The following is a 72,089-nucleotide window of genomic DNA, read 5'->3' as shown; positions in this document are numbered from 1 at the left end:
CTGGCTACTTCTTGAACATCTGTGTCCAGCCCTGGCAGGGGTCTGAGATATCAGGAAACCTTTTAGGGCCTAGAGCTGAGGTTACTGTTGGGTCTCTGGCACAATTCAACTTCTCTGTCTGCCTCATCCTGCTTCTGCTCACCACCTGACATGGCTGTTGATTTCTGGTGAATCTCTGGAAGGCCAAACCCCATCTTAGCATCTGCTTTAGGAAAACCCAACTTGCAACAAAGATCAGCAGAGGCTTCCTAAAGAAATGTCTCTTCAGGTAAGGGTGGGAAGACTGATAGAGAGAAATGGGCAGACAAGTGAGGGAAGGAGGCCACAGCATGTGATGGTTAATACAAGTTCAATTCTGGTGTCACCTGGGGCCCCTCTTGCTCTGAGTCGAAGGCTATCTTTTTTTTTTAGTCGAAGGCTATCTTGCTAGCGTTTGGGAGAAAATGTGGTTCCTTCACGCAGTTAATGAATACTGAGATGATGTCACAGGACTGGCGAGAGATATATGGGTAGACCTCTATGGCTAGATCCAGAATATTAGAGTATTCGTGCCTTGTGAGAGTTGTCATCAGAAATTATCCTCTGTGGGGCAGCCCAGGTGGCTCAGCGGTTTAGCGCCGCATTCAGCCCAGGGTATGATCCTGGAGACCCAGGATCGAGTCCCACATCAGGCTCCCTGCATGGAGCCTGCTTCTCCCTCTGCCTGTGTCTCTGCCTCTCTCCCTCTCTCTCTCTCTCTCTCTCTCTCATGAATAAATAAATAAAATCTTAAAAAAAAAAAAAAGAAATTATCCTCTGTGATAGAGGCTCTCAGTGACAGGAGGAGGCAGTGGGGTAAGGGCCCTAAGGATGTCAGCTGACTTCCTTCCTCAGCCAGCCTGGAGCCTGCTCATGAAGCAGAGGCTCTGTATGGGCTCAACAATGTGAGCTTCTCTCTCTGGAGGTGATTGTGATGCTGCTGTTGCTGCCTGCACAATCTGAGAGCAGCAGCAACCAAACCTAAAAACCCAATGGGGTAAAATAAGCTGGCAGTAGTTTAACTACACCAGACTCATTCCACTATGGAAGAGTAGAGCTTTTTCCTCACTGCAATAGGCCTCTTTCTGAGTTTGGATTTGTGTTTCCTGCCCACGAGTCTTCTGCTGGTACCAACCTCCATGACTTACTGGATGTATCATGGTAGGCTACACAGCATCGCTCCTATTCAAGGAACTTTCTTCTTGATGAGAGAAGTGTCCTTGGAAGATACCAGTCTCAGGAATCAGTGTCCCATCTAACAACCGAGAGTTCCACTAGTTTGGAGAAATGGGAGCTGAGCATAATGTCAGTCTGAACCATATGAAAATGATCATAGTCAACCATTTTTTTGATTAAGAAGAATGGCAATTTCATATGATTCAGTCCAGAAACTGGGGAGATTTGAATCCTTCCTCTGAGTGTACACTGTCATTTTGAGTTAAAAGGAGTGGACCTGCTTGCCAGGAGCCATTATTTATAAGTAGAGGAAGAAGTGCTCACATGTACCTAGAGGAACAGACCATGGTAGATACTTGCTGTTTTTCAGTCTCTAGCACCCAAACAGACTTTCTGTGTTGTGGGACTACCAAATTCATGACTACACATGTCCAAGTAGAGGACTGAGAGAATTTTTTCATAGTGGTTGCTGTAAACCAGAGTCTACCATGTGGAGGTGAGTCTTGTAGCAGAGACAGAAATGTCTGGAAGTGGCGGCACCAGTGGCAGTGAGGGGCCAGCTGGGGAGCAGTGCAATTCTGGGCAGCTTGCTGGAATGGTTTTGGTTATGCTTCTTATGCTTCTCCTCCTCTACATTCTTAGTCAAACCTCATTTCCCTATCATCTCCTCAGTGTGCTAGTTTTCTAATGCTCTGGGAACAACCCCTTTTCTGGTGAACCACAGAAGTTTCTGTTCTTTGCAACTCGAATGTTAGTAAATATACTATCTTTGGCCATAGGTTTTATAATGGCTGCTGGATAGTAGATTTCACCAATTTCTTAAAATAATTCAACTGGCAGCTACTCCCAGGTGGAGGAGAGCAGGCTCATTTCTTTGATTCACTTTTTTCTTCTTAGTTATTTACCTTTTCTGATTTAAAAAAGAAATTTACTGTGATGTCAATTTGTATTTTTCAGAAATACCATCGATGTAATTTAGCCTTTCAAGTTGATAATATACACATATGTATGGTACTTAAATAATTTTAAATGTTTCTATACCTACAGTTCATTCATGTTTCTATTATTATTTGTATTTTTTCCTCATTTTTTTAAAGATTTGCCAAAGGTACTCCATATATTTTTGTTTTCAAAAGAAGATTGTTTTGATTTATTAATGACACTCTCTTTTTTACTTTCTTTTTTGCCTTTATTATATCCCTCTATTTGGTGGAAGGAATTTTTGTTTCTTTCCTAATGCCCTAAATAAAATGCTTAATTTCTCTCTCTCTTTCTCTTTCTCTCTCTCTCTGCCTCTTCCTTTTGTAGCCATTTAAGTGAATTAATCTGGATCCATTCAATAAACACGTTTTGAGGGCCTATGTAACAGGCAGAGAGCTAGGTAGAGAAAAGCATTAGATGAATAAGACATGAACATATGTCCCCAAAAGGTCTGGGGAAGGGAACAAGCATATTAAAAGAAACTTTTAAAATAACATAAATATAATAGTTATCTTTAGATGGGATTAATACAATTTTTTTCTTTTATGCATTTTTATATTTATCAATATTTCAAGGATACATTTTTAAAAATGTACCAACATTTCATTCATGAATACATGCCATTTAATATCATCAGAAGAACACAGGAAATACACTATATATATGTATATATATATATATATACATATATATACAGTATAAAAATAGTGGCATTAGGCCTTGAATCTGGAGATTTTAGAAAGACCTCCCAGAGAAGAAGATACCAGGTCTGATTCTTAAGAGAGAAGGAAGTGCTAGTCAAAGAAATACAACAGTGTCCCAGACAGAAGAAACATCATGAGCAAAGTTCTGGCAGTGGGGAAAAAGAGCATTATCCTGGTTGACAGCGAGGTCCACGCAGCCTGCCACACTGCTGTATCCCCAGCAATCATGGATGGGTAGATGGCCTCCAGCTGGACCCATAGCACCAGCCCTAACAGGTGCTCTGTGAACATGTGTGACATTGAATGAGGATGGATGAGGTACAGTGGGAGAAGAAGGGCAGTAATCAGGGGAGAGCACCATTGCTCCGGGGGATAGATTTGATCCAGGAGGGCATTGGGAATGCAGTGTTCAGAACATAAAGGAAATTTTTACTGTACCTGTAATGCTGTTTTAGAAGAATAGGTACTGTTGAGGGATGGAGAATTTCCCCAGTTTAAAAATTGATGTTGTGTTATTATCACTTCCTTGAATCATTAAAGTACATATGAAAGCACCTACTATCTCCTGTTGTAGATTAATGAGCCCTAATGCAAATTCTATAATACCAATATAACGCCGACATGAACATATTACCATGTAAAGACTGTTCTTATGGGCTAAATAAAGCAGAGAAGCAGTGGATTCCTCAATCATAGACACCATAAATGTCTTCCATAATGGCCACTCTCTTCACCCTTTCTGTTTGGGCTCTCAGCAGTAACTCACAGCCCCCACTTCTAGGGCCCCCAGAGAGCACTCAGAGAGGAAAGGCAAGACTTAAAACAAGAACATTTTAATATCACTGCCATTTGCCATATGGCAAATTATGGTAGGAGTTAAAACATTTTATATACATTTTTAATATTTGTGATTTTATACCTATACATATATATAACATATATATAATCAGAAGCACGAATTTCCATTTGCTATACTGCTTCTCAGTAAATACCAGTATTTAGCTCATCAAGTTTTATAGAACACTCCTTTCTACAATTGTGCAAGAATCCTAGTGGCTCTCCCTTTTAAAATATTTTAAATGAAATTTAAGCCTGATCCTACAGAGAATTAACTTTTATAACCACTACATTCTGCTACGAGAAGATTAATGACCATATTCCTTCTCCACTTTCTGTTGAAACCGTCATGCAAATGAGACAGATGTTAGGAACTTGACACAGCAAAGTCAGGTCTGACTTTCCTAGTTAATTTGGCTGGAAACCCCTGGGCATTAACTTCACCCTCCAGAGAGCATCCTTCAGAGGTAGAAGGCAGCTTGTCATTAATCAGCTTGTTTGGCAACCACCCAGCTAGGTGTGTATTGAGGCAGATGCATGGGTCTGGTGGCAGTCTCTGGCCACCTGAACCAGCCTCACAGGCGAGGGAGAGGCTGTGAAGCTCAGGCTCCCTGCAAGGGTCCATGTGGACAGTGACTACGGATTCTGGGTTACAACTCCTGTTACACCAATGCCCCCAGGGGAGCTTGAATAGGCCAGTGAGAGGGGCAAGGTGAGAGGGGAGGAGGGATAACACCTCCTACACCTGCCACCTGGCTCGTCACCTGAAAATTTCAAAAATGGCTCTTGTTCATTAGTTTCTATGACTGACACCTGGCCTAGAGTCAGAAGCACTCTGAACACCGTGTTGTCAAATGGCAGTGGGGCAGTCGAGCAATGAAAGATTTGCTTCATCCAAAAAGGGCATAAAATGGGCAGTGTATTTTATTCCATTAAAAACATTAAACTTCTATATTTCAAAAAATTTCACAAAATAAAAGGCAGATTAAATTAGGCAAATACTTGTAAATGATGGTAGCTGGTTACCTAGTGGAATATGTTTACAAATGATTACATCTGATTGTTGATTAGGAAAGAGGAGAGTAAAAATATTGCTTGTAGTATGCCTGCAATTTTATATAAAAAAAACATGTATGCAATTTAAAAGGAAGACATAATCACTCAAAAGAAGCCAATCTAACCAGTGATCATATAATTGACTTTTATTGCATTCATGCTTTTCTGAAACTCCCATATTTTCTACAATAAGCATCTATTTGTTTTGTGATTTAGAAATTTTTAGTAAAACAATGATAGTTATGCTCGCTCCTGCAAGTTATTTTAGGGAAACAATAGAATGAAAACCAACTATAGGTATAAAGATATTTACTGCAGCTTTAGCTTCATTACTTAAAAAATTGGAAATAGCTTAAATATTGGGCAATAATGGAGCCTCGGTGTCCATTGAAAGATGAATGGGTAAAGAAGATGTGGTCTATGTATACAATGGAATATTACTCAGCCATTAGAAATGACAAATACCCACCATTTGCTTCGATGTGGATGGACCTGGAGGGAATTATGCTGAGTGAAATAAGTCAATCGGAGAAGGACAAACATTATATTGTCTCACTCATTTGGGGAATATAAAAAATAGTGAAAGGGAATAAAGGAGAAAGGAGAGAAAATGAGTAGGAAATATCAGAAAGGGAGACAGAATATGAGAGACTCCTAACTCTGGGAAACAAACTAGGAGTGGTAGAAAGGGAGGTGGGTGGGGTGAGGGGGTGACTGGGTGACGGGGGTGACTGGGTGACGGGCACTGAGGGGGGCACTTGATGGGATGAGCACTGGGTGTTATTCTATATGTTGGCAAATTGAATACCAATAAAAAATAAATTTATTTAAAAAATAATAAAAAATAAAAAATAAACCATTGACTTGTAATACAAACAAATATATTGGGCAATAATGGACTAGTAAAATAAGTCCATTCTACCAAATATTGTGGAATTGTTCAAATGATAATTATGATGACTAACAAATATTATAGGTATGATTTTGCTAGAATGTTCAAAGAAAAAGATTGACAAGATGTATGTGTATTATGCAACTATGTAAAATACATCTTCATTGAACAACTGGGAGGAAATGTGTAAAATATGATAACACATTAGCAAGTGTCATTTTAGATATATACATTTCTAAAAATCATATTGTTCTTCACATTTCAAAAGAGTGAAACAAGATGGTTTTGAATAAACACTTTCCATATAGGTCAGGGCAGGGTGCCTTGGTTTTATGCTGGCATCTGAGCCTCCTAATTCAGTCCATCCACGCTCAAGCCCCATTTACAGAGCAGATCTGAATTATAAGTCAATCAGTCATCTACCCTGGGCAGAAATGAAAGTGTAACACTCAGAGATTCTAAGTTAACAGAGGCAAACCGGCATTTATTTTTAATTGCAACAATTAGTGGATCCTGTGAAAGACAGTATTATAGAGTCCCTTCAACCTGTTAGAGCGGCTCACAATCTATTTCCACCAAAGTCCAAGCTTGTTAAGAGTAATAAATCAATAGAATCATTTTTCCCCCCAGAAATCATGGTCATGTACCAGACACAATCTTGTTAGGTTAATCTAATTTGTGAAATGATATTCTGTGAGCACATTGTTAAAGCACTGTTTACTTGGACTAATAAAATTCTGATGAAGACACCAAATGAGAAAGTCCTCTAATTTATTCTTCCTTTAAAAACAGCCAATAAATGGATAAACATGCAATGACAGGACCTACATGGCCCCAGGATGCTGGCAGGTCAATTTTGTAGACCAGCCGGAAAGAGATAAAGGGCCAGAATGAGCTACTGAGAGGCAAAGGATGACCTGGGTCTTCATCCTCCCTAGCCAGGACAGCCATTGCATTGGAGAATTTTACATGCAGTATTTTTATCCTCTAACGTCACCCAAAGTCACAGAGCTCAAGGTGGCATCTGTCTAACTGCAAAGCCCTCCCCATTCCAAGCAACAACTAACTGCCCCTTTTGTGCTAAGGGTGTAAGAGAAGCACATCCCTCACACTACTTGCTTGGGAGAAGTGCGTTTCACCAGGACTGCTTTTCTCAGAAACGTCCTTTCATCTAATAAATTTCTATTACCATGTCACAAAGTACATCAACTAATCCATTGTACTGTCATAAGGACCTGTGGTATGTAGACATGAAAGGCGATCAGTAATGACAGGAGCCAAATGATAAATCAGGCTGACGATCATTCGCAAGGAAGGAAGGGATAGGCAGAAGGTGTTTAAGGAAAAATCCAGGGAAAGACACAGAGATGCCAAGTCTAGGCTGTCATTCCAGTACTCCCCACCATGTGGCCAGTCACCCACTCCCCTTCTAACTTTACCCACATAATTGGGTATGTTTCCTTTGAAATGTTTTCACTGTGTTCAAGTGTGTACTCCCAGTCCCAATTTCATCCCCTATGAGAATTTCACGAATATGCCTATGTCATGTGGAGCAACTCTGTAGCCTGGACAGAGCCCTGGCTTCAGAGTGAGAAAACCTGGTGGAGTTTCACCTATGCCACCGGCTAGAAGTGGGATCTTAGGTAAGTCAGGTTAAGTTCCTCCATAGAGAACTTGGAGTTGGTGATACCTGCCACTAACGAAACAGGTTGGGTTTGGGATTCAAGAGCTTTTGTTCAAATAATAGAGGATTAATCAATTTAAAAATACAAATATATTACCAAAATAACAAATGTCTTGGCACATATTGATACCACAGCTGAGTGACCAATGTCCAGAGAAGGTTTTGAGCCTTCACAGCCTGTCTAGGGAGGCTCAAAGGACCCAGGCCTGGAAGCGATATAAGGTAACGTCAGCCTGAAAGGTACTCAGGCTGCAGCCCCCGCCCCTTTAAAAGCCAATCCCTGTGACCATGGGAGGCGAGCCCCAAGCAGCATCTGCTGTGAAGCAGGATGTGGTTCACAGGGCAGCCCTCCCTGTGCATGGCTGCTTGCTAATGGAGCACAGATTGGGGCTTGCCTAACAGCTCTAACAGCCCATGTCTTTGCCTGGGTGAGGACAGCTTCACCTTTTAGAAAGTGCTGATCTGGCTCCTCCAGGCCCACTTCATTCAGTGTGCTCTGTCCAGAACCGTAATTTCCAAAAACTGCCTGTTGTGGTTCACTGCTGTGACCCCTTAAGCCTTGGTTTTAAAGCTGGTCCCTGTGGTTTTGGCATCCTGATGACTGACAGCACATTCAACTCAACTTTTACCCAAATCCTTATTACGACTTCGCTAGCAGGCTGCCCCACAGAGAGGGAAGGTGTTATAGCTTAGACAGGCCAATGTTGTCAATGAAACAGGAGATCTAGATTTCTTCTCCAACTCCGTCAGCAAATAAGAAGGTGCTTAAGAATCTAAGTGCTGTGCTAGGCTCTTAAAATCTACTGTCTAATGTAATGCTTTTAATCATCCAGGGATACTTGCTTCCTCCCTCCAAATAAGAGAAGAAAAAAAAAAAGGAGGTTTTAGGTAGTCAAGTAATCTGTCCATCCAAGATCACAAAAAAAATACCTTTCTTTTCCTGATGATAACCCTTCATGACTTCCCCCAGAAGAGGGGGGCTAAAAGAAGAAAATCCAGAGCAAGGGTTAAAAAGTTTAGCTAACATAGAAAGTCCTTAGCTCCCTGCCTAACACATGGTTAAACCCTCAACAAATGAGACCTAATATTAGTAATAGAAGGGCATAAAAAGGCCTGTAAAAAAACTGCACACAGTGCATGGTTTCCATGGACTCGTGCACACAGAAGTGCTAGAAGACGTGGTCAAGTGTGAAGATCAGGAATTGAGAAGGACTGCCAACAGCGTGCCCGAAGTCGTTCATGATCCTGCCATTTCAAGTGAAATAAATTAAAACAAAACAAAACAAAAAACAAAGTAAAGCTGCATAAATAGTAAAATATAGAAATAAAACATGATCCGCAGATTTTTCTCTTTGCTTAATTTCATTATTCCTGAGAGGGTACCCTGTTCTTATACACAATGTCTTAGCACCAGAATGATGTTCCCTTCCCTTTCCATAATTAGGACAGAACCAGGCCACCGCTATCTTTCTTGGTTTTGGAAATAAGATTTTGACTGCAGTCCTTAAACTTATTGGCAATATTTGCTCAGCCAAGTGGCTCAAAGTCTATGTTGTCACCTACAGAAAGGGAGAAAGTTTCTCAAGTCTAATAAGAGACTATGTATCTAGAGTATAAAAGAACTTTTACAACTCGGTAGTAAAAGGACAACCAAATCTGAAAATGAGCAAAGGATTTGAATAGACATTTCTCTAAAGAAGATATATAAACGGCCAACGAGCACATAAAAAGATGCTCAACATCATTAGCCATCAGGGAAATACAAATCAAAAACGTTTCACATCCACTACAATTGCTATAATAAAAAAAAAGACAGAGATAAGTAATGTTGGGATATGGAGAAAGTGGAATCGATGAGAATATTTCGTCTTTGGAAAAACAGTCGTGCAGTTCCTCAAGAAGTTAAACAAAGAGTTACCCTATGAGTCAGTAATTCCACTCCTTAGTATATACCCAAGAGAAATGAAAAGGCACGTTCACGCAAAAAAGTTTACAAGAATGTTCATAGCAGCATTGTTTGTAATAACTGGAAAGTAGAAGCAATACAAATGTTCATCACTGGATGAATGGATAAATAAAAGGTTGTATATCCAAACTATGAAATATTATTCAGCAATGAAAAGGAATAAATTACTCATGCATACTTCAACATGAACACAGCTTGAAAATGTTATGCTAAGAGGAAGAAACCAGGTGAAAATGGCCACATGAGGTATGATTCCACTTATATGAAATGTCCAGAAAAGACTTGTGTATGGAGACAGGAGGTCAGTGATTGCCTAAGGATGGGAAGGGGGGAAGGGAGGTTGGGGAGAAATGGGGAGTGACTGTTGAAAGGGATAAAGTTTCTTTATGAAGTGGTGAGAAGATTCTAAAACTGATTAAGGTGATGATTGGAAAACTCTGTGAACTTCACTAAATTGTGCATGTTTAGTAGATGAATTGTAGGGTATATAAATCCTATCTCTATAAATCTGTGTCATTGTCGCTTAATCCCATGCTTTCAGGCAGTTGGAATTCACTGCAACTGGGCTGTGAAGTGGGTTGTGGCATGGAGGGTCGCGTGGTGTTGCCAGTGGTTAACAGAATGAATTTTGGAATCAGACTCACCTGGGTTCCAGTGCTGGCTCTGCCTTCTGCTGGCTGGATCACTTCAGAAAACTCTGTTAGTCTTAATTTTTGTCGTCTATAGAACACTTGTGATCATGGTCTTGTGACTTTTAGTCGATTTAGTGAGATAATACAGGTAGAGGTAGATCATAGTACCCGGCACTTCATGAGTGCTCAGTGGTAAGGTATTGACTTCATCATCTTCATCCTCAACCTCTCCCTCCATGCTCAAATTTATTTACCTGTGCTCTTTCTGATGTGACCTTGGAAGGTTTATGAAATAAGCGGTTTGTTCAGTTACCTATTATTTCCATCTTCATCCCTGAGCAGAACAGCAATCAGAAATATCACCATTGAGGTGCCTGGGAGGCTCAGTCAGCTAAGCATCTGCCTTCAGCTCAGGTCATAATCCCAGGGTCGGGGGATCCAGCTCTGCCTCAGGCTCCCTGCTCAGCAAGAAGCAAAAGGACAGTCTGCTGTCCTTTTGCAAAAAAAGGATAAGTCTGCTTATCTTTCTCTCTCAGCTCCTGCCCCCCTGCCCCTGCTCATGTTCTCTCTTGCTCTCTCTCTCACACCTTTAAAAAACAAAAGAAATATCATCATTATTCACTTGATCCTTGAACAATGAGGGGCTTGGAGTGCCAACCTCCCCCATGCAGTTGAAAGTCTGCATATAAATTTTGAATCCCGGGAACCCTGGGTGGCGCAGCGGTTTGGCGCCTGCCTTTGGCCCAGGGCGCGATCCTGAAGACCCGGGATCGAACCCCACGTCGGGCTCCCGGTGCATGGAGCCTGCTTCTGTCTCTGCCTCTCTCTCTCTCTCTCTCTCTCTCTGTGTGTGTGACTATCATAAATAATAAATAAATAAAATAAATAAATAAATAAATTTTGAATCCCCCAAAACTTCACTACTAAATAGCCCACTGTTGACCAGAAACCTTACCAATAACATGAGCAGTTGATTAACACATATTTGTATGTTATATTGTATTATATATAATATTCTTACGATTAAGCAATCTAGAGAAAAGAAAATATTACTAAGAAAATTATGAGGAAGAGAAAATACGTTTACAGTACCATATTTACTGGTAAACATCTGCATATAAGTGGACTTGCCCAGTTCAAACTCGTATTGTTCAAGGGTCATCAGTACTCTTATCGCAACCAACTTTAAATCAAAGAGGGAAAAAAAAAAGTTGTTCTAGTTTAGGGATGCAAATGATATAGCAGTGGATGGATGTGCTGGGCCCCCATTGCCACACTTCAGAGTTGATGTTTTCTGGCATTGGCATGAGGCGAAATAGATTTTCGGGCATGGAAGAGGAGCATAGGTTCTGTCCTATTAAAGAGATCAATAGTCTAGCATATCCAATATTCTGTCTCCACACTGGCCAAGACAGATGCTTCAGAGAAGGCCATAAAAATCCATTAACATATTTAATTCACACTCTTGTACCATGGGAGACATATTCCTGTCCCAGCCCCAGCTGGTCATCCATCCTTGCCCTGAATATTCAACATTCATGTCCTCAAGGTAGCTTACAGACTTAAACTAATTAACCCTCTTCTTCCAAGAGGGTTACTTGCTGCTGTTCTCCATCTGTGAGCACCATCACTGACTCCTCCTTGTCACCCCAAGCCCGATTGACCTTATGCTCGTGGCCATTTAAAACTCCTGCTCCATTAAGACTGAGGACCGACCGCATGCCGGAGGGAGTGGTTGGCATTGAGGAGAAACAAAGATTGGGATTTGGTTCCTTTCTGAAAGGGGTTCTAAGTCTGGTAGAGTGCTGTTTTTTCCTCCTGGATTACAGTTGCCTAAAAATATGTTGGTCTCCCCTGCTAGACAGGCATATACACACAAATGACCCTCACATGGGGGTGTATATACTGAAATAACGCAGTAGGGCACAGAAGGGTGATTTCTCAGAGCCCACTATACAATGGCTCCACTTGCATCCCATTGGCCAGAATTTGGTCTTACGGTTTGATCTCGTTGTGAGGCAAGCAGGGACATGTATTCATTTAATGGGAGTGACAATGTGCTCAGATGCAAATTGTGCTTCTGTTTCTATGAAAGAAGGGGACCAGTTGGCAATTTTTGTCATGGGAAGCATCAAAGATTGTTTTTTTTTTTTTTTAGCAAGGGAGTGACCAATTTAGACCTTTGGTTATTGGCATTTCTGGTTGCCCCCAAAAGGCAGCAGTGGGGCAGGACGTAGGGCTGGAAGAAGACCAGCAGCTGCAACAGCTGCCAGAGAACAACCAAGAGACAGGATGCATTCGTTGGTTCAACAACTAAGATGGTGTTGGTGGTGGTGGGGGGGTGATCTTTGAGAAAGGTGTTTCCCAAGAGTGACAAGGTGGACACCAAACCCCAAAAGGATGGAAAATCCCCAATTGCTTTGTTTCTTTTGTTGAACGTGTCGGAGAAGAAATGGACATCTGCCAAGAATTATTGCTGGAAGGAGATCCTGTCCACGGTTGCAGTAAAGGGGGTTGTGAGAGAGTCAGGATGAAGTAAGGATTGCTAAGAGAACTTTTTTTAAAAAATTATTATTTTATGTATTTATTCATGAGCGACACGGAGTGAGGCAGACGGAGAAGCAGGCTCCCTGCAGGGAGCCCGACGCAGGATTCGAACTCAGGACCCTGGGATCACGCAGGCAAATGCTCAACCCTGAGCCCTCCCCCGGCGTCCCCGTTCTAGGAACTTCCGGCTCGCTCCCGCCCTGATGCCTACGACAGCGCCCGGCCGTCGGTCCTCGTCCTCAGCGGGCGGGTCGAAGCCGGAAAGGTGACTGGGACTCTCCGCTCCTGATTTCCACGCCTAGGCGGCCCCGGAACCTGCAGAGGGCGGAACCCTAGGACGCGGGGCAGCGCGCCTCCCGCGGAACCAAAAGGCGGCGCTCTCGGAGCCGCCCGGCCCCTGTGGGGAGCGGAAGCGCGGCGGCTGCCGCTTCCTGTTGCGGGCGGGCGCCGGGGCCGGCGGTCGCCGAGGCGATGTTACCCTTCACCGTGAACTTCAAGGTGTCGGCGCGCACCCTCACCGGGGCCCTCAACGCTCACAACAAGGCGGCGGTGGACTGGTGAGGGCGCCGGGCTCGGCCAGGAGCGGGTCGGGGAGGGGAACCGGAGGTCTCGCCCCCTCGGGACCTTGGCCTCGCCGAGCCTGGGGGCTGCGCCCTCGCTCCAGGGTTTCTCCCAGCGCTGGGTTTGTTGTTACCGTGAGAGGGGTCAGAGCCCCTGTGCGAACCCTCCCTGTGCAGGTAGTTGCCCTGACGTGCTTCTGTGCGCCCTTTCCCCCGACCTCCGTCCCCGTCGCGGCCGCCTGTCTTCACCTCGGCTCCAGGCTCCGGGCTCCGGGCTCCAGGCTCCAGGTTCCAGGCTGCAGCCTCCAGGCTGTAGGCTCCCGGCTCTAGGCTCTAGGCTCCAGGCTGCAGCCTCTAGGCTCCGGGCTCTAGGCTCTAGGCTCCAGGCAGCAGCCTCTAGGCTCCGGGCTCTAGGCTCTAGGTTCCAGGCTCCAGGCTCCAGGCTCCCGGCTGCAGCCTCTAGGCTCCGGGCTCTAGGCTCAAGGTTCCAGGCTCCAGGTTCCAGGCTGCAGCCTCCAGGCTGTAGGCTCCCGGCTCCAGGCTGCAGGCTCCGGGCTCCAGGCTCCAGGCTGCAGGCTCCGGGCTCCGGGCTCCAGGCTCCAGGCTGCAGGCTCCGGGCTCTAGGCTCTAGGCTGCAGGCTCTGGGCTCTAGGCTCCAGGCTCAGGGCTCTAGACTCTAGGCTGCGGGCTCTAGGCTGCAGCCTCCTGGCTCCAGGCTGCAGGCTCCAGCCTCCAGGCTGCAGGCTCCAGGCTCTAGGCTCCGGGCTCTAGGCTGCAGGCTGCAGCTTCCAGGCTCCAGGCGCCAAGCTTCAGGCTCCAAGCTGCAGGCTCTAGGCTGCAGCCTCCAGGCTCCAGGCCGCAGCTTCCAGGCTCCAGGCTCCAGGCTCCAAGCTGCAGGCTCCAAACTGCAGCCTCCAGGTTCCAGGCTCCAGGCTCTAGGCTGCAGGCTCCAGGCTTGCATCCCGCTCCTGCCCACTGGCTACCCACTCTGTCTTTTCCTCCTCTCCCTCTCGTATCCCTGTTTCTTACCTTTAGTCTTTGGACGGCTGGCCAGACTGTGCTAGGCACCTGTTCCTCACCTGTCCTCCCACCTTGACCGTTTTCACTGGAAACCCTGCGACTCGGAACATTTCATGCTTAGCTGTAAAGCTGGGGCGGCTCGCTGAGAATAGCTGGCGGGAGGGACAAAACCTCTTGTCCTAGTGTTTTGTCTTTTGATCTGGTTGGAAGGACCAGAGTCTCGTGGAAACAACCTTGGGCGCTTTGTGGGTGTTCAGGGTTCGAGGTTGAGTAAGACAAGGGGGACATTCCCTTAAGGGCAAAGAGATGGAGAGTCCTAATGGCTGTGCATGTGTGTCTCTTAGAAGCAGTTCTCCTTTATATGCACATAATAAACGAATGTCAACTTTTTTTTTTTTTTTTTAGTTAGGTAGACCTTTTATTTAAATGGGATAAGGTAAAACTAAAACAAAAACAAAAAACCAAACCCTGGCCTTTATGCTTAAATAATCATTGTATTAGTGGTAGTATGCATTAGTTAGATTTGCGATTTATCTTAGCATGGCTCTTGGCAAGAGAGAAGTTACATCTTTGTTTTGTACTTGACTTCTTAATATCACTGTTTTGTTAGGGGCTGGCAAGGTTTAATTGCTTACGGATGCCACTCGCTTGTGGTAGTGATCGATTCCAATACAGCCCAGACCCTTCAAGTCTTGGAGAAACACAAAGCTGACGTGGTCAAGGTAAGTCAAATCCGGTTTCCACCCTCTAACAGATGGCCTGTTCTGAAATTTCAGGTATCGCTAGATTCTCGTTAGGTCGTACGTGTAAATGTTGAGTAGCTTCTAGAGGTGATGATTCATTTGGGGGTAGCCTCACATTTCCATATATATGTGATTTCACAGGCAACCCAGGTTGAGCTATGAAATACTGGCCTTTAGGTAATTTTTTAAAAATTTATTTACGAGACACACACACACACACACACACACACACACACAGAGAGGGGCAGAGATACAGGCAGAGGGAGAAGCAGGCTCCATGCAGGGAGCCCAACATGGGACTCCATCCCTGGTCTCCAGGATCACACCCTGGGCCGAAGGCGGCGCTAAACTGCTGAGCAACCCGGGCTGCCCCCCTTAGGTGATTTTTAAAGCTGATGGATGGCACCAGTTCTACCGTTTACCAGATCACTCATTCATTTGTTAGTTTTGAGCACTTAGTATGTGCTAAGGATATAGAGATGAAAGCCCTCAAGCAATTCATTGTCTGATGAGGAACAATGAAAACACAAAAATAGGGTATGATAAGTGAACGCGGTGGGAAGGCAAAAGAGCTACCTAACACCTAGTTGTGTGTGTGTGGGGGGGTGTTACAGAAGTCTTTCCAGTTTAGGGACCAGTAAACAGTAGTTAGCCAAGTGAAGAATTGGGGGAAGGGAGCACCAAAGGTAAAGAAGACGACCAGACACAAAGGTAAGTAGTCGTGTCTAAAGATGGCTAAAAGGTGGGATGTGCCGAAAGGGTGATTGAGAGGAGGCAGCCAGAGAAACTCCTCCGTCCTGAAAATGTTAGAAGATTCTGAAGGAATTTGGATTTTTAAGCAGGCAATTGATGAGGTTGTATTTGTATTCGAGAAAAACCTACTCTGGCAACTGTGGAGGATTTCTTGGAGAAAGGCAAGATGAGGCCGTGAGATCATTTAGGAGACTTTTGAAGAAATTTTGGCAGGGAATTTTAAGGACCTAAAATAAAGCTGAAGAAGGAAGGAGTCCTATTCAGGAGCTGCTGAAGAAGTAAACTTGATAGCCTGTTAGTAATCAGTTTAAGGACAGTCAGGGACTAGGATGATTCCAACTTCTGTTTGAAAAACTGAATGGTAGTGTTGTTATGACAAGGGGAGTAGGTGTGAAATCAGTGAGTCTTCAGTTTTCAACATGTAACGTCTGAGATGCCTGGTGTAATTAAATTACAGTGATCTGGTGCTCGCTTTGGCAGCACAGATACTAAGATTACAGTGATCTGAAACTTTAGAGAGGATTAGAGCTTGAGATTTGGGGGTTTGGGTTTGTTTTAGATAACAGCTTTATTGAGATATTCATACCATAAAAACCACCTGTTTATAGTATACAAGTCCATGGTTTTAAATACATTCATAGAATTGTGTAGCCAGCACTGGAATTTCATCACTCTGAGAAGAAACCCTGTACCTGTTTGTAGCTGCTCCCCTTAGGCATCCAGTAAAATACTTGCTATCTCTGGAGATTCACCTGTTCTCGACATTTCATATAAACAAAATCACACAATATGTGGCCTTTTGTGCCTAGCTGCTTTTCCTCTTCTTTCACTCAAGGTTCATCCATGTTTTAGCAATGTCAGTACTGTTCTTTTTTATTGCTAAATAATATTCCACCCTACAAGTATACCACATTCATATATTGATCGACCACTTTTTAGACATTATGAATAATGCTTCTATGAATATTTATGTACAAGTTTTCATGCAAACGTATGTTTGGGTCGAATTGCTGAGTCATATGGTGACTTTAACTTTTTGAGAAAGTTCCAGACTATGTCCAAAGAAGCTACACCATTTTACATTCCTGTTAGCCATATCTGAGGATTCCAGTTTCTCCACATCCTCACCAACGTTTGTTATTATCTGTCATTTTGATGCTAGCCTTCCTCCTGGGTGTGAAGTGGTTTTTATTGTGATTTTGGTTTGCATTTCCCTGGTGGCTAATGATGTTGGGCATCTTTTCATGTGTTAATTGGCCACTTGCATATCTTCTTTGAGAAGTGTCTATTCAGTCCTGGCCCATTTTAAAATTGTCTTTTTATTATAGAGTTTTTAGAATTCTTTATGTATTCTTCGTAGGCGTCCCTTACCATAAATATGGTTGGGTAAATATTTTCTCTCCTTTTTTAAGTTGTCTTATACTTTCTTGATGATATCCAATAAAACATTAAAGTTTTTAATTTTGATATCCAATTTATCTAGTTTTTCTTCTGTTTTCTTTGTTGTTAAGATTTACACCTTTGTTTTCTTCTAAGAATTTTATTGTTTTAGCTTTTACATTTAGGTTCCTGATGCATTTTGTTTTAGTTTTGTTTGTTTTTTTTTTAATTTTATTTATTTATTTATGATAGTCACACACACACACACACATAGAGAGAGAGAGAGAGAGAGAGAGAGAGAGAGGCAGAGACAGGCAGAGGGAGAAGCAGGCTCCATGCACCGGGAGCCCGACGTGGGATTCGATCCTGGGTCTCCAGGATCGCGCCCTGGGCCAAAGGCAGGCGCCAAACCGCTGCGCCACCCAGGGATCCCCTCCTGATGCTTTTTGAATTAATGTTATATATAATGTAAAGTAGGGAAAATTGCAGTTGATTTTTGTATATTGACCTATATCCTGTGATCTTGCAAAACTCATTAGACCTAGTAACTTTGGAGGGATTTTTTTTTTTTTTTAAGATTTTATTTATTTATTCAGAGAGGAGAGAGAGAGAGGCAGAGACACAGGCAGAGGGAGAAGCAGGCCCCATGCAGGGAGCCCGAGACTTGATCCTGGGTCTCCAGGATCTCGCTCTGGGCTGAAGGCGGCGCTAAACCGCTGAGCTACCCAGGCTGCCCTTGGAGGGATTTTTTTACATAGGCAGTCATGTTATCTGCAGATAGTGACTGTTTCTTCATTGATAATCTTTATGTCTTCTGGTTTTTTTCTTGTCACATTGCATTGACTGGGACTGCTGCTGTAATGAGTAGGAGCAGTGGGATGATACTCTTGTCTTGTACTTGAGCCTTTGGGGAGGCATTCAGTCTTTCACCATTAAGTGGTGTTAGGTATAAGGTTTTATTTTGAAAAAATATGTTCTCTCTCCTACCCATTTCCCTGATCTTTTTGGCATTTCTGGAGTTTTCATTTCTTTGTGTGGATCCAAATTTCATTCTGGTATTATAGTCACTTTCCCTGAAGAATTTTCTTAAAGTTCTTGAGGTGTATATCTAATATAGATTAATTCTCTTGGTTTTTATTTGTCTAGGAAGGTATTTCATCAGTTTTTTTCTCATAATACTTTAAAGATATTCCACTATCTTCCAACTTACATAATTTCTGAGAAAAATTATGTCTTTGTTTCTTTACATACAGTGTATGTTTTCTTGTCTAGTTGCCTACAGGATTTTCTCCTTTAGTTTTCAGCAGGAGCAGTTCAAACTCCTTTAGTTTTCACCTAGATTATGATGTTATCTAGGTGATTAAAAAATATATATACACATACACACACTGCTTTTGGGTTTAAATGGAATTCAAGCACTTATATACATACAATCAGTTCTTATCCATGGTAGTTTTATTCTGTAAAGTTGCTGCAAACATTAAAATTAGTAAAAACTAAACTGTTGATTGCTCATAGGGGAAATACAAGTTAGGCTCCTGTGAGCCTCTTGTCACAACGTTTTCATCAACTGATTGGTATATAGCCTTGATTTGTATGTGTTTTTGTTGATTCATTAACATTAACCAACAGCACTAAAACTCATGCCTGAACAGAGCTTATCTCATGTTTTTTCCATAAGGCACATCACAACTTCTTGTGCTTAGAACCATTAGACAGCATGTATTAGATATATTAGAACAGAATAAGGCTTATCGACACTGAATTTCAGAAAACTTCTTGTTTCCTTCTTTTTCGTGAATAGTGTAGGAATTGGTTGGCATACTTCCCTCCTTAGCATTAGAAATTAATGTTGTTTTTTTTTTAGAATAGAATTCTAAAAAAATAGAATTTTTTTAGAAATAAATGTTTTACGTATATATACACACACGTCTATATATGTATATATTTGAAGATTCTATAGTGTTGAGTCCATTTATTAAACACATACTTGTTGAGCACTAGCTTTGGCACTGCGTTAAGGTCTGGGAATAGAAATGTGAAGAAAGCCGGGACACCTGGGTGGCTCAGTGGTTGAGTGTCTGCCTTTGCCTCCGGTCATGATCCCGGGATTCTGGGATTGAGTCCTGCATTGGGCTCCCTGCAGGAAGCCTGCTTCTCCCTCTGCCTATGTCTGCCTCTCTGTGTCTCCCATGAATAAATAGATTTTAAGAAAGAAAGAAAAAAACAAAAAAAGGAAAGAAAGAAAGAAAGAAAGAAAGAAAGAAAGAAAGAAAGAAAGAAAGAAAGAAAGAAAGAAAGAGAAGAGAAGAGAAAAGAAAAGAAAAGGTGAATAAGGCCTGTGTGATCCTGCCCAGTGGAACTTACAGTTCATGGGTTAGTGATAGGTCAAGATGGGGTAAATACAATTACAAATTGTTATTTGGTAAATGCTTTGAAGAAGACAAGCTGGATGCTGAGCTAGAACGGAGGAGAGGTTCTGTGTAGCCACAGAAGGCCATGGCCTAGGGTGAAATGAAGATCTTGTGTTTTATTCAGGACTCTGTCAGTATTTAATGCTCAGGATTAACCTGATTTGTGCTGGAATTCTTACAGTTTTTATTGTAAATATTCCGTCCTTATGTTGTTGCTAGAGGTATGAAGCTTTTTTTTTTTTTTTTAAATTAACATTTTTTTTTTCCAGTTTTATGAAAAGGATAGCTAGAGTTATTTTTAATTTATTTTTTTTTTTGCTTGCATTTGTTTTTTTCCCTATTTTTCCCTCTGCAAAGCTTCGGTAGTTCTAAGTTATCTCCTTTTAATTAGGAGAGTGGAGTACAGAAAACCATTCTGCTTAGCAATTTAGGATTTTAGATGTTTTGTCATGATAGTATTGCAACTTTTAAAAAGTATCACAAATCATAAAAGTCTGACTTTTGAGATAGAAACCAGTTTCCTGTTTATTCTTTCTAAATATTTTTGTAACGTAAGTATAGAATGTAGTTTGGGTTCTGTGATGTTGTATGAAAATTGTGTTTAGTTTCATCCAGTGCAAGTATTTACTTGATTTGATTTCTTCTTGATATTAGGTTAAATGGGCCAGGGAAAATTATCACCATAACATTGGCTCACCATATTCCTTGCGCTTAGCTTCTGCTGATGTCAATGGAAAGATCATCGTTTGGGATGTAGCAGCGGGAGTAGCTCAATGTGAGATCCAAGAGCATGCCAAACCTATTCAGGGTGAGGAAAGTCTGTGCTCTGCTAAGTGTTTATATTAATACACTTACTCTTAGAGTGTTTTTTCCCCCCTTTTAATATCATCACTTTCCAGTTAGGTCTTGTGTTTAGTATGTTTTTTTGATCTGAATCTAGCTTTCTTTTCCTTATCAGTATATTTCTGTGCATATTTCCTCAAATCTCAGCTGATTTGTGCTTTAATAAATTCCATTAATTTTACCATCAGCCTCAGTCAAGCATGAGAAAAATTAAGCTGCTATAAAAATCTTTTAATCTAAGCTACAATAAAGTAAACTTGGCTGAACTGCTATTTTGAATTAGCCCTCAATGCTTACTTTCCATTAATAGAGATGATCCAAATTTTATTTTCATTTTCATATAGAACATTTGTTTATATTACTGACTTAAAACCAATGTATTATTCTTTAGACTCAAAGCTTTGATTGAGTGGCTGTCTTCACTGAGTGAGAGATATTTATTCTGTTTATTATTGTGTAAAAAACATGAAACTGCAAAGTACCATTAAATAATACCATAAAAATGTTAGGAAAGCCTGACATTGATCATCGCCAGGATAGTCTTTGACACAAAGTTTTAAGTAATTATTAGTGAAAATTGTCTTGTATTTTCTTTGAAGTAATTTGAAAATGTTAATCTTGAGATTCTTATGTCCAGGCAGCTCATTTTAATCTAAAATTGCACTTTTCCTATGCAGTCTTGTCATATATACACACATACATGCAACATAGAAGGAGGGGAAGTGAGGACTTTAAGGATTATGAAAAAAAAAAAAACACAACTAAATGTCAAGGACGTATTAACCAAGTGTTCTGAAGTGACTTCTGAATTTTGCCTTTATCTGATCCTTACAGATGTTCAGTGGTTGTGGAATCAAGATGCTTCCCGAGATTTACTACTTGCTATCCATCCACCAAATTATATTGTGCTCTGGAATGCAGATACTGGCACCAAACTGTGGAAGAAGAGCTATGCAGATAACATTCTTTCTTTCTCTTTTGACCCTTTTGATCCCTCACATTTAACTTGTGAGTAATTTAGTTTCTTGTGGAAAATGAGTTATTTATAATATAGTTAATGTTCCATATGTAAGGTACACATAACCCACATCATACATCTATAATGTTAAAACAGCTGAGCCAAGTGGAGAAGTCCATATATCTGCAACATCTAATACAGATACTAAATCATAAGCCCATATCATTTGCAAGTCTTTTGATGTTTAGTAATTTAAATAGACAAGCTATACCTTCACTGTGTTGAATTTGTAAATAGATTAGCTGGAGAGAGAGTTGCTGTGCTATTCTAATTCAGGCTTAATTAAATTTGTTTTTCTAGGAACAAAGAACCTGAATCAAGGGTTTCATTTAGTATGTGGCCAAATTCAGTTCTTCCTTTTAAAAAATCATTTAAATTCATGTGTGTGTTTTGAGTGCCATAAACAAACGAATATGAGGAGCAGAATAAGCCCAAGGGAATTTTTTCTTGCAGAGGTTGTTTTTGCCAGTGTGCTTTTGATGTCTCACTGAGCTGCTTGTTCTAAAAATTCGATTTGTTTTTAGACACAATTTTGTGACTGAATGATTTGGGAAATATTCTTTATTCATCTAACAGGTATTTCTTGAGCTATTACTATATGCCAGGCATAAAGGGAATGAAGGGAAATGATGGATGTATTGGATAAAGTGGTCAGAGTAGGCTTCATTTTGATTTGATCAAAAACTGAAAAGAGGTAGGGGAATTAGCTGTGGGAAAGAATGTTTCCCCTGAATTTGAATGACTCAGAATTCTAACGTTTATCTACCAGCATTTGTTATTACTAAGTATATATCTGTATGCTGAACATGGAAGAGAAGGGTGTACAAGCAGAAACTAAAATGGGAAACGCGGCTGTGCAGCTACAATAGCATGTGGTTAGGCTTTGTATGTATATACATGTATATGGTCTGTGTATATGAACATGTGCGTACGTGCACTCCCTAGTTAGCTATGAAACACAGTGCTGTGGGAACACAGAGGAGGGCTGCTTTAGCTGATCCAGTGATGGAGCGAGGGCCTCACAAAAGAAGAGGAATGAATGAGACCTTGGAAGGTGACTTCTGTCATCTGAAAAGGAGACAAGGCCTCAGGCTAACTTACTGCATCTCTGTAATTTAGTTGATGAAAGCGCAGTATATTTTAAAGCGTCCATTCACCTAACATCTTTGATTTACTCATATTGAATGTGCTAGGGCTGTCATAACTCATGAATACTTCTTTGCTCCCTGTGTTTAAAGCAGCCTCACTAACTGCAGGGAGCCAGGATAGATGAGATTTCTTTGTTTAGATATCCTTATATTATCCCCAGTTTTGAGGAAGATTATTTTTCAGTCATAAAAGGGCATAATTTGTATTACTAAATGTGGTGCTGCCTTCTTGAATACTTCTGTTTCCTGTACACTTAGTAAGCCAGTGTTGGCACTCTATTTTTACTCTAGTTATAAAGAGAAAAAGAACACTCTTATACTTCCTAAGGTTCAAGCTGATGCTCTAAAAGAAAAAAATATATATATTTAGGCTGAGTAACTCATGATCATCATGAAAAAATTAGTATCACATCAAATATTTGAACTTGAAGTGTGATATGCGAAGCCTCTTATATATAAGCCTCTTATATATTTTTTCCTTCTTTGAATTTTATATTCTGACAAGTCTTTGGGATTTTGAAGTTACGGGGTATAATGAGGAAAGGTTTTTAATGAAAGTCTGTGCACTGAATTTATTTGGAAGAACAAACATTTGTTCTTTCTGCCAGTAACCTTCTGATATCTTTTTAATATAAAACATTAATTTAGAATGCTGAGCTTGGAGGCCTCTGGTGAATCGTAATGGACCACCTGTTTCACTTCAACTTGGAGAACATTCCAGTTATGTTATGACTATGTTACACTGCCAGTTCTATATTATTAAAATTATCATTACCTTGCTTTCAAAATTGTATTGGAATAAAACTCTGTGCTAAACTTGATTAAACTTTAATCAGAGTTTTGCTTCTCTTAATATAGTACTCACCAGCGAGGGTATTGTGTTCATCTCAGACTTCTCTCCATCCAAGCCTCCCTCGGGCCCTGGGAAAAAAGTTTATATATCTAGCCCACACTCCAGCCCAGCTCATAACAAGCTGGCTGCAGCCACGGGAGCCAAGAAAGCTCTCAATAAAGTAAAAATCTTAATCACTCAGGAGAAACCTAGGTAAGTTATAAGTGTAAAACTAACCACGGTTCATCTGTTTATTTATCATCCATTCATGAAATGTCATTTTTGAAGATGTATTGATACTGATTTTCTTCTTTGCCTTACCCTTTCTCATTTCAAGTTTTGAATTTGTGTAAAGGAGAAGAATGTTTTGTTTCTTATCCCAAAGAGGAGATTCCACTTTTGACGTGGCTCCTTTGTTGCCACTCATTGTGCTAACCTCTCCCCCACTGATTTTTGCAGACTTCTGATTTTTCTCTCAGAAAATATAAGATGATTCCACAGTTGGCAGTTGAATACATTCAAAAATTGGGGACAAAAGCTGGATTTTCATTTTTAAATACGTTTTCCTGACTTAAGAAGTGCTGTGCAGTCTCATAGCTAATAAAATATGGGTGTTTTTCTTTTGCATGTAAACATGTTTCTCATACTGGTTAAAGGCCAGGATGCTAGGGGAAATTACAGTTATGTGACTCAGAAAATTGTTTAATCATGCTCAAATTTCACTCTCCCAATCTCTAAAACAGTGTTTTACAGGATTTTATATGGTTGTTACAAGAATTAATAGATGCGGTAGTTTAAGTACTTAATGTGGTGGTTGATGACTTAGTAAACATTTATTTGGTAAATGCTACCTATTGTATATTTCAGAAATCGCAATTAAATAGAATTTTAAGTAACTAATTTTATGCATTAGAAATAGATTTCAGTATTTTTTTTTCTGGAGAGCTATGATTCTTCTATTTTATTGCTTTGGCAGTTTTTTTGGCATTCATTTTAAAAAGGCTCTTTTAATATGCTGAAATTATTCTGTCTAGGTTTTGTAGGTAATTACCTGAAAAATATATGGTAAAATACAGATTGCTCCACAAATATATTCTGAATTTATATATAAATAATCATATTTATGTATTAAACCATTGACAGGTTAAGTTCACTAATTTATCCCCCACCCTGTGCCCAAGTAATTTAAGATTGCTTCTTATGTATCTTGAGAATTTTCTATTTATTTTTCATTGATTCTGTTAACAAATCTTTTAAAATCTAAATTGTTTTATATTATGATTTATATATGTTATATCTTCTCATAGGAGTCATACATTCATTTTAAGTTTGGGGGAAACGAGTTATTTAATCCCTTCAAATAGAACTACTCCAGGTGCCTTTACATGTGTTATCCTACTACAGTTCTGGGCAGTAATACTGTGCCTATCTTGTAAGTGAGGAAATTGAGCTCTAAATAATCCTCAAGCTTACCCAACTAGGAAATGGCAGAGCCAAGATTTTAATGTAATCCATGCCCCCTTTTTTAGTCCTCTAATCTAACTTTTATTTATTTTATTTTCAGTAAAAGAGGGTGTTTTTATTAAAGCATGAGGATAGGACCCATGGGCAGAAAGAGGTGCCTAACTTTTTTTTTAATCATTAGGTAAAAAGAAAGTAGTACATAGTTATATGTTTATTCCTATTGAAATATGTTTAATATAAAAGGTTATGATTGAATATAAGTGAGTCACAAATTGCTAAAATAATTCTTGAGATTCTTGAACAATCTATAATCTTTGTAGAGTTTTATTAATTGTATTTACATAGAAGAAAATGCTGTGATAAGAGAATAAAATACCCTACTTTGTTTCAAAAAAGATTTAAGACAGCTTAAAAATGAATGAAGGCAGAGGGGAGGAAGTGAATGAAGGCGGAGGGGAGGAAGTGACTTATCCAAGGCTATACAGAAGTTCCATTGACTCCTTATCCAAGGGCCCTAATTGCCCACATTTTTACTAAGTCTTGATTTCAGCAGTCTGCTTGGTACTTCTAATTGCAAAATAAAAATAAAACTATAAAATAAAAGCACTAAAAATATAACTATATAACTAAAAATAAAAAAGGCACTATCTTGTGATTGCTGGTGTAGTTCTGTCACTTACTACGTTATAGACTTACTATTTAAGTTTTTCAAAAATGTAGAAAAGTATCTCTATCCGACATATGCAATACTGTTGACATAATTTGGGTTTTGGCACATAGTAGGGATCTGAGTTTTAGATGCTATTGGTCTGTTCAGGAAACAATTGTACCTTCTCATCGACCATTATGTGGAAAGGACAAAATTCAGCCCTTTATTAGCTTTTTCTGGTATGAATACAGCCTAATTCATTTCTTGATGCCTAAAATATCTTTACTTTTTTCAGTGCTGAATTTATAACTCTCAATGATTGCCTTCAGTTGGCATATCTGCCTTCCAAAAGAAATCACATGTTGTTACTCTATCCTCGGGAGATTTTAATCCTTGACCTTGAGGTGAATCAAACTGTGGGAGTGATTGCAATAGAACGAACAGGAGTTCCATTTCTGCAGGTATCTGTGATTTATAAATTAAATATCACCCCAGGTTGATTGTGAATGTTATAGAGAGAAAAAAACATTATCTTCTAAAAGTCCTTAGTTCTGCTTTTCTCTTTTCATTTAAAAATTAACAATGTTACTGTATATTTCTATTTTTCTGCACTTTTGATTCGTTTGGTTTACCCTAGAGATTCTTCTGACTGATCTGGAAATATTTATTGAACTATTTAAGTTACCTAGATAAAGACAAATTTTTTTATGATTACAAATGGACAGTTTTTGTTTGTATTTTAGAGATTTGAGAGAGTGTGCCAGTGCATGTGCCAGCAAGCAGGTGGTGGGAGGATGGTAGGGGGGTGCAGAGTGTTTGCTTAGAATCCTGAAGCAAACTCCCTGCTGAGCGCAGAGCCTCATATTAGAGCTGGATCCTAGGACCCTGAGATCATGACCTGAGCAGAAACCAAGAGTCGGCCGCTCAACCAACTGAGCCACCCAGGGGCCCCATAAATGGGAGTTTTTGAATATTCATTTAGTTTTAAAGCTTGTGGACTATGTGTGTGTTTTTGTTTTTATTTTTTTGCCCATATTCTCTAAATATGAGTTTATGAGCTTCCCAGCATATGCTTTTTAATCTTTTGTGTTTTTTAAGATGAATATATTATCTGTTTAAAGGTAATACCCTGCTTTCAGCGTGATGGTTTATTTTGCCTACATGAAAATGGTTGTATAACCTTACGTGTTCGAAGATCTTATAATAGTATTTTTACTTCTTCAAATGAGGAACCAGGTGAGTTTATATCTCAGAACAATGTTAATATAATTTTCTTCAGAATTTCATAAACTTTTATGTGGCAAATACCAGCCAAAGCATAGAGTTAATGGTAATCCTGGCCTTGAGAAAGTAGAATATAGTTGTAATATGGGGCATAAAAAAAGCACAAGCCCAAGGTTAATTTCTTGGTGTTTTAATAGTGCACCTCCTATATGCAGCAAAGAATGTAATATTTTGTAATTCCTTAATTGTATCCATGGGCCAAGTAGATATTATCTTTGTGAATTTTTCCTCAGCATAAGTAGAACCTTGTAAAATACCTGTATTATTATTCCCCTGACTTCTCTGCTTTAGGAACTTCCATTGTAAAATGACATAGGTTAGTAAGTCTTCAGGGTATTCAGTTGTCTGTTTCAGTCTTATTCTGGAGAATAAAAGCACTGTTTTGTAAAATGATGTACTACATAAAAGCGAAAGTGACTTTCACATCTTTTGTAGAGTACCATTATTTTCAGGCTTATTATAGAGCACTATAAATTATGATGACCTATAGCGTACTGTACATTATTCAGTCATATCACTATTGGTCCTTTTTCAAAGTTATTTTCCTTGTTTTAAAAATATTAAAAAACAAGCTGTATTGATTGTAGTTTTTATTTTGGAGCCTAAACTTTGTATAGACAGCCATTAAATTAGTTATATTCTGAAGAAATTAGTAATAATTATAAAAGGAGAAGGCATTTTGGACAAACTTCGCACTAGTGAAGGAATGACGTTCTTTTTAATTGAGGTTTTATTTAAATTAAAGCAAGTAGTAGTGATTTTGCTGTGTTGCTTTCTAATATTTAAAAGAAAATGCTATGTTAAGATCCAGATCCTGTGCAGGAGCTTACCTATGATTTGCGAAGCCAGTGTGATGCAATCAGGGTGACAAAAACTGTCCGTCCCTTCAGTATGGTGTGTTGTCCTGTCAATGAAAATGCAGCTGCCCTCATTGTGAGTGATGGCAGAGTCATGATATGGGAACTGAAGTCTGCCATTTGTAATCGAAATTCACGGAACAAGTAAGTGAATCAATAGGATTGTTTTCTGGGTTGCTTTGATTCCTCTTTTTAAAAAATCACCAGAATCATATGAAAATAGCAGGGACTTTAAAAAAAATTTTAAGTGAGAATTCAAACTTTAGATTATTAGGAAATTATGTAAACCTGCTAGCATAGAATCTATGGGTAAGATTAATAAATAATGTAAAAATGGATAGAATGCCAAGATCTGAAATTAGTAATTTGGGTTACTAAAATGTGACATAGGTTTTAAATATGTAAAATTATGTAATTATTATGTCTTTGCAGTAGTTCTGGTGTATCACCTTTATATTCACCAGTGTCTTTCTGTGGAATTCCTGTAGGAGTGCTACAGAATAAACTCCCAGACCTCTCCTTAGATAACATGATTGGTAAGCTATTTTTTTCTTCTAACATTTGTTAGGTATTCTTCTTGAAGGGCAAAATTAATAGAAGTAACTGATTTGCAGTTATTATAAACTCAAAGTTAATACTTGAGAAAACTAAAATATGGGAACATCTTTTCTCAATAAATCAGAGGGTAGGAAATATTTAAGCATAAAAGCATAGATTGGCATTAAAGCTGTTGGAATTAGAAAATGTTCATTCATGAGAGACTGATTTAAATGAAGGTGGTGACACTAGGTCTAGCCTACAATGAGCTGTACCCTGCCCCCTCAGGGCCGCCCATGCAGACTGGTCCCTAGGCTAGGAACTGAATACAAACTTCCTCTCTCTCCCTTTCTGCTACTCTAATTTAAAATTCAGCTGAAGTATTGCTTTCTTTAGTGTCCCAAGCCTGACTTAAGTGTTCTTCATTTGCAGTGCCTAATAGTTATCAGTTGATTGTGATTGAGATTTTGTTTGTCTCCTCCAGTAAATTATAAACTCCATGTGGGACATTTTATTCCACTTTGTATCCCTAGGCTCTCAGCAAAGAGCCTTGTACTTTGAAGATGTGCAATAAACATTTATTGAAGGAATAAAGAAACTGAACAGTATTAGAAAAAGTTATTTTAACATTTTGACATACATTTTAAAACTTTCATTTTGGTGATTCTTTCAACAAATATTTATTGGATAAAATATTGTTTCAGAGTTGTTGAATAATTATAGGGTCAGCATATATTAAAGGAAGAATGAGGATTTGTGACTTAAAATATTGTACAGCTAGGGCGCCTGGGTGGCTCAGTGGTTAAGCATCTGCCTTTGGCTTAGGTCGTGATCCTGGGGTCCTGGGATTGAGTCCCACATCGGGCTCCCCAAGGGGAGCCTGCTTCTTCTTCTGCCTATGTCTCTGCCTCTCTCTGTGTCTCTCATGAATAAATAAATCTTGGAAAAAAATATTTTACAACTATAAATATGCCAAGCAATTTTGATGTCTTAATTCTTTTAAAATTATGGCTATGGCTTATAAAGGATTTTCTTTGTCATTATTTGTTCTTTCGTAATGTAATTGAAAATATTATTTAGTAAGTTTTTTATTTAAATGCTAAATAGATAATTCTAGGAAAAGCATTACCTTATTAATCTTACTCAGAAGTGACATTTATTGGGTGCTTAGTACAATTAAAATGATTACTTTAATAATCCTACAAGGTAGGTAATACTATTTCTATTTTATAAAAGTGGGAACTGAAATCCAGAGAGATTTTAAAAATTTGCCTTATACCACACAGCCAATAAATGGGTTCCCAGTCACCCCAAGGGTGAACCTCCTTGGCCATGGTCTTTTGTCCTGGCTGCTCCACTGTGATCTTAGGCAAGATCTGACCTTTTCAGGCCTTGGTTTCTTCGTGATTTCTTGCCAGTTTTAAAATCCTTCTCAGTGATACTAACTTGTATATTTAAAGTTCTTTCTCTTCACTTTCCAGACATAAGTCTATACTTATAAGTCCAACACATACTTGTTTTGCAAAATTCATTTTATCAGTAACACAGTTTTCTGAGTTAATTGACCTTGTCTCTACTTAATATAAAATATTAAAGTGAAAAAAATTATGAACACTCATGCACAGAACTAATCAGTAATGAAGCCCACAGGAAGTTGAAATTTCATGCTGTTTAGGTATCTAAGTGAAATGAATTACATTTTCTTAAAAGACAAAAGGATACAGATTGTATGCAGTTCCTGACAATGTAGTTGATTTAAAATCATCAAATAAATAATGCTTTGTTATTTGAAAACATTTTAATTAAAGCTTTCAATTAAACTTTTAATTTGAAATTCACTGTGGCCTTAATGATAATTGAAAGCAATTCAGTTAAATATAGAGGCCTGATTTATATTCATTGGGTAAAGCCTGCTGCTTTTTAAGGCCTAATCTGCCCTACCTTGTGAATTGCCTCTTATGGAAGAAGTTCTAAGAAAAATATGGCCATTCCCAGGAGTCATCTCCAAGCTATGGAGAGTTTGTAAACATGGTACCTCTCGGTTGAAATTCACATTCTTTAGACCTCATCTTTTGTTACCAAAGATTGGTATCAATCATATGGTGGATCCTAAGGGATTATCTTATTTGGATTAAATTGATGATCATTTTTTCTGTACATCTTATGAATTTTAAAATAACGTTGTTATTAAAACAACTATATAACCTGAGGAGGTTAAGGTATTCATAGTCCCATCACCCATTTATAGTAATTATTTACATTTTTTCCCTTTCATGGGTATGTGTGTGTGCGCGCGTGCATACACACTTTCATGTATGTTTTATTATATGTTTTGACAACTTTATTCCAGTACTCAAGTGGTTTATAGGTAGGAAATTTGTATACCCTTTTTAGTGAATGGTCTTGATTTTGTTTGTTCACATTTCGTTAGAATGGTTTTACTGAATCCTTTTAGTTTGAGACTTAATAACCTAAGTACAAATACTGTATCTGAAAATAATGCCCATTTAAGATTTAACTATCAACAGTGACAGTTTATATATTCTTATATTATGTATTTGTATATTCTTATATTATTTATATACAGTTTATTATATATGATGTATTTATATATTTATATATGAAGTATTTAATTATGAAGCTTAGATTTTGTAATTACATTGACACATTGAGAAGATTTCTGATTAGAAATCTAAATGAGTTCTTTGAACCTGCAGTTCGTGATTACCAACATTATGTATATTTTGTAAAGTACATCACATTGAAAAGCAACCCTTTAGAAAGGTAGGCAGTGAGGTGGGAATGTGCGGCAGCACCCTGCTCCACAGAAGCTGGTTTCTGACTCAGGTCCCGTGATTTGCCTTGTTTAGTACATAATACCAGGAACTTTGGCTAAAACAGTACTCTCTAGATGACAAAAGTTCCTGAATTCTGGACAGCGATAGTCTGGAGTAATCTGTCCTTTGAGATGGCAGACAGTGTGGTTTATGACCCAGAGCCAAGAACAGCGTCATTGCTTAGCTGCAGCCCCTGGAGTGCTTCCTGGTACCTTGTAGGTCTGAAGAGTATTTCTTCTAGACCTGAAGAGTATTTCCACTGAAAAGTTTCTGTAAATTTCAGCCTACATTATAAGTAATGTATTTGTACTTTGGATCATCAATCAGGACAAAGTGCCATTGCTGGGGAGGAGCATCCTAAAGGCCCCATTCTGCAGGAAGTGCACCTCCGATTCCTGCTGACGGGACTGCTTTCAGGGCTACCCTCCCCACAGTTTGCCATCCGTATGTGCCCACCCTTGACCACAAAAAACATCAAGATGTATCAGCCACTGCTTGCTGTTGGTGAGTATTGGAGCTGTCCTTTTTTTAATCCTTCATGCGTGCTTTATGTTTTATAAGACATTTAAGTTTGCTAGTTACTAGAAAACCCTTTCTTTGAGGATAAAGAGGAAGAGGCCCAGTGAAATCAAGTATATACTCATCTTAAAATATTTTTCTTCCTTTTTGTTTTTCTGTCCTTTAAATCCACCCATCTTTTTATTCATTTATTTTTAATCACAGTGTTAACTCATTCACCTGACACTGGATGATAGAGATCCTGACATAGTGGGTACCTTTCTGAAATGTTAGGAAGGTAATCCTAAATCCAGATTCCTTGTGCTTTTTTTTTTTTTTTTTTTTGACCACCCCAGGCTTATTCTGTGCCTGTCATTTTGTATTGGGTTTTTGTTAACTAATGATATGATCATAGTTAGTAGTTTAATAATAATAATGGTTCTTCATTTGCCAAGAATTATGTGAAATATTGTTTAAAGTGGCTATGGTCTCAGTAAACCAAGATTTGCCTTTTGGGTTGAAATTGCATAGTTTTATGTTGTAAATAGAAAATTGGTCTGAGTTTCACCTTGCTGTCACATCAATTTCATAGTAATATGAGTAATCTAATTTCCTTCATAGAAAAAAAAACAGATTTTAATTTGGTATTGTGTATATGAGGTTAAAAGTATTTTTCAATTTCAAAAAGTTTATTCGTTTAAAATTGTCAACATTTTTTCTTAAGATGCTATTTGTTGGCTTCTGACTTCCACTCTGGGTCTATAACATGATTTGTGAATTTTTTTTTTTCCTAATATGAAAACCTGACCCATGTTTATTTTGTTGCTAGTATGTCTTAGTTAGCTAACTGCCTATTCATGAGTACTAAAGGCTCACTTGAGTAATATTTGGCACTATTCTGATTTTCCCATTTTTTCCATTACTGTCTTCTGAAAGTGGTTTGCATTTTAACATTTGGTAGTTTATGTTTACATTTATATAAATGTAAATATTTAGTTTTTGCTTTAGAAACTATTGACTTATATTAAACCTCTTACAGAGATTTTAATTGGAATTTGTCAATGTAAATTATATGTACATGTATATACAGTATCAGTATACCTAAATTGTCAATTTCTTGGAGAAAATTACTTCTTGCCACAGCTAAATAATAGGAGCTAAGTCAGGGTCTGAAATTTTTATTGAGAGTAAGCTGTATTGTACTGTATGTTGTGATGATCAAGTCATTTATTGAATTTAGTATAATCACAAAGTTAAAGGAAAAAATATAAAATAAGTGCTTAAACTTTTTACAGTGTCACTAGGGAAAAGAGGCATAGTGGAATTACTTCTTGTGGTGCCTCTAGAGTATTAGATCATAGGTTCAGCATTATTAAAACTTGCAAAATATAAGGACACCAGGGTGGCTCAGTCAGTTAAGCATCCAACTCTGAGTTTGGCTCAGGTCATGATCTCACTATCATGGAGTCAAGCCCTGTGTATGGATGGCTCCAAGCTGGGTGTAAAGCCTGCTTAAGATTCACTCTCTCCTTCTCCCTCTGCCTACCCCTCACCCCCGCTCAAGCACACACATGCATGCTCTCTCTCTTTCTCTAAAAACAACAACAAAAGGCTTGCAGAATGTTAAAATATTTTATTATTATGAAGATCTATTAATTGAAAGGTTTTGGTAATTCTTTAGATATTGTCTCAGTACTAGAAGGTACTATTGTGGAATAAATGATAAATGTAAACAAGTAAAATACTGTATTTTTCTAGAATGGTTTTGTAAAATATTTAATGAAGCTTTATTCAGCACTAAGCTAAATTGGAACTTGCCTAGCATTATTTCTATTATTCTGTTATTTCTGTTACTTTGCATGAATCCATTCATTTTTTTTTAAGTCATGTGCAGTGAGAAAGTGGTTGTCCAAACAATACTGTTCATTTTTCTTGCTTAACTTACAAAAACATTTTAAGGACTGAAACATTACTTTTTTGAGTATAGCCGTGTTTCTTCAAATTAAATTATAGACACACAAGTTACCTAAGACCATGAAAATTTAGGAATAATAATAATCACAAATCAAAACAACAGCAATAATAGAAATATAGTAATAATCATGTACTTAGTTTGTGTCAGGTACTGTACTAAGTATTTAAAAATGTGTTTTCTGGGCAGCCCAGGTGGCTCAGCGGTTTAGCGCCACCTTCGGCCCAGGGTGTGATCCTGGAGACCCGGGATCAAGTGCGGCGTTGGGCTCCCTGCATGGAGCCTGCTTCTCCCTCTACCTGTGTGTGTGTGTGTGTGTGTGTGTGTGTGTGTGTGTGTGTCTCTCTCTCTCTCTGTGTCTCTCATGAATAGATAAATAAAATCTTTTTAAAAAAAAATAAAATAAAAATATGTCTTCTCATTTACTCTCCAGCAAGTAGATTTTCTGTTATTCCCATGTTAAAGAAATTAAAAACACAGATTTAATGTGGGCAAGTAATTTGTAAGAGTGTAAGATGGAACCAGAGCTTGAACTCAGGCTTGTTTCACTGCAGAGTCCACAGTTAACCATCATACCTGACCATCTCTATGATTGATATAATAGAAAAGACAAAACCAAACCAAAAATCTTTATAAAGAAAAACAGAAAAGATCTGGTTAATGAGTTCTCCTAGGTTGCCTTTTTAAGGACTGGCTAAAGTAAACATTCCAAATCTCAAGAAGTATGAGTTCCCATGTGTAAAAAAGCCTAGCAAAGTGCTTCTTCAAATTTTATGTTTATTAAGTTAGATTTTGAAGTCTTTCTGTGAAAACGTGTCCCTGGATTTAGAGAAGTTCTCAGAACATATGAGATTAGGCCCATTTTTGTGAAGAGAGAAGACAGAGAAATTCACTCATTCTTAACACATAGCTTGGTTCTCTTTTACAAAAGATAAATGTTATCAAATGATTAAAATCTTCAGAAAAGACTTGGAAAGATCTAGAACTCCAGCTAATTAAGACTATTACATTGTTTTGATAGGTACAAGTAACGGTTCTGTCCTGGTATACCATCTCACCAGTGGGCTGCTACACAAAGAGTTAAGTGTCCACTCCTGTGAAGTCAGGTGAGTATGTATTGTGATACTGAGATTACAAACAGCATACTGGGAAGAAGTTTTGGGAGACTTTTCTACATTAAATACTCTGAAGTGATTATTTGCCTGAAAGTTTTGAATAATAAATATTTATGTTTAAGTAATGGTTATGTTAATCAGGTCTGAGCACTAATTGTTCGCTTTGTAAAAGAGTATTATGCAGTGGAAAATTTTTTCTAACTTTTATTGCTGCATCTGATTTCTCCTAAGGTCTAGGATATTTTCTCACTGAATATCACTGTGTTCCCTTGTTCAGATTTGTAGAGTTTGTTTTTCATTTCTTTTTTTCTTTTTAAAGATTTTTATTAATTTACTCATGAGAGACAGAAAGAGAGAGAGAGAGAGAGAGACAGGCAGAGGGAGAAGCAGGCATTCCGTGCAGGGAACCTGACATGGGACTCGATCCCAGATCTCCAGGATCACACCCTGGGCTGAAGGTGGCGCTAAACCGCTGAGCCACCCGGACTGCCCTGTTTTCATTTCTATAAAGATACATCAGTAGGATGGATCCTGAAAAGTTTGAATGAAATCATTTTAGTTATTAATTAATCTCATTTGTTTTTTTGCTTAAGCACCATAAGAAAGGGACTAAACTATATAGCATTTCGTCTTTCTTTTTTTTTTTTTTGCATTTCGTCTTTCATTTTGAGATGTGATGTGTTTTATGAGTGCCGTGCATTCAGAGATACTGAGGGAAGAAGGTTGCTTTGTTTTGAAGACATACATATCTTCTCTATAGCATTATTTTGTTGATGGCATGGCTGTTCTCCTCTTTGCCCAGCAATGATGGGTTATGAAGTTATGCATTTGTGATATAAATTTACATTTCCAGTATTATTTGATCTTTTAACAAACATAAAAGAAAGGCAATTTTCTGTCCTCTGTACATTATATAAATATAGATCTCGTGCGTGCATTAAAATTCATAGTTAATTCTTTGTGAACACATTATTCTGAGTCATTGCATTTTCTGAATGGGGGAAAGGCTAATCCTTTAAGTATCACAACTCCTGATTGTGATGAAAGTTCCAGAAGTTTACATTGCCTTATTCTTTCAAGTATGTTGTTTGTGGTGCAGCCCTGGTGACTATTGGTCACCAACACCTCATGCTGTGCCCTCCAGTAGCTACCCAAATACCTTTACATGGCATCCTAATATCTTTAGAATCACTAACACCAGGGGTGCATGGGTGGCTCAGTCAGTTGAGCGGCTGCCTTCGACTCAGGTCATGATCCCAGGGTCCTGGGATCAAGCCCCATACCAGGCCCCCTGCTCAGCAGGGAGTCAGTCTGCTTCCCCCTCTCCCTCTGCTGCTCCCCCTGCTTGTGCTTGCACATGCTCTCTCTCTTTGTCAAATAAATAAATCTTTAAAAAAAAAAAGAAAGAATCACTTTCTTTCCATGCACTGTGGGTGCAGTGACACATGTCTGTGTTTACACCATTTCAGACTGTTGTTCATCTTCTCTCTCTTCTTCCAGAAGCCCTTCTGCCACTAGTGTTTCCTTTTATGAATAACTCCCACCAGTCAAACTGCATTTAATCAATACTTGTTCTGAGGATGTGTTAAATATTAATACTTTGCAAGACCATTTCTTTGACGCCCCACCACCACTTTATGTGGTAGGCACTATTTTTATTCCCAATTTATGGAAGAAACTCAGTTTTATAATCTGTGAAATTTAAACTGGGCCTTTCAGGCTTCCAACTTGACCTTTATACTTAGAGTACATGTGCTGTGTCTCCAGCTAAAAAAATGCATGTAGGGCACATTTGGCAAAAAGATGAAAATGTTGACTGAGCCAGGATTCATGCTAAGAATTTATACCTGCTTCTGGAAAATGAAGTACATCTTCACTTTTTCTGAACACAGATCTTTTAATAAAGACACAATAGCCAGTTTATCAGCAAGCTATTAGATTTAAATAAGATGTTTTCCTAGATCATTCAGATGATAGATGTCACTAAATACATGACTTTCACATGCTGTAATAATATTTGTTATTGAGTAATACTTGAAATTACAGTTTTACTTGGGATACCAAATAATGGATATGCTACTCAGGCTGATGTTGTGAATGATTCACACAAATGTGTTCCATTATTTTATCTGAATTTTCCCTCTTAATTGCCATTTTGAAGATAATTCACATTTTATATTCAGTGATGATGCCCAGGAGGATGGTAAAATCCTGACATTTTTGTGTTTCAGTTAATGCAATTATAGTATTACAATTAAAAGCCATTATGAAAATTTCACAGATGTGTTGTAAAAATTGCTGAACTTATTAGCAATACACCCAACACATTCTAGATATTCATTGTCAAATATAAGGCCAACTTTTTAAAGTTATTTTTACTAGATACTAAATGTGTTTTTAAAAAACACTTACTCTAACATACTTGAATTTTATGCATACGCATGGGCAGGAACTGCCTAACTCCAGATAGTTTTGTCTGTGGGTTTTTAAAATCATGATGTTTGAGCCAGTTATGCATTACAGATTCGTATTGAGCATCTTTTGTATTCATATAAACAAATCCTCTGATGCTTATAATCCAGTGGAAGATACCTAGGAGTAAATGTATATGTAGGTTTTCTTAGATTATTAGATTTTTTTCTAGATAATTAGTTTGTATCTTTGTTCAGTAGGCTAAATTTACAATAATATAGCATGATACTATTTTCAGTGTCAAAACTTAACTATAACAGCAGTTTATGTGGATGTCAGAACATTGACTGGCTCAGTATTGCTTTGAGGAAGTGGAGTGATTTGTGCAAAGTAAAATAATTTCCATTTTGTCTATAAATTGCCAAAAGTTAGTTTCATAGAATTGTATAACTGCAAGGCCTTCCAAGAGGTGAGCGCTCCTCGCAGCACCCAGGGTTGGAAAGTAGCCTGTGCAGCAGCCCCAGTTGAAGTCAACAGGCCTGACTTGGAAACCTATGGGAGTCAGAACCTCAGACACCTGTTGACAGAGTCTACGGTTACAGTTGTTCATTCATTCAGAACCCAACAGAACAATCCTAGACCAAGTCAGAAAATGAGCTGCTGTTCTTAGGAGTTTTTATAAAGAGCTCAGTATGTGGTTGAACCCAGACAATAGCTTTCTAATCCTGAGAGCAGCATGGTGCTTGCTGAGTTTGACAAGAGGTTTCATTCCTTTCTGTTAAGACATAATCCTGTCCTTATTTAATCCTCTTTGAAGTCCCAACTTGATATTTATTTTCTTCATGTTGATCAGTTGGAGTCAGATATAAAAGCAGCTGCTGGAATCAGCTCAAAGGTAACATACTCATAGTGCTACATTACAAATAAGCAGCCATTCCATGTTCTGTTCTGTCCTCAACACTGGGATGTCTTTGTCTTAGAAGCAGTGGGGAAAGGAGGCTGAATGTGTATGACACTAATAACCATATGGAGGAGTGCTAGACTTTCCATAGACATCATTCTTTTAATCCAGCAGCATTTATTGTGGTACTTCCCTTCAAAGAGAGTAGTACAACCCATTGCTGTGTTTCTCAGCCAGTCACAGTTTCCTCTTGTTGTTCAGGCAACACCCTATTTTCCCTTTGGGTCTCAGTGGGCCCTCAAGACCAGATTTTGTGGGACTCTTACAAGCATATTGAACTCTGTACCACTGTATTTTGTAATAGGGAGTCCAGAATCCACTTGTGTAGTGTCTTTTTTCTGTTAAATCATAAGTTCCAGAAGGATAGCAGGCAAACCTCTCATTCACAGTGATACTTCTGCTGCCTAGTGTAGTCACGGGTATACACTGGGTACTTTACAGACACATTTAAAAAATAATGAATGGAGAATGGGTGGAATGGGATTCTTAGTGTCCAGAGATTGTGGCATTACCACACTGGAGCATAGGTGCTCAGATTGCCAGCAATAAGCCTTGGAGAGTATGTCTTTGGTTTCTATGGGTAAACAGATCTGATTGATGCTACCAGACTTATGTAGAATGCACCATAAGTTCAAAGTGATTTTTCACTTTTTTTGTTCACTCTGAGTAGAAAACTCAGTACTGTTACATGCTGGGGGAAGGAAAGAGAAACAAGAGACAAAGGGTCTTTTCAGTGAATAATTTTTCATCAGATATATATTGTATTCATTATCGATGTGGTTCAAGTTCAGTAAATGAGGAGGCCTCATTGCAAAAATAGGGCTTGAGTGGGATCTTGAAATTAGAATGATGATGATGATAGTAATTGCTAGTACATGCAGCTCTTCCTGTGTGCCAGAATTTCTTTATGTACACAGTGTTACTCCTGCAGTAATAGCAGATAAGGGGACAGATGTAGGGAGAGCGCAGAGCCTGCAACTGCTGGAGCCAGTATATTTGAAGAGGGAAGAAGAGAGATCACTCCGGACATGGAAATTCTTAAGAGTACTCAGTTTCAAGCAGCCTAATCTGAGTGTTTCAACACAACTTTACACCAAGAGAATTATAATCCTTGATAACTATAGCAATTCCCTTCTCTAACAAATACTATTTTCAGTTCCTTTGAGATCATCTTTGCCCCTCTGAGAAAAGACAAGTAGGCAGGTACACAGGGATAAGTGAGGAAAGTTACTCTAGTATTAATAGTGGACAAGGTTCAGAGGATTAAGAGGTAAATTTGGTTAGGTAGGGTGAGGCAGACAACCGGATGGACTTGAAAGTCACATGTGAGTTTGGATATGATGCAGGAAGCCAGCATATCTTCTTGGGCAAATGAGGGGCATGTGCAGAGCAGTATTTAATGCTATCTAGCAATAGCTTTTAAATTGAAGTAAATGTGGATAAACTAGGTCAGGGGTTAACAAACATTTTCTGTAAAGGACGAGATAATAAATATTTTAGACTTCGCAGGCCATAAAATTTCTGTCAAAATTACTCAGATCAGCCATTATGATATGAAAGTAGCCATAGACAATATGTTGTTAAAAATGGTTGTTCCATAAAATCTGATGGGCAGTGACATGTAGAGCAAAGGTTTGGACTTTCCCTCTCAACTAGCCTCTATTACCTTGTAAGCAAGGTGGGGCAATAGAATAGTGTTTCTCCTCATGACTCTGATGGTCCATTTAACCTGTGCTCCCTCTCTGCCACACCCTATCCCCCCCACCCCCCATCACTACCACTGGCTTCCATTCTCTGCAAGCCATGGTGGTAATACTCTGTTCTTAACGTCAGTGCAAGAAACTGCAGACTCACTTGTTACCAGTCCTCATAAAGGAGACTCGCAGGCATTTGGTGGATAGGTTGCTTGGAGTCTTGTCATCATTTCTTTGAGATTTTTCATTTGTGCTTTTCTCTAATTAATACACCATTTGGAACTGTCAGCCACTTCCAAATCTGGTAGCTCAGTTCGAATTTTTTACTACAGGAATTTCTGCCTCCTAATCAACTTAAGAAGTTTGATAAATTCCTCAGTGTACTCAACTTTAAGCAGTCTGGCTCGGAATATTTCCACACCACTGTTTCTTAAGCAGTGGAATTCTCAGACACTACTGTGTTGTGTGACTCTCCTTTGCCAGATTTTGATAGTCATTTTAATGCTGCTATGAATCCAGGTAACTAAACTATCTCACCATTATATTTGGAGATTAAGTTTTAATTTGAAATAATTTCATATATATATTGGAAATGTATGGTAATTTAGTCTCAAATGAAAGGTCATGTTAATATTCTTAATTAGCTTGTATAATAAAATTTAGGTCTTAGGAAAAACTTATTTTTCAAGTAAGTTGTGCAAACAAAAAAGGTTATTTGACTAAATTTTATTTAATTTCTCATTTTAGGGGTATTGAATGGACAAGTTTGACTGGTTTTCTTTCCTTTGCTACTTCAACACCAAACAATATGGGATTAGTGAGAAATGAACTTCAGCTGGTTGATCTTCCAACAGGTTTGTGTATTTAGACTATTAAAAGTTTGAAAATGGTTTGCATATTGATCAAAGATGTTGTTATTTATAAACTTTCTTTCAGCTTGGGAGTTTTTTCTTATATCCTATTTATACATTCATTTTGTTGTTGTTCTGTAATAATTACCCTGGAAAGGCTTATCGTTGTTGTATGCAAATTGTGTTAATACAAGTATATGGTAAATGGAGTACCATTAGCCTGAACAGACAGATTTATAATTACATATGTTACCAGTTCTACCTTTAAGTACATTGTTAGGTGACCAAAAGTACGGTTTTAAAATAAATCTTTGTAGTAGGCTTTCTTAAATTCTCTTCTAAAACTTTTGGCCTTTACAGGAAAACCTTTATAAATTTATAAGTAAGACTTTGTTTTTAAATGTTCAAATTTAAGACTTTTGACAGTCTGAGGCTGACTGAGTAGAGAAATTTGAGAGTTTAAAGACTTTACAAAAGGAAGCATTCCAGTTAAGTAACTTGCTCAGAATTTGTTTAAAAACCTACAACCCAATGAGTTTCAAAATGAAGAACTTGAACGTAGAATAAGGTGAGAGTTTCAAATTATTTTATGACACATGGATGATTTCAAATAGAATTCTGAACAAAATTATAGTGAGTTTCTTTAAAATGGTCTAGCAATAAGGATATATGTAAACAGTTTGAATTCTAAGATATATATATATATATGTGTATGTGTGTGCACATGTGTGTAGCAAATCGAGTATATTCTCAATATGTATTTCCAAGATAATGGGTGTTTTTACTTCTCTGGGTATGGGTATGTTACTAAACCTCAAGGAATTAGCCCCACTGTCTGTAATCAGTCCAGTGTAGTTCTGGTCTCATTGGCAATGACATGCCCAGTAGCCCCTGCCCCTAGATTGGGGTCTCTCTAATTACATGACAGCCCAGGGGCAAAATGCTGTTTTCTAGTATCATTCACTTAAAAAAAAAAAAAAAAAAAAAAAAAGCCTATCATTTTTTCCAGTTAGCTCAGGACTGTTAGATAACTTAAAATCTTTCCCAGACTTATTTTTGAGCAATAAGTTTTAAAATTTAAGTCATAGGTACTAACTTGCTTAGGTGGGGTATTTGAGTTCATAGATAATAGACTTTCTAGCCTTGTCTTCTAAGAAGAGCAGCAGACCAGCAGAGTTAGGAAAGGATGTGGGTGTTTGTTTGGCAAATAAGAACAGGAGTCCCATTTGACAGCACTGAGGAGCAGAGAGGCATGCAGGCACTCAGTTGTCTGAATTGAGCGTGCTCTCTTTTGTTTAATGTAAATAAAAATGCAGGAAAAGTTATTAAAATGTATTTGTTCAGACATAGAGTAGAATTTGCATTTTCTAATTACAGAAAACCATTTAGCTTCTCTGACAGTTAACTAATTCTTATCATTCCCCAGTTCCAGTGTGTAAAGAACCTTTCAGTAAGAAACAGGTCAAAGTGTTTTAGTTGAGCATTTTGTACATGGGACAGGAAATCTTAAATACCTGTTTAAAGAGTGTTTTTTCCACTGGTTAGTATTTGTGAACCTGGGAGTGTTCATATTACTTTAGATATAATAGATCTAAATAATAGATATTATATATAATAGTCTAAATACACAAACCTGTTGTATTTTACAGTAGGCTGTTCCTTTACCGTAGATGGATTGAAACTTCGGAAATTGATAATTTTGAATTTCTAAAATATAACTATTTATTTGAAAGAAACCACTGAAAGTATTCAAGAAACTGTAACAAAGGAAAATACTTTTTTATAAGATAGATAAGTGAATACAAGTAATATATTCTTGATCTTTAACTTGTAATACTTTTTTGAAATACATTTTGAATTTAGATTACTTGAAACAGTGTAGAAGTAAGTGGGAGAATAGAGGAAGCACTGATCAGATTCTGTTGGTGTGTATAGCTTTTTGTCTTACCTGTTTCATCTGATATTTCACGTTTTCTTTAATATTTTCAATTAAAGGTAGGAGCATTGCTTTTCGCGGTGAACGAGGCAATGATGAGTCACCCATCGAAATGATTAAAGTATCTCATTTAAAGTAAGTGTGAGCCAAAAAAAAAAAAAAAAATCTGTGGTGTTATCACAATGGGATCTTAAAGATTTTTTTTTTAATCTTTAAGAATGAGAATATGCTGGAATGCATATAGAGTTTCTTAGTGATAGTAAATCAAAATTAATTAAACTATTACTTTTAATTTCTACTTAAAAACATAACTTTTCTGTGAATCTTAATATCTCATTTGATTGGTAAAACCAGTAATCCTATTTTTTCTCCTATAGCTATATTGATCTAAATGCCTGTCACCCACAAGGAAAATGTTATTTGTCACCTAATGAAATTCTTATGCATTTCTATCCCAACATGGGTTTCTTGAGTCAAAGAACTGATTTTCTTTGTTTATAATTTAGACCTATTTAAATTTCAGTAAGTTTTGAGTTTTTCATTCCAAGGGAAATACATGTAAAGTAAGACTATTAAACATAGAGACTGAATGAAGACCAATCAGAAGAACAAAGAAAGGAGGAGTAAGCTCTTTAAAATAGTTTTCCAAATTTCTTTAGCTTTTCTGGAATCTTTGTATTTCCACATAAATTTTAGAATCAGCTTATCAGTGTTACCAAAAAAGCTTCCTGGGATTTTGATTGAGATTGCACTTAATCCAGGGATCCCTGGGTGGCGCAGCGGTTTAGCGCCTGCCTTTGGCCCAGGGCGCGATCCTGGAGACCCGGGATCGAATCCCACGTCGGGCTCCCGGTGCATGGAGCCTGCTTCTCCCTCTGCCTGTGTCTCTGCCTCTCTCTCTCTCTCTGTGACTATCATAAATTAATGAATGAATGAATGAATGAATGAATGAATGATTGCACTTAATCCAAAGATCAATGTGGGAAAGAGTTGATATCCTAATAAGTTCTGTGATTCATGAACATGGTGTATCTCTCCACTTATTTCTTAGTTGTCAGTCTTAAAGTGTTACACATCATTTGCTAATTTTTTTTTCTTCAATACTATTATACATGTATTTTTTTCTCTTTTTAATTTCAGTTACCAATTATTCATTACTGGCATAGTGAAATAGTTAATTTTTTAATATTGACTTCGTGACCATTCTAACTTAATTATTATTTCTAGTAGCTTTTTAGTTGGTTCTTTAGTTTTTTCTATATAGACATTCCATGTTGTTTGCCAGTAATGACTCAGCTACATCTCTGTTTTCTGGACTATGGGCTTTTTTTTCCTCCTTGCTTTACTGTAATGAGTAGGACTCCCAGTACAATGTAGGATAGAATGACGAGAGCTGACATCTTTGTTCTGTTTCTGGATCTTAAGGCAAAAGTGTTCAGTCTTTCAACATTAAATATGTTAGTTATAGATTTTTTGTAGGTGACCTTTATTACATTGAGGAAGTTTTCTATTCCTAGTTTACTAAAACTTTGTATCATTGAGTAGGTGATGGATTTTGTCAGATGATTTTTCTGCATTTAGGGACATCATCATAATGAGGGATTTTGTTTTAAATCAGCTAATATGGTGAATTACATTGATTTTTTTGTTAAACCAACTTTATATCCCTGGCATAAATTCTTCTCGGTCATGGTATATTACTGGATTTGACTTGCTAATATTTTATTACATCTGTGCTCATGAAGCATATTGATCTAGTTTTCATATAATATCTTTGTCTGGTTTTGGGAATCATAACTACCAATCAATTTCCATAGGATATTTATAGATACATTATTTAATTTCAGAATATTTAGGGGTTCTTCAGATATCTTTCTGTTAATTCATGGTTTCCATTAGAATCAGAGAGCACATTTTATATTACTTTAGTTCTTTTAAATTTAATGTGGTTGTTATATGGCCCAGACTACGGTCTTAGTGAATGTTCCATATTGCACTTTTGAAGATTGTGTTTTCTGCTCTCATTGATTAGAATAATCCATAAATGTCAGTTCATATTGGTTGGTAGTTATTTAGGTTTCATATTCATACTGATTTTCTGCCTGCTTTTCTGTCTATTACTGACAGGTGAGTGTTGAAATAAACATTGTTTTGCATTTATTTCTCTTTTGAAGAGCTCATGTTCTTGCTTTTGGGATTTTAAAGCTCTGTTATTAGTTACATACATATCTGGTATTGTTATCTCCTCTTGACTGATTTCTTTATCATTGTGAAATACCCTCTTTATTTTTGGTACTATTCTTTTATTCAGAAGTAAGTCAGATTTGTCTGATTTATATAGCCACTTAAGCTTTCTTTTGATTAATGTTTGCATAGTGTATCTTTTTCTTACCTTTTACTTGTGTCTTATCTATGTCTTTCTTTATAGTTAAAGTTGATATCTTCTAGAAAGCATCTGGTTGGGGCTTCTTTTTCTATTTGGTTATCTATGGTTCAAATTGCAGTGTTTAAATTATTCATATTGAACGTAATTATCATTGTGGTTTATGTTTAAATCTACCATCTTGCTAGTTATTTTCTGTTTTTAAATTTAAAATGAATTAATAAGGATAGTTTCTAATTTTTTAGACTTAGTTTCTAATATGCAAAATGTCAGTTGTTATAAACCACATAAACAAAAGTTCTTTGGGGGAGGTCCTTAATAATTTTTAAAAATGTAAGAATTCTGAGATTAGAGAGTTTAATTGCTCTGTTGCACTATATGGACTCCAGTCTCTTCTGTTTCCAGTCATTCTTGACTCTCATATGCCTGCTAAATTAATACATCTAAAACAAATCACATTATCCCCCACTACTTTAAAACCTTCTATGATCCACTATACTCTGTAGAATAAATCTGTATATAACCTAGCATGGCATATTTGGGTGTTTTAGGTCTTTAATAATGTGATCCAAAATTCACATTTTGATCTTCTTTCTCATGATGATTGCTCTTGCATGCCCTTCATGTCAGGTAGTATGTTCCCCCCCACTCTGTGTCCTTTCTTATCTTGGCCATTTGTCACATTTGTTACACTGCCTAGAATGCCATTGCCTAGTTGTCAAAATAAATCTCCTCTTTCATAGTTAATCTTTGTAGCATTCACCAGATTCTACATATAAGCCATTAGATGGCTTCATGTTAGATATAATAAAAAATGTAACATATTATATTGCCTTTGTGTAATCCGTAAGGGTGTATAAAATCCTTCCATGTGTGCTATCCTCTCTCCTCCCTTTTTAGCATTTAGTGAGGGGGGGTAAGACAGATGTTATTAACATCATTATAAAGATAAGTAGAATAAAACTCAAAGAGACCCCTGGGTGACTTAGTGATTGACCATCTGCCTTCAGCCCAGGGTGTGGTCCCGGAGTCCCACATCAGGCTCCCCTCAAGGACTCCCTGTGTCTCTGCTTCTCTCTCTGTGTCTCTCATGAATAAGTAAATAACATCTTAAAATAAATAAATACCTACCTACATACATACATACATACATAAATAAATAAATCTCAAAAAGAGTACATGGTTTATCTGAGGCTACAAAATTATCAAGTGGCAAACTTTGTCCTGAGCAAGAGAACCTAAGTGCTTTGATACTGAGTATAAGGATCTTCCTGCTCTGTGACATTTTCTCAGTGCTAGCATGATAGAAACTTTGTGAAAACCTTTACTTTTTCATTTAATTTTTACCATAACCCTGCATACCAATTCATTGGGATAGGTGGTAATATTCTCATGTCATGTATGAGAAAATTAAGCCTTGGGAGAGTTACCATAAATTGGTAAATTGGTAAAATGTGAACTTGTGCCTTTCTTCATTCTTTCTTCTGACCTGGGCTCCTTGCTTAATTATGGCTATGTGGCTATCTAAGGTCATCTTAGGGCTTTACCTTCTTAATAACTATTAATGATGAGAACTAATGTTAATTTATATGACTTTTCTGATTTACTCAACCTTTTATTTGTATTACTTACGGTGAAAAGTTTTGCAAAACTTTTAGTAATTTTGTTTATTTTAGGCAGTATTTGGCAGTTGTATTCAAAGATAAACCCCTGGAGTTATGGGATGTTAGGACTTGTACCATTCTTAGAGAAATGTCCAAAAACTTCCCTGCAATAACTGCTTTGGTAAGTTACAATTGAAAAACTAGTTTATCCAGGCATATTGTATATGTGGTCAATATTTTTCTTTAGCCTGAATTGAAATCATTACTGTTAATGTATTTTCTTGTTAAAAATGTGTGTTTAGAGAGGATGATCTAAGTCCATGGAGATAACTCTTATTTTCTTGGATTGATTAAGCTAATATAGCATTAGTGCAGTTCCAATTAAAGTTTTATTCAGATATTTTGAAGAACATGATAAAGAGATCTGTGAAAGAATAAAAGGTCATAGTAGCTAACTCAGCCTTAAAAAAAGAGGAGGACAGCATTGGGAAAATGGTCTCACTTTATGGAGAAAAATACTGGATCTCTACCTAATACCATATTTAGAGGTAGGCTCTATGGGATTAGAGACCTAAATGTAAAAATGTATTCTATCAAATTCATAGTCAAAAATAGAAGAATATTTTTCTGTTTGGGGGGCAGAAAAGGACGTCAGGAGCTCAAACCAAAAGGCAAAAAAAGAAAAATGCATTTAATTACATCAAGATTGATGCTCTCTATCCAATGAAGGACACCAGTGTCAAAGTTAAATAGAAAGGACAAGTTGGAAAAAGAAATTTACCAATATCTAAAACCAGCAAAGGACTAACTAATCCTTGTAGAGGGCTAGGCTTACAGGCACTTGAAAAGACAGGAACACCAGTGGAAAGAGGGCCAAAGTACGTGAGCAGTTCACTTAGGAGAAACCTAAAAGGCCAATGGGCATATGAAGAAATGTTCAAAGTCATCAGTTTTTAGAGATGGGCAAAATAAACTAACCATGGTATAACTTTTAAACTAACGAAAACTGGGGAGCCAGATAGCATCAGTTGTGGGTGTAGTAGGTTGCAGGAATCGTTACCCACTGCTGGTAGGAATGCAGACCAGTGAGGTACTCTGCAGAGCAGACTGACAGCCCCCCTGGACAAACAGACTTTGCAGCCCCTGATCACAAAGGAGCTTCTCTGAAGATATAGACTGCAGTGTTGTTTGTCAGAGAGGTCAGACGCGGTCAAGGTGTTCTCTGCTGGGAGAACAGAGAGACTAAAAGTGGATGGATGCACTCGTGGAGTACTGGGTAGCTTACAGAAACAGCAGAGATGGGACTTATGGGACTTATGTTGTACTCAATGAAAAGAGTTTAGGAACAGGGTGGGATGTGATTCCTATTATGTAAGTTGTGAATACACATGTGTGAAATAACTATCTGTGAAGAATTGATGCATATGAGAGATTATTGGATTGAATGCATTAAAATAGGTGGGAATATAAAAGAATAAATAAGAGATTTGAGGTAGATCTGTTGATGACAATGGACCATATTGGAGGAACATAAGCATCTCACCCTATGTATTTACGGGGGAGCGCTAGAAGTAGGGAAGAGAAGATATCATAATTGTATTTATTATTTTCATTTTGTAAAAAAAGAAGGCATCAGAGTTAGACCTTTTGGAAGTTTGCCATTAAACTCTTCTACCTTAAGCTCTCATTAAAGATTAGAGGTAGAGGGTAGATTATTAAAATATGCCTTAAGCACTAATTAGAATGCATTCATTCAGCCTTTCTATAAATAGATAATACCTAAGAACAAATTGTGAATTCATGTGCAGTAAAAAGTGATGCCCAACTGTTCCAGAAAGATTGTTTGATTGAAGTAAACTGAGCACTTATAGGTGTGTCCGTCTTTGCTTCTCAGGAATGGTCCCCATCTCACAACTTGAAGAGCCTGAGAAAGAAACAGTTGGCTACCCGAGAGGCCATGGCCCGCCAGACCGTGGTCTCAGACACAGAGCTGAGCATTGTGGAGTCTTCCGTGATCAGGTGCAGAGTGCTGTTCCCTGCCTGTCATTTGTGATAACCAGTGTCGTGGTAGGGAACTTGACAAGTGTCGTCCAAAGGCATCTATTGTACTCTCTTGTATTTCAGTGCATACTTGGAAGACTGAAGAGTTAATTTTATTATTTCATTGCTTAGTGTAGTCAATAACACATACAGTAGTATCCATATGCCAGTATCCATTAGCGATTGTGATCATTCTCACTACCCTTCTGTGCCCTAAACTTCAGCTTCTGAAGTCCAAATGAATTTAGCATGAACATCTGGATAGTTCATATTGTCATTTATATATGCACCAAAGAAAATATATAGAGAATGCTAGATTTAGGGACTGTCTGCATCTCCATCCCCACCAATTTTAGAAATAAAAAAAACCTCAGAGAGAATGGTCAAGATAAGGCCTCTTTCTGTAACAGAAACAGTGAACAAATTTCTCGTGTAAAGTCTAGATGACTACATTCCTCTGTATGGGGTAAATAACCTGTTGGGAGTAATTTGTGTTTTCCTATTCTTAACTGAGCAAAGATTAGTGTCAGTGCTTTTTATTTTGGCAGATAGTTTTGGACTTCCTGTTAATGCATCTGTATATCTGTATTTGGGACAAATTAATTAATGTGTGTGTCACTCTAGGAAAAAGAAATAGCTTTACCTTATTCCTCTCTCTTCCAAAGCTTGTTGCAGGAGGCAGAAAGTAAATCTGAACTCAGTCAGAACATCTCTGCCCGGGAGCATTTTGTGTTTACCGATAATGATGGCCAAGTTTATCATCTCACAGTGGAAGGAAACTCAGTGAAAGATAGTGCTCGGATTCCACCAGATGTGAGTCCAGCTCTTGATTACATCTTCGTGAAGAGTTTATCAGAGGTTTTGTTGATTCCATATCCACTGAAGCCATAGTTAAGTTGTGAAGCTCTTTCATGAAACTTTAAATAATAAACTTGACTATTTAAGGAGATATTTTCATTGATTAGACTTGTCCCATATTGCTAGAGAATAACATTGTAACTACTTAAATTAAATACTAACTATGTGCTACTTATTTTTTATCCCCTTAATAATCCATGAGGAATTCTTTCCATTTTATCTATGACAAAACCAAGGGAGAATAAGTAACTTTCCTAGTGTTACCCCGCTTAGTGACATGGCAGTTGTAAACTCAGGTCTGTCTGTTTGATTCCAGTATCTCTCCTCTTTCCACTTGGAGGATTTGACTTACAGTCTAGCATCATTTTGGGGTAATAGTAATCAGGTTGTAAGTGCAATAGCATTATTAATATTTACTAATTTATATGTATCCTCCTAGGACCTTCTGAAATCCTCTGAGGTTCTATAGTTTGTAATTTGTGTCCATATGCATTTCATAGGTTGCATGAAAAGATAGATAAGAAAGTGTTTTTAAAAGATAGATAAGTGTTTTTGTTAACTAATACTGCTGTAATGGTTAAGTGGAGGCATGAAATGATTTCATGAAATATATCTATTTACTTAAAATTGTTACATAAAAATAGACTGTTTTAGGAATGTCTGCATGGCTCAGTCAGTTGGGTGTCTGCCTTCTCAGGTCATGATCCTGGAGTCCCCTGATCAAGCCCTGCATTGGGCTCCCTGCTCAGTAGGGAGTCTGCTTCTCCTTTTCCCTCTGCTTTTCCCTCTGCTAGTGTGCTCGCTCTCTCGCTCTCTCTTTCTTACTCTCTCTCAAATAAATAAATAAAATATTTAAAAAATAAATAAAAAATAGACTGTTTTAGTTGAATGCCAAGCCCTATATTTTACAGGTGGCTCAGAGTCTTACAGGTTGCAGTCAGGATGGCGGCTAAGTTAGCCAGGATGGCTAACTCACATGGCCATTGCAAAGTAATGCTGGCTATTGATGACTGGCCTCAGTTCTTTCTCACAGGGACATCTCCCTAGGGCTGTCTGAGTGTCCTCACCCACGTGGCAGCTGGCTCCCTCAGTGCAACTGATCCAAGAGAGAACACAAAGAAAGCTGCGATGTCTTTTAGGACCTAGTTTGAGAAATCACACTGTCATTTCCTCAGTGTGCTGATGGTTCACGAGTCAGTCCTGATCGTTGTGGGAGGTGACTGCCAGGGCACATAAAAACCACAAGGCAGGATCAGTGGAGTCTCTTAGAGACTGGCTGCTGCCATGTCTTCCTTAGAAACAATGTGAGAAGAGGTGAGGCCATCAAACAACCTTCTCTGCTAAAAATGGAAACTAACATGTGAAAGTACTTTTCAAACCAGTTTCATTTTTACTATTACATAGAACAAGTCATACCTGATACTTAGTAATGTCTGTTTTGAACTTTCTTTAATTGTCACTAGTTTGAAAAGGTGAAAGTAATGCAAATGTGAAAGGTTGGTATTTGATCACAATAGGAAAAGTAACTAAATGTATAGAAAGAAAAAACTAAGCAGACATAGAGTTGCAGTATTATGTAGCTGTCCTTTGGAAAATCAGTTTGCTGTCTTAATAATTCAGAGTTCCTCCTCTAGAACCCCAGAGAAGGCCCCTTCTGAACTCTTTTCTTGCCATTCACAGGCAGCTGTCTGTCTCTGATCACTTCACACTTGGGATTAGGATATAGACACAATCCAGTAATTTTTTGAGATGCCAGTTCCTCCTTACCCCAGAAAAAGTTTAAAACTTTTGGGCATTAGACCCTAGTTTTCCTTTTTATAAGATTTTCTTTCAGGATGGCAATTGTGCCTCACAGTTTTTAAGATTTTTTTTTTTCTTTTTATGGAGGTCCGAAGTCTCTACTTGCCTGCCAGATCCTTTTATTCCACAGCTGGAAGGAACTTTCTCAGGGAGAGACCAGTCTGATACAGATCCAGCCTCCAGTGAAATTAGCACATATTTTAGAGCAGATTGGTTTTAGGGAAAGGGATTTGAGCAACTGCTGTATAATACGTGAAGAATTGGCTTTGATTCATTGTTTTTATTTTCTGTAACTTAAATATTTTCTAGGGACTGATCTATATAGATACATAGGCATAGGTTTTGTTTGCCTATTTTAATCCAATATTTATCTTACCCTCTTCTCAAATGTTTAATACTTTACATTTGCTTTGAGTTGAAACTTTCCCTCTTTCGATTTTTGGCCCACAAACTATAGAATGTATAAAAATGGTAAAAAGAAGAGGAAAGTTTGACATATTTTAAGTAGTTGACTGCTTTTATTCAGAAAACTGAAATAGTGGGAGAGAATGAATATTTCTGCTTTGCTGTCAGCCTTACTTCTGATCTTTTGAACATCATATTTTATATACAGGAACGTAACAGTGTCAACAAATAATACTCTATTGAGTTTTAGTCTTGGCTCTCTCCAGATTGTCGGAGCCACAGAGCAACTTTATGCCACATTCTCTGAAAGCACCTTGGTATCTGCATATGGCCTGTATACCATCAACTCTTAGGTAGAAAGATCTGGATTGCTTAATTATATAGTTGTATGAATATGTCACTTATAATTCTAAGCTGATTTCTGAGCTTATTTAAACTTTAATATTTTGATTTTTAGAAGGTAGAAAGTAAGATTATAAAATGTGAAAGTTTTTAAGACTAGAAAAAGTAAACTTGAAGGCAAATTTTTAAACATTCTATTAATGATGTCAAGAAATAAGATCTTGAAGTGTGGCTTCATATCATACAGAATTCTATTTATTTAACATAGCTTTCTAAGATTTTTATCATTGAATTCTTTAAAATACTCATTTTTAATTCAGGTTTTTTTCTTTTATTTCTTGACTACCATTAGGATTTATGCAGTATTTGATGTATGGGCCAGTTTATAATAGTCAGTTTGGCCAACCTTGAGCTTTCCTGCCATGGGTAGCTTGAGAACTAAGCATGTAAATTTTTATTTTTATTTGGTTCTATAAATGCAAAAAAAAAAAAAAAACAAGATTTCTTTTAATAAGTAGAGAAATAATTGAGAAATAATTGAGCAGTGATATTTTTTAATAGCAAACATGTATTGACTACTGTGTAGCCAGCATTGTTTTGAGCCCTTTCCTGTATAAATTTATTAATACTATTAGGAGCTCCTTACCTTTCATGAGCTTAACATACTTTTTTGATGATAAATCCGAGAGATGCAGGAAGATTAGGTAAATGTGCCACAAGCCACACAACATATGTGATGAAACTCAGATTTGAGCCCTGGCAACTGACTCTAGAGCCTAGGCTCCTAAGGTCTCTGTCACACTACCTCCATGGGTTTGTTAGAGCTCTAAGCTCCGTTCTCCCCCACCCCTTGGAGTTATTGCAATAGTGTTTCATTCTTACACTGAGGTTTCCCTATGGACCTTCTTTGCAAAGCTTTCTGTGAATTCAGATTGTGTACATGCCTTTATTTCTTTATCTTTTTTAAAGATTTTTATTCATTCATGCGAGACACAGAGGGAGGGAGGCAGAGACAGAGGCAGGCTCCTCACAGGGAGCCCAATGTAGTACTCCATCCCAGGACCGAGGATCACACCCTGTCAAAGGCAGACAGATGCTCAACCACTGAGCCACCCAGGTGTCCCTGTGCACATGGCTTTAATCTACAGTATCTCTTCACTGTCATTATTCTAGAAGGTTCAGTGAAGCTCTAGATCCTCTTTTCAGTAGAAAAATTGCTGCACAATTAATTATGAAACAGCTCTGAATTTCTTCTGGGACAGAAGGATTTATTCTTTTGCAGCAAGTGAGAGTTGGAGACAAGAGCCCTCTAGAAAGGGTTTTCTTTCCTTCTCTTTACTTCTTTTAGTTTGCTTTCTTTAAGGTATTTTTTCCTCATATAACACCTCTTTATAAAATCAGTTCAGGTAACTTAATGTCTGTCAAACTGAAATCTTCATTGTTGAACTTGATAAGTTAGGTATTTCTTTAGTGTCCAGGGTCTCTTAGTATTTGATGGCATTCATACCAAAGCAAAACCATTTATAGTTAAGTTTTACTAAAATATCTTGACTATTTTATCACATTTATTAAGAAAAACATTTCTCTGCTATGATGTCCTATAAGTAGTAAAAAAAATATGTATGTTTGTATATTTATTGCTTTTGTTTTCTAGGGAAGTATGGGTAGTATTACCTGCATCGCTTGGAAAGGTGACACATTAGTTCTTGGAGATATGGATGGAAATTTAAATTTTTGGGATTTGAAAGGCAGAGTATCCAGGTATGATTCAAGAATGCAGTGTTATTTGGGGTACCTAGATGTTTCAGTCAGTTAAACATCTGACTCTTGGCTTCAGCTGAGGTCAATCTCAGGGTCCTGAGACTGAGCTCCATGTCAGACTCTGTTTTCTCCCTCTCTCCCTCTCTCCCCACTCATGCTCATGCACTCTCTCTCTAAATAAATAAAATATTTATTTAAAAAAAAGACTTCACTATTATTTGTTTTTTTTTATAAAAAAGTAGCTTCTTGATATGGTTCCATTGAAGGCTGTGACCTGCTAAAGTAGAATATTAAACATAACCAAGTATAGCTTGGACCCTTGGGTCTCTTGTCACTGAACTTGGGAGGAAAGGCGTTGAGCAGACTCTGGGTCATTAATAGGAGACACTTATCTGCAGGTGGCCCATGCAGAAATGCTGGGACATCATTCCAGTTGTCGTTAAAGGCCAGACCATTTCTGTCAAATGAGACCCTTGTCCCAGACAGTAAAGTGGTTCTCACGTCACCAGACCTTGTCAAAAGCAGACCTAGAAAGAGTCATTGGATAAACTTTCCAGTGACAAGATATTATCCTACTGTGTATTGATATTTTGTTTTGTTTGTTTACCACCCTCAGAGGAATACCTACACACCGAAGCTGGGTCAGGAAGATTCGTTTTGCTCCTGGTAAAGGAAACCAGAAATTGATAGCAATGTACAATGATGGTGCTGAAGTGTGGGATACTAAAGAGGTAGGCCCAGCTCCCTGATAAGACACTCAAACCAAGCTGCTGGTCACAGGAGCTCTATTTTTTTTCTTCCGTCTGATTTAGAAATGAAGCCTATATAATGGGTTTGACAAGCTTCTTAAAATAATTTTCTTGCTTTTAATGGTATCGCTGTCTTTGGGATCTTTAAAATATATCTGCATGTAGAAGATAGGTTGCCAAAACTGTTCAGTTTTAACTTACACTGGGTCTATGCCACTGGCATTGTCTCTGATAAACATCTTCCTTTTCTTCCTGAAAATGACCACAACAAAATTCACTTTTGAAGGTTCAGATGGTGAGCAGTTTAAGAAGTGGAAGGAATGTGACCTTTCGGATATTGGATGTGGACTGGTGTACGTCAGATAAAGTGATCCTGGCGTCAGATGATGGGTGTATCAGAGTCTTGGAGATGTCTATGAAGTCCACTTGTTTTAGAATGGATGAACAAGAGTTAACTGGTATGGAATGTCAATGAAAGGATCTGTGACACTTTCTTTATTTTGCATAGGCTGCTCTCTTCTGTTTCATTTCAGTCTTACTTTCTAACAATCTGAGTATAAGGAAATGGATTAACTTCAAGCTTGAGTGTTTTTACTGCTAAGATACTGGGCTCTGTTACTGCAAATGTCAATCATTATCTACTCCAGCTTGGCAAGTGCCCCTTCTTTGACCCTTTGCGGAGTGCTTTGTGGAAAGATCAGAGATATTTGCATAAAAATGATTCACTTAGAATTTAGGAGAACTCTGGTGCCTGGGTGACTTCCTTGGTTAAGCGTCTGCCTTCAGGTCAGGTCATGATCCCATGGTCCTGGGATTGAGCCCCACATGAGGCCCCCTGCTCTGTGGGGAGAGTGCCTGCCTCTCTCTCCTCTCTCTGCCCCACCCCTCTCCGGATCAGGAGTTCTCTCTCCCTTGCTCTTTCTCTCTCAAATGAATAAATAAAATCCTTAACAAAAAAAAAATAATAATAATAATTTAGAAGAACTCATCAGAGGACATGAATCTAGTGGTAAGGTGCTGCTGGCTTTTTAAGAATGAGCTTTTTATCTTTTGCAAGCATATATCACTGGGGGCGCCTGACTGGCTCAGCCAGAAGAGCGTGCAACTCTCCATCTCAGGGTTGTGCATTAGAGCCCCCCTATTGGTCGTAGAGATTACTTAAAAAAAAGAAAAGAAAAGGGCAAGCAGATATCATTAAAAAGTCACTTTGGAAAGTGTTCTGGGTATCATGAATTTTGATACCTATCTTAAGACTTCTTAAATGGCCAGTGAAAATAAAATTAGATGATTGCGCTGTTGTATCTTTTCTGTAAGTTGTTTTAAGATTGTTTTTTTTACCAGAAAAAAGAATATTTTGATAACTATAACCTCATACATGACTTTTTGAAAGCAAATGGGACTGTGAATGTGCCTGTCAATCAGTTTGAAAGGCTGCTTTTGTCTTATGAAATACAGTGTCCTCCATGCCAGACACTTGTGAATGGAGATACATTCTGACCCTAACTGGAGCAAATTAAGTATTCCCCAGGCATCCGTTTGGTGTGCATTCCAGGCTGCTGAAAAATGTCAGAAGAGACTTACTTAGTCCCTTACTGGACTTCAGCTTAAAACTGTCCACTCTGGGAACTGGCCATACCTTTGTAGGGTCAATCTTTGGTATATTCAGAGGCAGTAAGATTTTGAAAACCTGTGCTTTCACCTTGTGTTCGTGCTTGAGACACTCTCAGGTTGCTGTTGATGCTGGCTGGGCCCCCCGGAAGTTATGTTAGGTGTGCGTTTTTTTTTTATTGTTGCCCCAGCCCTGCCTGGTGGCTTTGGTCCCACCGCTTCATCCTGTGTAACCCTAACTACCATCTCCTGAAGCCAGAAGTTGTATGTGGCTTTCTCATGTGTGTCCTTGAGATGCTCGCCAGCTCTACAGAAGTGGCAGTGTCCCTTCTTTCCATAACAAAGTTATTAAGGAAATCGAGGGAACTTCAAAGGTCATTTCCTTTTAATTTAGCTACTAGATCTAGGTTAAAGAGGTGTGTAAATGTAATCAAAATCTTTGAAAAGCTTTCTATCACCTTTAATTTAAAATTTGAGTCTACCAAAGCCAACGTAGCTTTTCTTAAAGTGACTATAGAATTGGAGCCCATCATTAACACCATACTTGAATATCTGACCTACAGATAGATTTTAGGTTACATTTTCTTTTAAAGTTTTCCAAATAATAATAGTAATTCCTATCTAGTCTCTAGTGCTGCAGCCTCAACCAGAAAGGGAAAATTTTGAAATAGTAACAGGGAAAGGTCAGTATTGACCCTTAAACTCAGAATGTCATTTGATACATGTTAAAGAATAAAAACTGGTGGTAGTGTAAATATGGAGTTGCCAAAAAGATGTCTATATTTTTATCTGTAGTTACATGCAAATTTGGTCTTGGAAAAATACGTTGATAGATTTTTATTCTGGGGACTTACTGATAGGGGATGAAATCATTTTAGGTCATATGCAGTGATATATTTAATGAATTTTCTTTAATTCCCCTTAACAAGTAGAGAGTATCCAATATTGGTTCAAATCTGTCCATTTTCTTAGAATAGCTTAAGTGGCCTACTTTCTGTCCCTATGCCCCATGTTTACATTTGTCTCAACCCTCCACGCCTCAGTGAAGGAGAAGGTCAGATAAATGTAGAAGATGAGGATCCCTGTTTTTGAGTTGGAGAACCCTTGTCTGCTGCCTTGTCAGGGTCATAAAACCACATAAAAATACTATAATGCTTTTTTTAGCAGCATCTAGAAGGAGTCCCAAGAGTGTAAGACTTTTTTAATAACATTGCAGTTTGATGTGGTTTCCACACACTTTAAATAGTATCAGCAGAGTGTTAGAGAGATTGTCTAGTCTGACTTCCTCCCAGCTGCTCAGGCCACTGCCGAACAACTCGCTTTTCCTAAGGGAGATCACATAGAAGGAAACTTTCTACAATCAGATTACACACAAACCTTGCCTCTTCATCTGCCTCTGCTTTCTACTCATTTCCAGTGGTTTTCATTTGGGCTGTTTGGAAATGTGTCACAATGTGCAGGTGTGTGTGTGGGGGGTGGTGGGAGTGGGGAGTCTAGGGTCCCTAAACAGCATGCAATGCATGGAACAACCTAGATAATGAAGAATGATCCTACCCAAAATGTCAGTAGTGTCCCTTGTCTCCCTTCTTTCCCCCTCATTGCATCACTGTAACAGCATGACCAAAGCAGAGTCCTCTCCTTCCCAGACTGCCTGCTCACCGTGCTATGTGCCACCTCCAAGTGGTGGAGGAGCAATTTTCCTACTGCTTTTTTCTTGGCTCTTCAGCTCCTCATTTTATGCATTGCTGTCCCATAGGTAGCCAGCAGTCTGGGCAAGTTTCTGTTTAGCATCTCAGATAGCTGTAGCCCAGACCAAGCAGAATGTGTGCAAGAGAAGTAGCAGTGATGCCAACTGCCTCTTCATTCTAATTGTAATTTCCAGAGGTGAATGAGCTCTTGCAGGTGAGTTTCTCCAGCTGTGAGATGATCACCTATTCATTTTTCATGGCTGATTATTTGCCTTTGAGAAGAAAGTTCTAAACTCATTTGAAGGAAAAAGAAAAAAAACTCATTTGAAGGTAGGAGGGAATAGAGTTCACTTTCAGCTGTTCATGCTCATTGGGATGCTGTCAACAATGTTTTGTTTTGGAGAAAATAACACATTTGTTTATAAAAATCAGATGTTTCCCTCAGTTTACTCTGGCCTTGGTGAATGTCTTGCTCGTGTTACATAATAACTCTGGAGTGCTGCTCTCTAAGAACATTCTCTTGTGTCTTTTCACTGTTCATTGATTAAGAAACTACACATAGCATGGAAGCTTTCTCTGTCTCTAAGCTTAATCTTTTAGTGTTAAGGTTTTATTCCCTTATGTTAGCTATTTCCAAGCATTTTTACTAATGCTAGCAGCCCCTACTGTCTAAAAGTGTTGAGGGCCAGCTTGAGAGCCGGAGTGTCCTGTGGTTGTCGTCTAGCAAGGATGAGGAGAGAGAGCTAAGTAAACCCACCTTTATCCTTTCCAGTGCTGGTTTTAATGGTTCTGTAGGTATGTGAGTCTCATTCTTCTTCCTTTTTTTTTTTTTTTTAAGATTTTATTTATTTATTTGAGAGTGACAGAGCAAGCAGGGGGAGGGGGAGAAGCAGGCTCCCCACTGAGCAGGAAGCCCAATGTGGGGCTCCATCCTAGGACCCCAGGATCATGACCTGAGCCAAAGGCAGATGCTTAACCAACTGAGCCATGCAGGCACCCCAGTGAGTCTCATTCTTACCAGGTACCATTCCTCCCTTTATAACCTGGCTGTAAAAGATAAATGTGACTGAATGGAAAATTAAAAACAAAAAAAAAACAAAACTTTCATAGCAGCTAAAACTATAAGCAAAGCTAAATACAAATAATAACCTGGGAGAGGTATATGCAAGTCTTTAATGGGTTATCCACAGAGAAGAAAAAAATGCGTAGGTGGCTCTTAAATATATGAAAAGAAGCTTTATTCATAAGAGAAATATAAATTAAAACTACACTAAGAAACTGCTTCTCACCTATCAGATTAATAAAAATTCAGGAGCTTGAAAATATGCTCCTGGAAGTCTGAGGAAATAAGCACTCATGCATTGCTCATGCACAGTCCCTATAGGAAGGAATTTGGCAATACTTAACAAAGCTATATGTGTATTTACCTTTTATAATCAGCAGTTCCACTACTAAGAACTTAACTTGACCATCCGTATGTGTGACCATAGCAGAATTGGGGAAAGAATAAGTTTGAAGACAAGAGAATAGTCTACAGCACTAAAGAGAATGAGGAATTTCTCTGTGAGCTGATCTGGAGTGATAGGGTATGTATAGGTGAAAAATCCAGGTGTTAAAGTGTATATAGTTTGCATATACATTTGTTTATTTTACAAAAGACAAAAACAAACAAACCTAGAATCATCCAAGAACTAAGTAAGGAAAATGATTATTGATAAGAGGTAGAAAAATTGAAAGAACGGGGATTGGGTGAGATGTCCGTGAACATACTAATATTATATAGTTTCCACTTTTGAGTCGTTTAAATGTTGTAGAACAGAAGATACAGGTGTCCCTTGAACAACATGGGGGTTAGGGCTGTTGACCCTTCACACACTTGAAAATTGGAGTATAACTTTTCACTCCTCAGAAACTTTCCTAATGACCTGCTGTTGCTAGAAGCCTTACTAATGATGTAAATGGTCGATTAACACATATTTTATATGTAATATGTGTTATATGCTGTATTCTTATAAGATAGAGAAAAATGTTACTAAGAAAATCATAAGAGATTTTCATAAGATCATAATAATTTAATCAGATCATAATAGAAAATACATTTACAGTATGATGCTGTATTTATTGAAAAAAAATCATCTGTAAGTAGATCTACACAGTTAAACACATGTTGTTCAAAGATCAACTGTATAATGAAAACAAAAAGGATGAAAGAAAAAACAAACCCTAAAATTGAACAAAGAGACTACTGAACCTAACTATACAACAGATTGGTAAGACTAGTTCACATAACTGAAATACAGAACCTTTACTGTGGCCCTTAGTGGTTCAGACCCTGAGAACAGAAAGAGTCGCAGTGGACTTTTCAGTTAGTTGGCAGTAGCACTAGTTATTCTAAAACTGTTTTGTGCATGTTATCAACTGTAACAAACTAGTACATAAATTGCAATTTAGGGGAACCAGGGTTCCTAATGAGGGAAGAGCGAGGTACAGATGTGGAATGGGGGGTGAGGAGAAAGAACCCTCCAGGATGGATTTACATTGGAGATAGCAATATAATTAATTCATGACTTTTTTTTTTTTAATCCATTTCCTTATTTCTTGGCCCTATATACTGATTTCAGGCATAGAAGCAATGACGTTTCAATGGCAGTGAGCACTCTTAGCACCCAGATTTGGTTTCTATATTCCATTTCCTGACTAAAAAGAACCGGGGTTCCTTGGGCAGTTTATTCCAGGAGAGAGGCAAGGAAGCTGTAAGATGAGTCTGGGACATGTTGTGGTGCCAGAAACTAAGGAAGGAACTGAAAAATCAATGAGGACTCATCATAAACATACAGAAACTAGCATCTAGGGGCTTCCACTGCCACACGTGGGGCAGTCTGAGCATCATAAAGAAAAACAGTTGTATTGCTATCAGTGTTGGACTCTTTTTAATCCATTACTCCATAGCAATATTTAAAGGGAAAGAAGAAGGGGTCTGGGCAGGAAGGGAAAGCTGTTGTTTACAGAAGAATGCCAGTCGATAAATGTAGACAGAGTGATAGAATTAGAAAATCACCAATTCCAGTTCTTAATGTAATAGTTGATTCAAGCCAAGATCACTAGTGAGTGTCAGATCACTGATAGAAGGGTGTTTGGGAATAGGAAGTTCGGTCTCAACAGTATCTCGCTGTTACCTATTAATTGAAAAGGGGAGAAAAGTGCCCTGACAATGAGGGAGACTATGATCAGATTTAGTGTTACCAAGAAGCCAACTAACATGCTCCCTCTGATGCGATGCAGTGAGAAGTACACAACATCCTGTGTCATGTTCTTGCTCACACAGATCACAATGGAGATAATTTCCTAGGACCTTGAATGGACCAGAACTTTTCAAAAATGAAAACATTGTTTAAGAGCAGAAACAAAAAGGTTGAGAGGACTGTTCTAGATGAGAGGAGACTCAGGAGGATGAGAAACCAGTGTGGGTAGAATATAGCTGTCAGGATAGGGAGTAACAGAGGACCTCTGAGTATGATTTTAGTGAATCAATATTAAAACTCTTGGGTGTAGTACACCTGACTGGCTCAGTGGTTGAGCGTCTCAGGTTGTGATCCTGGGGTCCTGGGATCAAGTTCTGCTTTGGGCTCTCCACAGGGAACCTGCTTCTCCCTCTGCCTATGTCTCTGTCTCTCTGTCTCTCATGAATAAATAAATAAAATCTTAAAAAAAAAAAAAAAAACTCTTGGGTGTAAAAGAAAGTAGTCTTAGAAATATTTCTGACCATTTTCCAACTCTGAAAAGTCCACATAAGATATTTATTCATTATTTAATACTTAGCTAAATACATAGAATGACATTTTGTAAAGCAGTACTGTCTAACAAATGTAATGTGAGCCACATATATTTACATTTTTGGTACCCATTTTAAAAAATAAAACAGATGAAATTAATAATTTTATTTAACCCAGTATATCTAGCTTTATTTTTTTCAACATACAGTTAATATTAAAAATTACTAATGAGGTATTTCATATTTTTGCATGCTCAGTTTTCAAAGTCCAGGCTGTATTTCACCTTAGAACACGGATCAACTTAGGGGGCATATTTTCAGCAGAAATACTTAAGCTATATTTAGATTTTATAAAATTTACAACTGAAAAAATAGTTACATATTCCTAAGTAGACTTAAAAGTTCTCCAATGACTGAATCAAGTATTAGTTTTTAAATTAAGTTAGTTAAAATTAATTAAGGTTAATTAGTTAAAATTAGTTAAGTCCCAAAGAACTTTTATCAGGTCACGTGTCTGACTGAGTCGGCCATGTAAGGCAGCCTCAGCACAGTTGCCTGGGCACTGGGACCTTTGGGCCTTCTTTGCATTAGAGCGTATTGAAAAAGAGGCAAATCTTGTGTCCAAAGTAAGCCAACTGCTGCATGTAGGGGATGCTGGGGCCCATAGTCTAGGAATATAATCCTTTTTCTTCAAGGCCTACCCTTGTGAGACCTGAGAATGCCTTTGATCAGAGATGACCTAATCCCTTTAGTGACGAGCTCACTATAGGTCCGAGTTAGTTTAATAGTCTCAGAAAAGCAAAGATAACAAGTGGTATGATACAGGTAAGTATTATGTTTAGTATTTTAAAATAATGAGTTTTATTAATATCTGTTGAGTTGATGCACTGAATCTTTTATTCACATAGGATCAGTGTTTTTATACTATATAGGACACTTAAATTTTAAAAAGGGGAAGGAAGACATATTAATCAGTTTGGATGAAGAGAATCGCTCCATTCAGGCTGTTTGTCTTTAAGCAGTGATTACACTGAATATACTCTCTCAGTTGCCACCAGATTTATAATTTGTTCTCTGTTGACTTCTCTGTGAACGGCTGTGGCTGAAGCTTCAGAGTAAAACTATAAAATTCTATTTTATTAAAAGAACTAATTTTTAAAATTCTTTTATTTTTGTCTAGAGCCTGTGTGGTGCCCCTATCTCCTTGTTCCAAGGGCCTCCCTTGCCTTGAAAGCTTTCTTACTACACCAGCCGTGGAATGGACAGTATTCTCTGGACATTTCTCAGGTGTAAGTTTTTACCATTTTTGTTTTCCATTCTTAACTTGCTTGGGGTTGAAAATCAGTAGGAGCCTATACTCTGGCATTTAAAAGGATTGGAACTATAAAAACAAGCTGAGGCTGAGACAGACACCCTGAAAGAACCCTTCATTTGCCTCTCTGGGGCCTTTGGGAGTGAGCATGTGTTGGGAGCTGGGGCACCTGAGCTGCTTTTGGTAACCTTTGTCTGAACCCAGGATATGACATGATGAGTGTGAAGAAGGCCAGTTAGGCCAAGAGGAATTTGAGGCCAGCCTTCAAATTCTTTTTAAAAACAACAAGAGGGGCCCCAGGGTGGCTCAGTTAGTTAAGCGACCAGTTCTTGATTTCAGCTTAAGTCATGATCCCAAGGTCTTGGTTTCAAGCCCCATGTCAGGCTCCCTCCTCAGTGTGGAGTCTGCTTGTCCCTCTCCCTCTGCTCTTCCACTCCCCCACTCATTTTCTCTCTCTCAAATAAATAAAATATTTTTTAAAAAGCAGCAAGAATGGGCTTATTGCAGATATATTTTCTGTTTTATGAAATTTCACTTATTATAAAGACATTCACAGTAACTATTATTAGTAGTTATTAGTTAAATCCACAAGTGTTACTGAACTTATGCCATGTGGAGTGCCCAGGTAGGTATGGGTTAAGGAATAAGAAAAATAATGTGATGTCTGTTTTCCAAGAAGTATCTACTTAGAGAAATGAATGTCCATTTTGCAGAGCAGAAAGAACAAGTTCCTTTAGTCATTGCTAGGTTTCTTATTAACATGACTCTTAAGCACGATAGTTTTTAGAGCCCACTGATAAATTTTCTGGTTTCTTGAAAGCCAGAGAGACACTTTAGTTATGTCTTTGTTTTAACTAAATAGGATAAAAGCAGACATGAAAGGTGGCTGGTGGGTTCTTGGGTGGTTGCTGTTTGATCTATAACCAGCTTTTTTTTTTTTTTTTTTTAAGATTTTATGTATTCATTTGAGAGAGAGAAAGCACAGCCGGCAGGGGGAGAGGGAGAAACCGACTCCCTGCTGAGCAGGGAGTCTCACGTGGGGCTCTATCCCAGGTCTCTGGGATCATGACCCGAGCTGAAGGCAGACACTTAATTTGACTGAGCCACGCAGGCACCCCTATAACCAGCTTTTTAAACCAGGGACTGCAAAGAGGTTATTTCTACATTGGCACAGCTTTTTTTCTGGTGAAGAAATGCTTGATTATAAGTGAAGAGAGAATGAGCTTATTCAAAATCTTTTCTGTATAGTGATTATCCAGAAAATGAAGAAATAAAGAATCTCCTTCAAGAGCAGCTGAACTCGTTGTCAAAGTAAGCATCCTGGCTATGTTTTATTAGGGATATGACTGTGAGAAAGAAAATAGAATAATTAGGCTTTTTGAAGTTAAAGTAACTTGTATTTTAGAAAACATTAGTAACCCAAGGAGAGACCATTCTATTCACAAAGGCTCATTTGATCTTTCGAATCTTCGTGTTGTAGAAAGTAGTTATTTAATAGTTACAGTGACAGCATCCACCTTCACCAGTTTCCTACGTGTTGGATGGCTGCGGTCCCATGTCAGACAGGAATGGAAGCTGTGCTGTGAGTGTCCTGGTAGCTCAGCCTGCCTCCATCACAGATGCCCCAGGAAGCCTCAAGTTAGAGGCCATACACAGCACAGTTCTTGTGTGGCAGCTGCCTTTTCTAAAATAAGTTCTCTGTGTCAGGTGCTATGTGTGCACACTTCTGACTAAGCAATTAATATGTTCCCTAGAGCCAAGAGCATTTAAAAGTACATATTGGGAATAAAGCCAAGGAAGTAGAAAAATATGGGTTCATGGGGAGTTCTTGGTAAAACAGAGTACATTTTTGCAGTCTTAGAATCTGTCACATGTAATTACAATATTTAATAATTTAGCGATATTTTATTAATGCCAAATTCAAAATAATTATTGTTTCTGTATCCAAAAGTTAATATTTGTGTTTAAGTGGAAAAGATTTAAAGAATATCTTTCCTCCCCCAATGTATGAATATTCTGTATGTGGCTATTTTAGAAATATCAATTTATAAAAACATGCCTTTCTTCCTTAAATATTTTATTTTTTGTAATAGTTTCTGAATTTATCTCTTCTAAAGTATACACTGTTTCTGATCAGTAGCAGAATCATTTTATCAACAGTGACATTCTTGTTCCTATAGTTAGGCAACTGTTCATGTTTTCAAAACCTTGAGTTGAACTATTGCAAGGATGTTATGTAAACCAGAATCAGAGCCTCACCCCCCTGTGGTAGTTGACAGGTACTAGCTCTCTTGGCCTAGATACACTCAGCCTTTGCATTTATGATTTCAGGGTCCTGGCAAAGTAACTTCCTTTGGAAGTTCTAAGTGTACTAACTAGTTAAAAAAAGAACAAAACATTTCATGAATAGCAAAACTTTAAGTAGATTAGCAATTTTGAGTGGATTTCCCATTTCAAGAGTATATTGATTTATCTCCCTTATTGTTTTATTAAAAAAGTATGCCTTACCTTTGTCTGGATTCCTGTTTTCAGTGACATAAAGAAGCTCTTACTCGATCCAGAATTCAGTCTCTTGCAGAGATGCCTGCTTGTTTCAAGGTAACACTAAATGTTCTGTGTAAGAAACAGAATGTCAGATGAACTCATTTCTCTTATCAAGGTTTTGTAGTTAAGACCAAATAAACGATTTTGATTTTAGAACAACATATCAGTTCATCCTTTAGGTTTGCTTTACAGTTAATTTTGGAACTAGAAAAAAGGAAATAGGAAAAAATAACTACATTTTTAATGTGAGATCTAGACCTTCTCTACTGGAAATGCTGCCTCCTCCAGATAGCTTTTAAAAATATGTATTTTAAAATATCAGCTATAAAAAGCATGTCCTTAAATATACTGATAAGTTATATTTAAAGCAATAATCTGTACTCCCTCTCTGCAAGGTAGAGTTGTCACTTACAAAAAAGGCATTTCAATTTATTCCCCAGAGAATAAATTGTAGTTACTTCCATATCTTAATAGGCCAGTTTTCCAAGAGGAATTTCTTCCTTAATGTGAAGCTGTGGTCCCGATTGAAAGGTGTGTGTGCTGCTGACAAGCCGGGTAAATCATAGCCCAGGCCTTGGAACCATAGTGATGCTCTTAACCCAGCACAGAGGGGACTTGGGGGCAAAGGGGCCTTGCCCTTAGGCACCTGTATCATTTGAGAGTCGGTAACAGGGCTGTGGAATGTGCTACTTTTTCTTTCACCCCACCAGGCACAGGCGAGTGTCCCAAATGGTCTTTCATGGGACTGCGCTGTGCTCCTGGTACTTGAGGCTTCTGTGGGGACGCCCTGTCCACGCCCAGGTGTGCCATGTGGGGTCAGTGGGATTTTGGTTTCACCTTCCTCAGGCTTTACGGCGATGAGTCGGAGCTGCACTTCTGGACAGTTGCTGCCCACTACCTGCACAGCTTGTCCCAGGAGAAGCCAGCAAGCAGCCCCACCTCTAAAGACACCGAGCCTCGGGACAAAGTGAACAACCCACTAGATATATGTTATGATATACTCTGTGAAAATGCCTATTTTCAGGTATTATGTTTTGTGGATTAAATCTTGAAAGCTCCCATCTTGTTGACTTATGTCTTTGTAAGTGTCTTAAATTTGGGAAACTTTCCAGCTAAATTAAGGTCCACATAATAGAAATGAGTCCTTCGGCACCTCTGCATTGAAAAGGCCTGACTCAGAACTTGAGAAGCTCATAAATGCTTATTGAGTTTTGTAATACACGAGTTTTGTAATTTTATTATTAAGTCTTTATTTTTTTCTTTGTCTTAACAATTGTTAACTTAGAAGATTCATTTTTATTCATTTTCTGTAAAAAATATTTTTCACTTGATATCTTATACACTTTTCCATGTATAAAAAGGTACTTTCACAGTGTATTCACTGCAGGAAAGAACTTCAGTGCACAGAGGGCTGGCTTCTGGAAGCAGGCAGAGTTGCACAGAAATGAGAATTCATTTCAGCACTTTTGTTTGTTTTTTTATTTTTTATTTTTTTAAAATTTTTATTTATTTATGATAGTCACACACAGAGAGAGAGGCAGAGACACAGGCAGAGGGAGAAGCAGGATCCATGCAGCGGGAGCCCAATGTGGGATTCGATCCCGGGTCTCCAGGATCGTGCCCTGGGCCAAAGGCAGGCGCTAAACCGCTGCGCCACCCAGGGATCCCTTGTTTGTTTTTTAAAAGATTTTATTTCTTTATTCATGAGAGACACACAGAAAGAGGCTGAGACATAGGCAGAGGGAGAAGTAGGCTCCTTGCAGGGAGCCTGATGCAGGACTCGATCCTCAGACCGGGATCATGACCTGAGCCAAAGACAGGCAGTCAACCGCTGAGCCACTCAGGTGTCCCTCAACACTTTTTTCTAGTCAAATTCTTATTAAATTTTTTGGATTTCTGTAAAGTTGATTATCTAATAACCTCAGGAGTCAAAATAATATTTACAAAATGATTTTATTAAATATAGTAAAATTTAAAATCTTAGAATTTTCTTTTCTTTTTCTACTCTAGAAATTTCAGCTGGAAAGGGTTAACCTACAGGAAGTAAAGCGGTCAACTTACGATCATACAAGGAAATGTACAGACCAGCTACTCCTCTTGGGTCAAGTATGTCAATCTTTATCACTCTTTTCACATTTCATGGAGTTGCTCGTTGATGAGTATTTCAGAGCATCATGTAGATCACACACATGCACACATGCGCGTGCACACACACATACAGACAGATAAGTAAAACATAGTATTTTTCTAAAAGTATACATGTAAATTTAGGCTTTCTTTCAAAATAAGACCAACAAACCTTGTGAGAAAGCAAAAATCTGTGGTTGACTAGCTTGGAATTTTGGATTACATATGTCAAATGAGACCTAACTGGTTTGGTTTGGTTTTGTGTCTCTGAATTGACTGATGGAAAGCTAGAGTAAGCAGTTTCCTGAGCATCTGTGTAAACCAGATTGTGGTTTTCCCTTTGTTCCAAAGAAGCAGTAGGACACTTTGTTGAATTTTTGTATATATAAGTAAAGCATTGACAAACAAGTTTTGAAAATGAAAGTCTTCTCTAAGCTATAACTTCAGTGTTCCAAATTGCGAGTTCAATAACACTGTGTTGGAAGAAAATGGTCTCATAATTAGAAGAACTGTTTCTCTCATTAGACAGACAGAGCTGTGCAGTTGCTATTGGAAACAAGTGCGGATAACCAGCATTATTATTGTGACTCCCTGAAAGCCTGTTTGGTTACAACTGTCACCTCATCAGGCCCTTCCCAGAGCACCATTAAGCTGGTGGCAACTAACATGATTGCCAACGGCAAGTTGGCAGGTAAGGTGTGCTTTGTGGGTATATTTGTCAGTACTTCTGGGAACTCAGGCCCATTCCCAGCAAAGTATTTGATTATTAAGATAGTTCTTTTCTTTTTTTAATATATGCTGGAGAAAAGTAGGAAGATTGTTGCTAGCCATTAACATGGTGACCATATCACTTAATCATTTGAAGCAGAACACATCTTAAGTGTGAAAGAGGGCAATAGTCATAATTACCAATACAGCAGGCATGAGTTGGATGAACCTGAGCAGGCTGAAACAGTGAACACAGGTGCGCAAGCCCACACTTTCCCAGTTTGCTTCCTGGACTATATTGCTGCTGCTGCCCTCTTGACTCAAGGGGTAGCATTGTAAAACTATTTTTGTATTTTGTTTTAAAATTAAAGTCAAGAATGTCTCCAATAAGTATATAATGCACAAGAGCAGATGACATCAAATAGTGGTTTTTACCTTGTAGTGACCTGTTCGAGAGGGCTGTGGTATCACCTGAGGGGCTGGTGTTCTGTCTTCCAGAGGGTGTGCAGCTGCTTTGCCTGATAGACAAAGCTGCAGATGCCTGCCGCTACCTGCAGACATACGGCGAGTGGAACCGGGCAGCATGGCTTGCAAAAGTAGGTGACTCTGGCAGGTGCTTAGAGCATTTGGGATAGAAAGTTCTTCTTTAACTTTTGACTCCTGATTTAGAAGCAATTTTTTGGCTGCACAGCTGCTATGCAGATATTTTCTTGCAACTCTAATGCTCCTGTTCTTTATGAGTATAAATTACCTTTCTTCTTATTGAGAAATGGATTGCCTTGGTAGCAATTTAGTGAAAGCAGCTGGCCCCTTTCCCTGCTGGGGTGCTGGGGTGTGAGCCCAAACCCCAACACCAGCCCAGGAGTTGCTGGTCCCTAATTCCACAGACTTGGGTGGTTATCTCTGCTATTCATGGTAAACAGCAAAGCTAGGGCAGTGTGCTAGCAAAACCAAGCCTAGCACTTGTTTCACAGGAACAGATCCCATTTTGATTACATTATAAATATATATATATATATTTTTTATAGTGCAGGATGTCTTTGTTTTTAACACGGGTATCTTTCTCAGGTCCGTTTAAGTTCTGAGGAGTGTGCTGATGTTTTAAAGCGGTGGGTTGACCACCTTTGCTCTCCACAAGTCAACCAGAAGTCAAAAGCCCTCCTCGTCCTTCTCTCCCTGGGCTGCTTTTTCAGTGTTGCTGAGACACTTCACAGGTACACCCACAGTGCATCACAGGTGGTCGGGTGACTAATTCTTCATGCGCTCTTGAGGCTCTGCTGGGTGGATAGAGCACTCACTTTGTGGAGTAAAAGGAAAAGCTTACCTTTTAGGTTTATAAAAAAAAAAATACAAAAAACAAAAAACCCTACAGGGAATGAAATAGTCCATAGTCTTTACTTAATCATCTCCATTTGGTCTAGGAGCTTTATTTTCCTATCAGTATATTTGCCACACATAATAGGTAACCTATTTAAAAAGAATCTAAAAAAAGTCTGAGAATTTAGCTTTGAATAGAGCAACTAAGATGAAGACCAGAGAACAGTAGGAAGGCTGACAGCGTTGTCAGTGTCCCCTCTAAAAATAATACCTATCATTTAGGGGACATTTTATTTATTTAAAACTAAGGGAGGCTGAGGCAAATATGAAAAGACTTCTGGATAAATCTGGACAGTGGGTGTGTGGATACTTGTCCCATCTCTGTAGATTTGTGTATATTTCAACTCTGTCACAGTTTTTGTAAATATGAATTAGTCGGGTTGGGGAGTGATGACCCACCCAGGGGGGCTATGATAACCCCAGGTGGGGGGCTATGATAACCACCCAGTTCCCATAGCCTTTCCTCTATGAGCCAGGGCTTGGAAAAATGCTAATGTAAACTTGTGCTTGGGTTTCTAGGGAGAATGGGTACAAGTCTCTATATGAAAATACACCCTCAGGTGGGTCTGCCCCAAATGCCATAAAGCACAAAGCATAACTCACTTTGTTCTCTTGAGCAGCATGAGATACTTTGATCGAGCTGCCTTGTTTGTGGAAGCTTGTCTCAAGTACGGTGCAGTCGGAATCACTGAGGACACAGATATCCTTTGCTGGGATGATTATGTGGAACAGGAGGCTGACGGCATGAGTGGGTTCCTCTTAGTGTACTGCCTGGGCAGGAACTGTGTTAGGTCAGGGACGATCCACACTCAAATTCACCAAAGTCAGGAAAGAAGGAGAAATGAGAGAGAAAGACAGGAAGAAGATGGTTGCATAGCTGGCATCAGTTCTAAGATGGGTGGGGAGGCAGGAAGGACTGTAAAGGGATGGGACTCCAAATTTTGAACTATATCCAGGCACTGGTGAAGTTGACTCTTTGCAACAGGCTACTTAGAATGTCAGAGCACAGGAAAACAGGGCTGTCTGAAATCCTAAGACCTCAGGGCAGACTTTGTAATCAAAACCTCTCACTAGGCTGTGTCTGCCCCCAAATTGCCTACCACTCAGCCTTTCAGGTGCCAGAGGGTATGTACTTAAGGCTTCTTTCTTTTTCTAGTCTTTAGTGTAGTGTTAGGCTTTGAGACAATCTAAATCTAGGAGGATGTTAACTAGGTCTTCTGGAAGGAAACACTTTGCATTCAGCTCTTGCAGAGGGGAGTGGGTGACATTGCAGATTGAGACCTTGCCTCCCCAAGCCAGGAACTCCCCGCCCCCGTGGAAGGGTGTCTGTGTTTTGCTTGGCCCCAGCGGGTCCTTGCATCCCTCCTGATTTGCCCCCATAGAGGTGGTTTCTTCCTGCCTGTGGGAACTTGGTAGAGTATAATCACATTTCTTTCTGCCCTTTTTCCCCTTAACTATGGTTTACAGAAACTCATCTCTGCTATATATGCAGATTATGCCCGAAGCTTGAAGAACCTCGGTTTTAAACAGGGTGCAGTTCTTTTTGCTTCAAAAGCTGGAGCAGCTGGCAGAGATTTGTTGAATGAGCTGGAATCCCCCAAACAAGAACGGACTGAAGAGTGACAGGTCGATCTGTGCTGGGGAACCTGGCTTCGCATGCAGGGTAGGGGGTCGGTCTAGCAGTGCTCAGGGTCATGGTCAGGACCACTGAGGATACTGTCCTTCCAGGGTCCCTGTGAGCTGCTCAGCATTTTCCCATGGCTGTGTGTGCACAGCAGCAGATGAGCATTTGCAAAGTTAGGAGCAGATTCCACGGCCTTTGTTTATCTCAGAAAAAAATGCGAATGCTTCAGATTTTGAAAGGGTATAACATTTTATACTTTTGGAGACAGCTTTAAGAGTCCCTGGAAATATTTTAATTTTTTTAATCATAAAATTCAAGTGACTGAATTGCTTTTCTCATTGAGTGGAAAGGTGTTTGAAAAATCTAATTGTAAGAGGAGTTTGTGAGACCTATCCTCAGATATGTACTATGCCTGTGTTTCTCTACAATCATTCAAGAGACAGAGCAGAGAGATTTCAACAGTAAAGATGACTTACCAAAGCATTCCTTGTTTCTTATCTTGAGAATATAGATCTCTTGATTCTCTGTTTTACGCAGTTGCTAAATTTTGTAATTTCAGGCTCATAGGGAAATTTTAAGCTTTATGTTTTATTCTAGTTTGTGGGATCTTGGGTATTTTGAATTTTAACTCTTCTGATGTATTACAGTAACCTCCTTTTTGAACTCTCTGTGCTTTTAGTTTTCTGTCTTTGTGTTTGTCCAACAACTGAAATATATGAGATGTGACTATTATAAATTATTGCTGTCTAGAACTTACAGAAATGACAAATAAAAAGGAAATTTCAGCCAGGTGTTTGTGTTTCCTGAGCTGCTGTGCATGAGGTCAGGGGCTGTGCTGGCTTCTCGGGAGTCAGTCCAGCTGCTTCCTCCAAAGTCCAGGCCACTTGCTGAGTCAGAGAAATTGGAATGTAGGAATTCCAGGAGTGTGGGCCTAGGATTGGACCGAACGCCTGCGCCCTGGGCAGATCTGCCTCAGACCTCCCAAAGGAACAGGAGTCAGTGTGCAGCTCTCAGAGGTGAGGTGAGGAAGGGGCATTCCTGTCTCCCCTCCTGCATGTCCAGGGTGGCCCATCTCCTCACCCACTAGGAGATACGATTTTTAGATAAGAGTCATAG

The 72,089-nt window shown here is 38.4% G+C and overlaps 1 protein-coding gene across 1 annotated transcript; it reads left to right on the top strand.

The window, feature by feature from the left end:
* Window positions 1-12,898: 12,898 nt before the first annotated feature.
* On the top strand, window positions 12,899-71,758 carry WDR11 (WD repeat domain 11). The gene is made up of 29 exons (XM_041745262.1): window positions 12,899-13,050; window positions 14,684-14,795; window positions 20,018-20,171; window positions 21,041-21,214; window positions 23,231-23,417; window positions 25,613-25,778; window positions 26,439-26,553; window positions 27,407-27,602; window positions 27,891-27,994; window positions 31,160-31,336; window positions 34,324-34,408; window positions 40,232-40,338; window positions 42,331-42,406; window positions 46,331-46,439; window positions 48,153-48,277; window positions 48,964-49,111; window positions 53,358-53,464; window positions 54,081-54,195; window positions 54,500-54,671; window positions 62,462-62,570; window positions 63,842-63,904; window positions 65,126-65,191; window positions 65,984-66,161; window positions 67,148-67,243; window positions 67,790-67,955; window positions 68,471-68,568; window positions 69,041-69,186; window positions 69,970-70,049; window positions 70,815-71,758. Exons 1-29 carry the CDS (start codon window positions 12,965-12,967, stop codon window positions 70,970-70,972), a joined length of 3,675 nt encoding a protein of 1,224 aa, XP_041601196.1. The 5' UTR covers window positions 12,899-12,964; the 3' UTR covers window positions 70,973-71,758.
* The last annotated feature ends 331 nt before the right edge of the window (window positions 71,759-72,089 follow it).

This window comes from Vulpes lagopus, chromosome 2, assembly GCF_018345385.1.
Source record: "Vulpes lagopus strain Blue_001 chromosome 2, ASM1834538v1, whole genome shotgun sequence".
NCBI classification, from domain to species: Eukaryota; Metazoa; Chordata; class Mammalia; order Carnivora; family Canidae; genus Vulpes; species Vulpes lagopus.
Note: the sequence above shows the minus strand (reverse complement) of the source record. Positions and strands in the feature narration are given on the sequence as shown.

Coding starts and splice junctions, on each gene's coding strand:
- WDR11 (XM_041745262.1), top strand. CDS start 12,965: ATGTTACCCTTCACCGTGAACTTCAAGGTGTCGGCGCGCACCCTCACC. Junction 20,172..21,040: donor GCATGCCAAACCTATTCAGG/GTGAGGAAAGTC, acceptor TGATCCTTACAG/ATGTTCAGTGGTTGTGGAAT. Junction 27,603..27,890: donor AATCGAAATTCACGGAACAA/GTAAGTGAATCA, acceptor ATGTCTTTGCAG/TAGTTCTGGTGTATCACCTT.